Here is a 71,102-nt window from a genome sequence, read left to right as displayed (position 1 = left end):
CCTCTGGGACAACATTAAATGCAACAACATTTGCATTATAAAGGAGAAGAGAGAGAGAAAGGACCCAAGAAAATATTTGAAGAGATTTTAGTTGAAAACTTCCCTCACATGGGAAAGGAAATAACCACCCAAGTCCAGGAAGCACAGAGAGTCCCAGACAAGATAAACCCAAGGAAAAACACGTTGAGACACATAGTGGTCAAATTGACAAAAATTAAAGGCAAAGAAAAATTATTAAAACAACAAGGGAAAAACGAAAAGTAACATACAAGGGAACCCTCATGAGATTAACAGCTGATTTCTCAGCAGAAACTCTACAAGTCAGAAAGGAGTGGTGTGATATACTTAAAGTGATGAAAAGGAAGAACCTACAACCAAGATGACTCTACCCAGCAAGGGTTTCATTCAGGTTTGATGGAGAAATAAAAAAGCTTTACAGACAAGCAAAAGCTAAGAGAATTCAGCACCAGCAAACCAGCTCTACAACAAATGCTAAAGGAACTTCTCTAAGTGGGAAACACAAGAGAAGGAAAGGACCTACAAAAACAAACCCAAAACAGTTAAGAAAATGGAAATAGGAACATACATATCGATAATTACCTTAAATGTGCATGCATTAACTGCTCCAAACAAAAGACACAGGCTTGCTGAATGGATACCAAAACAAGACCCATATAAATGCTGTCTAAAAGTGACCCACTTCAGACCTAGGGACACATAAAGACTGAAAGTGAGGGGATAGGAAAAGGTATTCCACGCAAATGGAAATCAAAAGAAAGCTGGAGTATAAATACTCATATCAGATAAAATAGACTATAAAATAAAGAATGTTGCAAGAGACAAGGAAGGACACTGTATAATGATCAAGGGATCAATCCAAGAAGAAGGTATAACAATTATAAATATATATGCATCCAACATAGGAGCACCTCAATACATAAGGCAAATGCTAACAGCTCTAAAAGAGGAAATTGACAGTAACACAATAATAGTGGGGGACATTAAAACCTCACTTACACCAATGCACAGATCATCCAGACAGAAAATTAAAAGGAAACACAAGGTTTAAATGACACAATAGACCAGATAGATTTAATTGATATTTATAGGACATTCCACCCTAAAACAGCAGATTACAGTTTCTTCTCAAGTGCACACGGAACATTCTCCAGGATAGATCACATCCTGGGTCACAGATCAAGCCTTGGTAAATTTAAGAAAAATGGAATCCTATCAGGCATCTTTTCCAACCACAATGCTATGAGATTAGAAATGAATTACAAGGAAAAAAATGTGAAACACACAAACATGGAGGCTAAACAATACGTTACTAAATAACCAAGAGATCACTGAAGAAATCAAAGAGGAAATCAGAAAATACCTAGAGACAAATGACAATGAAAACACGATGAACTAAAACCTATGGGATGCAGTAAAAACAGTTCTAAGAGGGAAGTTTATAGCAATACAATCCTACCTCAAGAAATAAAAAGAGGAGCTTGCCTGGTGGCACAGTGCTTAAGAATCTGCCTGCCAATGCAGAGGACATGGGTTCAAGCCCCGGCCTGGGAAGATCCCACATGCCGTGGAGCAACTAAGCCCATGTGCCACAACTACTGAGCCTGGGCTCCAGAGCCCGTGTGCCACAACTACCGAAGCCTGTGTGCCTAGAGTCCATGCTCTGCAACAAGAGAAGCCACCACAATGAGAAGCCCATACACCGCAAGGAAGAGTAGCCCCCGCTTGCCGCAACTAGGGAAAAGCCCGTGCACAGCAACAAAGACCCAATGAGCCAAAAATAAATAAATTTATTTAAAAAAATAGAAACAAAAAAAATCTCAAATAAACAATCTAACCTTACACCTAAAGGAACTAGAGAAAGGAGAGCAAACAAAAGGCAAAGTTAGTAGAAGGAAAGAAATCATAAAGATCAGAGCAGAAATAAATGAAATAGAAACAAAGAAAACAATAGTAAAGATCAATAAAAATAAAAGCTGGTTCTTTGAGAAGATAAACAAAATTGATAAATCTTTTAGCTGTCAAGAAAAAGAAGGAGAGGATTCAAATCGATAAAATTAGAAATGAAAAAGGAGAAGTTATAACAGACACTGCAGAAATACAAAGCATCCTAAGAGACTACTACAAGTAACTCTATGTCAATAAAATGGACAACCTGGAAGAAATGGACAAATTCTTAGAAAGGCATAGCCTTCCAAGACTGAACCAGGAAGAAATAGAAAATATGAACAGACCAATCACAAGTAATGAAATTGAAACTGTGATTAAAAATCTTCCAACAAACATGTCCAGGACCAGATGGTTTCACAGGTGAATTCTATCAAACATTTAGAGAGGAGCTAACACCCATCCTTCTCAAAGTCTTCCAAAAAACTTCAGAGGAAGGAACACTCCCAAACTCATTCTATGAGGCCAGCATCACCCTGATACCAAAACAAGACAACGATACTGCAAAAAAAAGAAAATTACAGACCAATATCATTGATGAATATAGATGCAAAAATCCTCAACAAAATACTAGCAAACAGAATCCAACAACACAGTAAAAGGATCATACACCATGATCAAGTGGGATTTATTCCAGGAATTCAAGGATTCTTCAATATACACAAGTCAATCAATGTGATACACCATATTAACAAATTGAAGAAGAAAAACCATATGATCATCTCAATAGATGCAGAAAAAGCTTTTGACAAAATTCAACACCCATCTATGATAAAAACTCTCCAGAGAGTGAGCAAAGAGGGAACCTACCTCAACGTAATAAAGGCCATATACGACATACCCACAGCACACATCATTCTCAATGGTGAAATACTGAAAGCATTTCCTCTAAGATCAGGACCAAGACAAGGATGTCCACTCTTGCTACTGTTTTTTTTGTTTTTGTTTTTTTTTTGTGGTACGCGGGCCTCTCACTGTTGTGGCCTCTCCCATTGTGGAGCACAGGCTCAGCGGACGCACAGGCCCAGTGGCCATGGTTCACGGGCCCAGCCGCTCCGCGGCATGTGGGATCCTCCCGGACTGGGGCGGCAGGCGGACTCTCAATCACTGCGCCACCAGGGAAACCCTTGCCACTGTTATTCAACATAGTTTTGGAAGTCCTAGCCACAACAGAGAAGAAAAAGAAATAAAAGGAATAGAAATTGGAAAAGAAGAAGTAAAACTGTCACTGTTTGCAGGTGACATGATACTATACATAGAGAATCCTAAAGATGCCACCAGAAAACTACTAGAGCTAATCAATGAATTTGGTAAAGTTGCAGGATACAAAATTAATGCACAGAAACCTCTTGTATTCCTATACACTAACAACGAAAAATCAGAAAGAAATTAAGGGAACAATCCCATTCTCCATTACAAGAAACAGAATAAAATACCTAGGAATAAACCTACCTAAGGAGGTAAAAGACCTGTACTCAGAAAACTATAAGACACTGATGAAAAAAATCAAAGATGACACAAACTGTTGGAGAGATATACCATGTTTTTGGATTGAAAGAATCAATATTGTGAATATGACTATACTATCCAAAGCAATCTACAGGTTCAATGCAATCCCTTACAAATTATCAATGGAAATTTTCACAGAACTAGAACAAAAATTCTTAAAATTTGTATGGAGACACACAAAAGACCCTGAATAGCCAAAGCAATCCTGAGGGAAAAAAATGGAGCAGGAGGAATCAGACTCCCTGACTTCAGACTATACAATAAAGCTACAGTAATTAAGACAGTATGATACTTGCAGAAAAACAGAAATATAGATCAATGGAACAGGATAGAGAGCCCAGAGATAAACCCACGCACCTATGCTCAGCTATCCAGCTATAATTTGTTGTATATTCTTGCCAAAGGGGGCAAGGATATACAATGGAGTAAAGACAGTCTCTTCAATAAATGGTGCTGGGAAAATTGGACAGCTACATGTAAAAGAATGAAATTAGAACACTCCCTAACAGCATAAACAAAAATAAACTCAAAATGGATTAGAGACCTAAATGTAAGACCAGACACTATAAAACTCTTAGAGGAAAATATAGGAGGAACACTCTTTGACATAAATCACAGCAAGATCTATTTTGACCCACCTCCTAGAGTAATGGAAATATAAACAAATGGGACCTAATGAAACTTCAAAGCTTTTGCACAGCAAAGGAAACTATAAACAAGATGAAAAGACAACCCTCAGAATGGGAGAAAATATTTGCAAATGAATCAGTGGACAAAGGATTAACTTCCAAGGTATATAAACAGCTCATGCAGCTCAATATTAAAAAAAACCAAAAAACCACACAATCCAAAAATGGGCAGGAGACCTAAATAGACATTTCTCCAAAGAAGACATACAGATGGCCAAGAGGCACATGAAAAGATGCTCAACATCATTAATTATTAAAGAAATGCAAATCAAAACTACAATGAGGTATCACCTCACACCAGTCAGAATGGCCATCATCAAAAAAATGTACAAACAATAAATGCTGGAGGGGGTGTGGAGGAAACGGAACCCTCTTGCCCTGTTGGTGGGAATGTAAATTGATACAGCCACTATGGAGAACAGTATGGAGGTTCCTTAAAAAAACCTAAAAATAGAACTACCATATGACCCAGCAATCCCACTACTGGGCATATACCCTGAGAAAACCATAATTCAAAAAGGGACATGTACCACAATGTTCACTGCAGCACTATTTACAATAGCCAGGACAAGGAAGCAACCTAAGTGTCCATTGACAGATGAATGTATAAAGAAGATGTGGTACATATATACAATGGAATATTACTCAGCCATAAAAAGAAACGAAATTGAGTTATTTGTAGTGAGGTGGATGGACCTAGAGTCTGCCATACAGAGTGAAGTAAGTCAGAAAGAGAAAAACATTGATTCCTTAAAAAAAAAGAGAGAGAAAAACAAATACCGTATGGTAACACATATATATGGAATCAAAAAAAAAAAAAAAGAAAATGGCTCTGATGAACCTAGTTTCAGGACAGGAATAAAGACACAGACCTAGAGAATGGACTCGAGGTTACAGGGAGGGGGAAGGGTAAGCTGGGAAGAAGTGAGAGAGTGAGGGCTTCCCTGGTGGTTCAGTGGTTAAGAATCCACCTGCCAATGCAGGGGATACAGGTTCGAGCTCTGGTCCAGGAAGATCCCACATGCCACAGAGTAACTAAGTCCATGCACCACAACAACTGAGCCTGCACTCTAGAGCCCGCAAGCCACAACTACTGAGCCTATGTGCCACAACTACTGAAGCCCGTGTGCCTAGAGCCCATGCTCTGCAACAAGAGAAGCCACCACAATGAGAAGCCTGCACACTGCAATGAAGAGTAGCCCCCACTCTCCGCAACTAGGGAAAGCCCACATGCAGCATTGAAGACCCAACGCAGCCAAAAATGAATAAATAAATAAAATAATTTAAAAAAAGAAGTGAGAGAGTGGCATGGACATATATACACTACCAAATGTAAAATAGATAGCTAGTGGGAAGCAGCTGCATAGCACAGGGAGATCAGCTCGGTGCTTTGTGACCACCTAGAGGGGTGGGATAGGGAGGGTGAGAGGGAGATGCAAGAGGGAAGGGTTATGGAGATATATGTATATATATATATAGCTGATTCACTTTGTTATACAGCAGAAACTAACACAACATTGTAAAGCAATTATACTCCAATAAAGATGCTTAAAAAAATAGACACATGCACCCCAATGTTCATTGCAGCACTATTTACAGTAGCCAGGTCATGGAAGCAACCTAAATGCCCATCGACAGATGAATGATAAAGAAGATGTGGTACGTATATACAATGGAATATTAGCCATAAAAAGGAACGAAATTGGGTCATTTATAGAGACGTGGATGGACCTAGAGACTGTCATACAGAGTGAAGTAAGTCAGAAAGAGAAAAACAAATATTGTACATTAACGCATATATGTGGAATCTAGAAAAATGGTACAGATGAACCACTTTGCAGGGCAGAAATAGAGACACAGATGTAGAGAACAAACATATGGGCACCAAGGAGGGAAAGTGGGGTGGGGGTTTAGTGGTGGTGGGATGAATTAGGAGATTGGGATTGACATGTATTCACTAATATGTATAAAATAGATAAGTAATAAGAACCTGTTGTATAAAAAATAAATAAAATTCAAAAAAATAAAAATAAAAAGAACACTATGAAGTTTTTACAGTAAGGAAGTGTACTTCTATGTGTTACCTGGAAAGGTGCCTGCCCCAAGTGTATAAAGTAGTTGGATATGAACCCATTTATGTAAAAAAAAAACCCAAACCAGCCTATACACTAAGAATAGCTCCCAGTTTTTGAGGGCTGATGATCATCTGGGCCCATTATAACCACTTTTACATTGTCTTGTCTCATTTGATCATCACAGCAACCCTTTGGGGTAGGCACAGTTTTAGGCACCTTTCTAGAGAGGAGGAAACTTTCACAGAGAGGTTAGGAAACTTGCCTAAGATCACACAGCTGGAAAGTCGAGAGCCAGAAAATGAATCCAGAGTCTGACTTCCAAAAATATATTCACTAAATGGGTGTAGAGTGATTATTTCAGGGGGTGGAGAGGGGTGAGTTGAGGTTCAGGAGGCCCTGGGATATCAGGCGAAGGGTCCAGATGTCAATGCTTTTCTTAGGGCACTGTGAGATCTCAGGCAAGTCAGCTCTCTTCTTGGTGCTCACCTGGGAACCCAGAGTGGTGGGCCAGAGCTACTGAGAAGAATCAATTGGATAATGTCGCCAGAGTGCCCAGCTCGGGGCCTCAAGACATGGTAGCTCACAGCAAAGGTTATGAATGTTTGGGGAAGCAGACCTGACCTTGGCTGCCTGAAAGCCTTGTTCCATTTCCTGCATCCAAGGCCACACACGGTCTCCCCAGGGCCTGGGTACTTGGTTCAAGGCCACTGTCCGCATGGGGCCCCAGGGCTCCCAGCTGTTGCTGCTGCTCCCACTGTGCTGGAATGTGACTCCCTGGGTGGCCCAGCCAGGGGAATGCGCAGGGGTCATTCTTGACATAGCTGAGCTCTGGCCATAAGGTGCTAAGAGCAGGGCAGGCAATTTCAAAGGGCCTTTGCTGCATCTCTTGAAAGATGTGACTCTAAAACTTGTCCTGCCTCAGCGGAATACACAGCTTGAAATGGAAGTCAAGTTAGGAGCAGGTGGCTCAGGCCTTTGGTGCCTGCCAGGCAGAGCTGCTTCTGCACAAATGGGTGAGGGAGTGCTCGTGGGCAGCTCCCAGTCTGGACTGTGCATTTGGTTTCCTGCACCTCCCCTCTGAGCCGCAAATTCATGTCTAGTTTTGTGATTATTTGGTGATTCCCTCATGCCTCCCCCCCATTTCCCGCAAAGGCCTGGGACCTTGTCAGATGCTCTCTCTCTATGTACACAGTATGACTTGCAGTAGGTGCTGAGTAAATATTTCTCGAATAAATGGATTGCCCCCTTCTGCCAGTTTTGTCATGTTGGAAAGGCCCTGGGATTTATTTATTTATTTATTTATTTTTAACAGCTCTATTGAAGTCTAATTGATATACAAAGAAATGCACATATTTAATGTGGGCAATTTGATGAGTTTGGACATGTGCAAACACCCATGATACCATCACCACAATCAACATAATAGACATAGGCAACACCTTCCAAAGTTCCCTTGTGTCCTTTTGTTTTGGTTTGTTTGGAGCGCACAATACCATACTGTTAAAAACTGGCACTACGTTGTACAGCAGATCTTTAAAACTTATTCACCTAGCAGAACTGAACTTTATAAGAGATAGTTATTTTTAATTGATTAAATTACAATACAGAGTTTAATTTTTCCTTTCACTTTCCAAAAATGCATATACAACATAATACCTAAAAAAATGTCATCAATAGGTAAATTTTCGGGAGGTCTTTACATGTTTTGGCATCTGTCAAAGAATAAAGAAAGGTCTTTCTGATATAGTGACATTTGGACACAGACTGGGAGGAAATAATGAACGTTCCAGACAGAAGGAACACTAAGGGCAACAACCCTGATGTAGAAGCACGTGTGGCAATTTCAGGGAAGACCAAGGACACCAGTATGGTTGGTGCAAGTGCGCAAGCTGAAGGCCCTGGGATTTAATCGTGCTTCTAGGACTAGTTGGGTAACTTTGAACTTTGCTTTCAAGGCGATAAGGCTCCGGAGCCAGCCTGTCTGGGTTTGAACCCAGGCTCTGCTTCTTCTTACTAGCCACTTCAACTGAGGAAAGTTTCTGAACGTCTCTGTGCCTCGGTTTCCTCATCTGGGAAATGGGGCCCTCGCTGTGCCTACATCACAGATCAGTGTGAAGGATAAATGGCTCAGCATGTGGCAAGCACTTACAGTAAGGCAAGGCACAGAGTAAGGTCTAGATAAATATTAACTCATATTATTTTATTATTAAGTCAACTTTATTAAGGTGTAACTTACAAACAATAAAAGGCATTCATCTTAAGAATACGGTTTGATGAGTTTTGATGGATATATATACACCTGTGTAAGCACAACCTCAATCAAAGGACAATCCCACCTCCGCAAATGTTCCCTCTGCCCATTTGGTCAACCCCCTCTCCCCTGGCCCCCACGTGTCTGCTCTCTGTCTCCATAGCTCAGTTTTGATGGTTCTGGAACTTTATATAAATGGAGTCTTACAGTGTGTGCTCCAGCCTCTGGCTCCTTTTTCTCAATGTGTTTTCATCCATGCTGTTGTGTATATTCGTAGTTTGTTCCTTTTTATTGCTGTAACTCATGTTATTACCAGTGATTTTCTCAGTCTCAGTTTCCTCTTCTGTGAAATGAGGTTAATAATTTCCACCTCATAGAATGCGGTGAAGGAGAAAGAGGACCCTGAGTAGTGTGGCCACATCACCGATCCCCGCACAGAGGACCCTGCATCCTGTACTCAAACCATGCTCTCCCACCACCTCCCCCTGGTCCCCAGAGAGGGGCCCTTCCAACGTCACCAGGAGCCTGGAGCCCAGAGGGTCAAGGGCTTTGCGGGGTCGACTGGGGAGGGCCCTCTGAATAGATGCACAGCCGTGAGATGATGGCTGTGTTTATAAAGCAGACTGTTATTTTTTAATTCTTCTCCTTGTGTCCTTTCCCCTACTTCTCTCTTTCAAGGATAATTAAAATGCAAGCTGGCACTCCCTGCGAGGAGACAGCTGAAGATTTAATTGCCCCAAGAAAAATTTTCCAGTGAAAGGTCTTGCGGTAATGGCAGCTCCCGGCCTGGCTGCCCAAGAGGCTTTGCATCTCGCACATAATATTAGCGGTAATGCCTTCATCTGCATGTGCATGGGTTCCATTTACTGGCACGGAAGGAGTCAGGGCAGAACCGAGCCGACAGCCTCAGTAGGGCCATCGCCTTCTCACCATTAAACTCTCACCCGGCCTCACTCTGGAGACAGGTCTGTGGCCCAGATCCATGCGGCCGGCTGCCACACCAGCTGACCCTGCCCCGAGCCGGCCTGCGGGGGCAGGAGGCCCGGGCGCCTGGGAACAGCCCCTTCCACCACGAAAGTTTGGCCTGTTGTCCTTGAATTGGGGCCAGGAGGACATGTCTGCCGAGCGGCCAAGCCCCACCAGCTCTCCACGTCGGGCCATTTGCCAGCTGTGCTTGGGTTGTGCAATTTCAGGATAGAGAAAGATCTTGCAATCTCTCATTCTGTTTTGCAAGTGTGGTACCGGTTTCCCCAGAAGAGGCATCAAAGACTCAGACAAGGGTCACCGGCTCCTTGCCTGTTGGGGAGGGTGCATCAATTTTTAAAAAAGTGATCGCTCTGAACCCTGGATCATGATGAGAGGCAGAGTGACTTGTTGGGAAAGTCGGACGGACTGGGGTTGGAGTCCTAGTTCCAAACCTGCCAGCTGGGGCACTTTTAGTTCTCCTGAGATGCCGTGCAGTCTCCAATTTCGGGACCTCTGTGCGTGCTCTTCTTTCCCCACCTTTCTTCCCTCCCTCCATCCCTTCCTTCCATCCTTCTTTCCTTCCTATCCAGACATCCATCCTCCCATGCATCTATCCATCCATCCATTCATCTTCCCTCCAACCTCCCATCCTTCCATCCCTCCTCCCATCCATCCAACAAATATTTATTGGACACAGCCTGTGAGCTGAGCACAGGAGTTACATTAGTAAGCAAAGCTGACACCCCCTTGCCCTGAGGCAGCTCCCAGGGCAGTGGAGGAGAGGGGTGTTAAGTCACCACAAGGTCAATGTATACTTACAAACTGTGACCAGGGCTGCAACGGAGAAGTTCTGGACAGGTTGTTACCGTGGTGTTCAACAAAGGAACTCAGCCCATCTTTGATTTGGAGGACAAGCCGGAAGGACGTAGCAAGTGTTCCCGGCGGGGGGAACAGCATGTGCAAAGGCCCTGTGCTTCCTGCCAGGAAGTGTCGGGAGGCTGGAGTTGCCAGTGGAGGGAGTGATGGGGAGAGTAACACAGGGCCAGCCTCCACGGGGAAGGCAGAGCCTGCACCGGCGCCTCCACACCCTCTTTCTCTGGCTCATTCTTACTCATCCTTTAGGGCTCAGCTCAGGAATTACCCCTCCAGGTAGCCTCTCTGCCCTGTGCAGGTTGAGTGAGGCCTGTGTACTTTCTCCTAATAGGAAAAAGTGTCCAAAACTCAGAAATAAGGCAAAGAAGGTGGCACTTCCTTTCGTTGTCATACTGCAGCATTGTTTAAAAGGCCCACTAGGGGCTTCCCTAATGGCGCAGTGGTTGAGAATCTGCCTGCTAATGCAGGGGACACAGGTTCGAGCCCTGGTCTGGGAGGATCCCACATGCCACGGAGCAACTAGGCCTGTGAGCCACAACTACTGAGCTTGCGCGTCTGGAGACTGTGCTCCGCAACAAGAGAGGCTGCGATAGTGAGAGGCCCGTGCACAGCCATGAAGAGTGGCCCCCGCTTGCCACAACTAGAGAAAACCCTCGTACAGAAAAGAAGACCCAACACAGCAAAAATAAATTAATTAAAAGGCCCACTAAAGGATTAGTTAGTTTAGTGGGGTATATACCCGAGTTTGACTTTGCTATTCTGTACTTGTCATGTTTTATCATTTCCTGAAATGTCAAGTTGACACCCCCTTGTTCTAGTGGCGCTCATGCAGTGTTGGGATTATTACTAGGAGCTCTGGCTCCCTCACGCCTCGTGGGCTCACAAGGGTATGGTCATCTTTTGTCAACATTGTATCCTCAGAATTTTGCACAGGGCCAGGTTCACAGCCTGAGAAATAATTATTGGCTGAATGAGTGATCTTGACTGTATCTCTTCACTTCTCTGAGCCTCAATTTTCTTATCTGTGAAATGGACATCATAGCACCCATCTGCAAAGGAAGTAAAGTTTCAGTGATATACAGAATTCAGTTCCCTGCAGTCCTGTGGGCTTCAGTCCCCCTTCTCCCAGGGGCTGGATCCCAAAGGTAGGAAATGAAGATCTGGTGTGGGGAGCTCATGGTCTGGTTGGGGGTGGTACTTAGTCACTGGAGGAAGGGAAGGTGACTCTCTGTGGGGCCAGGGCAGCCAGAGGCAGCTCCATCTGGTATTTGTTGGGACAGGGAGACCAGCCTGGCTGGGGAAGAGCAGGAAGTAGCCTTAAATAGACCAGGTAGGGTGTAAGGAAGAGACCCTGGAAACCAGGCTGGGGTGTTGGATTCCCCAAAGTTGGTAAGAGGGAGCCATCCTAGGCTAATGAGGGAGGGAGGGACTTGATAAAATCATTTCAGCCAGGAGAGGAGAGCCACCATTGTTGAGCTCCTCTGAGAACCTGGCCTTGGGAGGTGTGTGTGTGTGTGTGTGTGTGTGTGTGAGAGATTGTGTGTATAAATGTGTGTGAATCTGTGTGTGTGGGGGCATGTGAGAGTGGGGGTGTGAATGTGTGTGTGGGTGTGAATGTGTGTGAAGGTATATGTGTGTGAGTGTGCGTGTGAGCATGTGTGAATATGTGTGTGTGTTGACTGCCATCTGCACCACACTGCTGCAAAGGGCTGATCTATTCTCTATCTGACCTTCACTAGAGCCCCCAGAGCTGAAGACTACTACTCCCCCATCTCACAGGAGACCAAATGGAGGCTCAGAGGGGAAGCCATTTGCCCAAGGTCACAGGGTGAGGACTGCAGCAGCTGTCTTGACACCCCTGGGTGGAGAGAGGAGGGGTTTGGGCGCAGGGTGAGGAGGGAAGGAGGGGGTAATTAAGGGAGTCTCAGTAGACAAAGTGATGACAGATAAATGGTTCCTGACTGTTTCACGTGCTGTTGAGGTCACCTGGATGTTATCTTTCAAAGGAATTCAGCAGTGCTCCCTAATCCCTCACCTGGGCCAGGCCCTGGGCTGAGCTCCAGGATAAAAGATAAGGCGTGGACTCCATCTTAAGAAAGTGTCAGGTTGGGGCAGGCATCAAAGTTGGGGGTGAGGTTGAATCCCCGGGGGGCCAGGGCACCAGTCTTCTTAAAACTCTGAGGTATAACTTGTATGCAGACATTGAGTATGTACTTGATGGATTTTTATATCTGCAAGTCCCCACATAACCACCACTCGGGTGGGGAAACAGCATCCCATCACCCCAGAGGGCCCCTCGGCCTTCTCCCCTTCACTACTTCCTCCAAGGATAGCCCCCCTCTGACCTCTGTCACCAAGCTGTTGCCTGTTTTTGAACATCTGGGGCCCGTGTCTCTTTGGAAAGCATTTTAAATTTTATAATCCTGTATTCAGAAAACAGACCCAGATCCCAGTCAAACACAGTGCCATGGTTAAGGGGGGGACAGAGGGGACCACAGTGGTGGCAGGCTGAACCCCGGGGAGGCCCAAGGGTACATTGGCTGGCTGGTGACCAGACAGGGGAGCAAGACCACCCTGACGCTTTGGAATGAGACCGCATGATGTTTCCTGGCTCCCAATAGAGTCCAGTGCACCCCAACCCTGTATGTGGCCACTGCTGTCTCTCCAGCAACCCCCAGTCCCCATGATGCCCGTCCAGTGCCCACCCATACCCACAGTGGCACCACTGTCCAGATGGACAGTGGCTCTTGAACAAAATTCGTAATCTCTCTGTGCTTCAGTTTCTCTGTTAAACCGGGGATAATCTTAGGACCTACCTTACAGGTGTGTTAAGAGGCTGGAGTGAACTGATATTAAATAAGTTAATATTTGTACAGAGTTTAGGAGACTTTCTGATATGCGTAAGGGCTTATGTTAAAACTAAATAAAATAAACTAATGTGGATCGAATCTTGGCTGGTGTGAATATGCTAGAAGACGCAGGCGCTTTTACAGTTGGGCATTAGAACCTTGAGAAGGGGCAGAGATTTTCGTGATTATAATGTAAAGTGGGCAGGGGCTGCAGAAGGCGAGAGCACGGGTCCTCAGGGATGGAGGTGGGGTGCGGGGGTCCTATCGCTCTCCTTTGCACAAGGAACACCCAGGAGGTGCCTGACAAATGTCGAATGCTTAACTTATTTCCCGGCAGGAGGGAGAGGGTCACTTGGGTCCCATGAACTTAGATTTTGCCTGCCAACCTCAGCCCTAGAGAAACGGGCTGTGGAGAAGCGAGGCCTGGGTGCCGCGTGAATTACATCCCCAGGTCTCCTCACCTGGATGTGCAGTCTGTACCCCCACTCCCGCCTTCCCAGAGAACGAAGGCATTTCCCCACCTGCTCAGCCTGAATTCATGCCTGGAGCACCTCATCCTGCAAGCAGTACATGTATTTCACAAGTTGGGGCCAAGGGAGGAGATCTGAGTTCTCTGTCACAGCCAAGGTCCTGGAGGGTGAGACAGGTGACCTCTCTGAGCCCGGCAGGAAGCTCCTTGCCTCCTGTGTGGTCACATGGACCAGGCCAAGGGCTCAGGGCTGATCCCGGGTGGGCTTGTGGATCCAAGTGCAAGTCCCAGCTTGACTAAAGATTCATTGTGTGAGATTGGCCAGGTCATGTGCACTTCTGAGCCTCAAATTTCTGTGTCTGTCTGCAAAATGGGCACAGCCACCACCACTACTGGATAGTTAGGAGAATTAAACATGATGGAGAGACTTCCCTGGTGGTCCAGCGGTAAAGAATCTGCTTTACAATGCAGGGGATATGAGTTCGATCCCTGGTCAGGGAGCTAGGATCCCACATGCCGCGGGGCAACTAAACCCGCGAGCCACAACTCTTGAGTGTGCACACCTCAACCAGAGAGCCCATGTACCACAAACTGCAGAGCCCATGCGCCCTGGAGCCTGTGCGCCACAACTAGAGGGAGAAAACCTGCACGCCACAACTAGAGAGAGGCCCGTATGCCGCAACGAAAGATCCTGCATGCCTCAACGAAGATCCCGCGTTCCACAACTAAAGACCCGACGCAGCCAAAAAAAAAAAAAGAAAAAGAAAAAAAAGAAAGAAAGAAGAGCCAGACTACTTGGGCTCTGCCATGGGGCATTAGGGAAATGACTTAGCTTCTCTGTGCCTCGGTTTACTCATTTGTAAAACAGGGATAATAAGAGTTCCTACCTCACATGGTGGTTGGGGGATTAAATGAGTTAATAACTGTAAAGCACTTGGCATATTACTCACCACAGCAGGCATTAGCTGTTATTACTGCTAATAATTTTGCATAGTCAGTGCCAATACGTAATGTGTTGATATTAACTCAGTGGCTAGAAGTTGGGCTCTGAAGCTGGCAGCTAGAGTTTGAGTCTCAGCAACATCACTCATTAGTTGTGTGACCCCATAAAAGTTACACCACCTCTCTGTGCCTTGTCTATAAAACAAGGTCAGTGCTATTATTTACCTGGAGTTGTAGTGTATAAAGGGGTTAATCAACGTAAAGCACTGACACACAGTAAGCACTAACTATGAATGTTATGTTGCCATCATTATATAACTGTCATTAATATTATTAATATTCTTATGGAGGGGACATAAAGAAACTAACATTTATTGAGCACCTACTATATACTAGCACGAGACATGAATCATCTGGCAGGGTTATTCCAGGACAAGCATTAGCTTCCACATTTGGTAGAGGAGGAAAGTGGGGCCCCGAGAGGGTGACCTGCTTGTCCAAGATCCCACAGGTGGTGAGGGGTGACCAGACCCCACTGTGCAATGTTTGGGGCAGGAAGACCCAACGCTTAGTGAAGGCCTGCCACGTGCCGAGCACCCTAGCCCCTTTAATCCCCACACTAACCCTGGAGGGGCTATTATTGCCACAACTGTGCCAATGATCAGCCTGAGTCTCAGAGAGGTGGGCGGTTTGTTCCCGCAGCTACAAAGTGGCAAAGCCGGAATTCAAACTTGGTTTTCTTTTGGAATTCTGCTCAAGCAGGTGTTTGGGTTGCCTTACCCTGACTCCCTCTGAGCCAGGGGAAACAAAGTCTTTGTGTCTATAAAACCCAAGAGAGGACCAAACGCTGAAGTCACTTCCAAGCCCTGGGGCCCACATGATCTTCTCCCAGGCTCGTGGGCACAGGGACAAACTCACGGAGACAAGGACACTCAACACCCAGAGGGGCCGTTGTTACCCAGAAATCTTTATTACAAAAATATTTTGCAAGCCAAAAAGTTTAAGTTGCAACTATATACAAAATAGGGCCTGTTTTCTTCCCCGCAGTTTGAAAATAAACTCCCGAAACCATGCTCCTTCCATACTGTTGTTTCGACTCCTTCCTTCTCCTGGGGTTCGGTTCACCAGGTATGGGAATCTCCAGGCTGCCGGGCTGAAGCTGAACTATGTGACTTTCTTGGCCTCATTCCTTACTCCCCTTCCAAAATTCAAAATAAAATAAAATTAAAGTGGCACCAAGAAAACATTTTTTTAAAATTCTGTGTGTTTGCGTGTGTGTGCTCACATGTGTGTGCTCTCTCTGGGCAGAAGAGAGGGAGACCAAGGTTTACAAGCCAACCTTTTGGAATCTGGAAATAGCTCGAGCCAGGTGGCTGGGCCACTGTGCTCCTAGATGCCACAGAGAAACTCTGGCTTGTGGGGCCAGAGCTGCCCACATGGCCTGTTGGCTCAGCCAGTTCCTGCATGCCATCGTGTAAAACAGATCACTGTCCCCCAGAGAGCTGGGTCTGCACTCGGCTCCCCGAGTTCCACCTGGAGGACCTGCTGATGGGCAGGATGGCTCAGCTTCTGCCTCTGACAGCCTGAGCCAGGAATCCCTTGGGCATCAAATGGCTGGACCCAGGGGGCAGTGAAGATTCACATCTCAGCTCTGAGAGCTGATCAGTTACAGGTGAAGACCGAATAAACAGGGCTTGCAACACCTGCTTGCCCTGGGCCCAGCCAGGCCCCCACACTGAATTGGAGGGGTGCGGGGTCCGAGGATAACAGGGTCACGGCCTCTGCCCAACCTCTTGAGACAGAGGGACAGAAGGTGGGTCACTCCTGGCTTCACAGCTGCCCAGTCCTCCTGGCTGTCTTTGATTTATTCCAGTTTGATCTCGACAGGGTTTGGGAGCAGAAATGGAAGATTCCACCTTCAGAGATGAGCTCAGAGAGCTGGAATGGGGAAAACAGCCAGGCTGTTCCTACCCTGCATGGCCCTAAAGTGCTTGTGAGCGGTGGAGGGGAGGGATGGCATATTTCCTCCCCCCTCTTTACAGGTGAGCAGACTGAGGCGTTGCGTCTTGGCCGGACAGAGAAGGAGGCAGCCTGGAGAAGCACGGGCAGGTTCAGACTTAGCAACCGGGGGCTTGGAAGGCAGAAGTACCAGCCTCGTGGAGAGAAGGCTAAGCGTCTCCATGGAGCAGCCAACCTGGAACCTTCTTCCCCACCCTCAAGCCTCTGGGACTGGGAGGAACTCAGTTTCCGCTGTAAGAGAATCCCTCCTGGACAACCGACCGTCCAACCTTAGACTGCACAAGACCCAACCACGCACTTCAACACATGACAAAGAGCCAGGATAACACTGCTGTTGTTTTAAGAAAAATACAGAACAAAACACCACAGATCAAATTTTCTAACACCTCAGTTTCAAGATTGCACATTTCACATTTCTCAATAATTTACAGGCGTCCACAGCGAGAGGTTGTGAGTTAGTGCTTGCTGAAGGAAGCGAGCTCAGGTATGGAAGGGAGAGGTGGGGCCACGTGGAGTATCACCGTCAGAGGTCCTCCAGGTCTCGAGGGCCGTGAGGAGGAGGGGCGTTTTGTCCCTCAGTCCTTGGTGGCGGAGGAGTTCCTCTCCTCCCCGGGGCTTGTGGCTGGTCAGTGCAGGGAGGGGAGGCCAGGACTGCTGGCAGCCACGGCACCAAGTCTCGGGATGCGCGTCCAGCTTCTTCTCCATGGATGGGCAGTTCGATCTAAAGGGAAAACTTTCCCCAAAGCCCCAGGTGGGTGGTGCTGGGAGGAGGAGGTGGGTTTTCTCCCTCCTTACTCTGGAAGATCGGGCTGCAGAGTGTCAAGGAGGCAGTCAGTGGTCTCCAAGACCATGACAAGACCCACAGTTGATGGACAGAGGCGTGAGAGTTCTTGCACCCCTGATGGCTCTGGCCAGGTCCCAGGTCGGTTCCCTGCCTAGTCTGGCAACACCAGCCTCCATGTGTGGCCACATAGAGGGGCCATGGCTGCCGTGGAAATGCTGGAGAGCCAGCTGGGTTGGGGAGACAAGAGCTACCCTCACTGTTGGGTCCTGTCCCACCCTGGCCCTCCAGGAACTGGGCTGGCTGTCCTCATCAAGGCTGCCCGCAATGGGACAGGAAGGCTCATGGGGACAGACCCTAGAGATGACCACGGACCTGTTCACTTCCTTTGGACCTGGACACTGGCATACTCCGAGTAGGATGGCTCAGGCTTGGGGGCTGGCTGCTTGGGGTTCCGGTTGAGGTGGACCATGTCCAGGTCGGCGTAGGTGAGGGTGTCCTCGGACACAGGTGGTGGGCGGGCCTGAATGCTGGCATACTCCGTGTGGTTGTTGGGTTCGTCGGCCTTGGGGGTGGACTTCTTCCCCTTGGGCAGGTTCAGGTCTGCATATGTGATGTCGTTGTTGTCCTGGATCTAAATGAGATGGAGAGGAGGTCATTCTGGAGCCCCCAGCCACTCACTCACCCTCAGTACCAAGTCTGGTTGCTTCTCTCTCTTCTTGGCCTCCACTGGCTCAGCCCTAGTTCATGCCCCCTCTTCTCCGGCCAAGGTCACCTGTCTCCAGCCTTGCCCTTCCAATCAGCCTCCTCCTCACACAGCCTGAAGGGTCTTCCTAACCATCAGTGTAGTCGCCTCACGTCCCTGCTTCAATGTCACCCCCTCCTGCAGGTCTCGTCTGCCTTTCCTGATGCTCTTCCCTCTGCCTACAGTGTCCAGCCCTCCTTCTTCTTGTAATGAAACCCAATCCACCCTGTCAGTTTCATCCTAAGACCCTCCTCTCAGCTGGGTCCAGAGCTCCATCTCTGTGCTTCCTCAGTCTGTGCTTCTGCATCACAGCACCCACCATCTAGGACTGTCTGTGCCTGTTTGGAGGTCTGAGAAGATGCTGACCCCCCAGTGGATGCGGACATTCACTTATTTACTCATTTATTCAACAAAAATTCACTAGGCATCTGTTATGATGCAGAAACCAAGGCTGGCACAGAAGAAGCCCCATGGATGTTAAATGAACGAATGAATGAGTGGTGGATGGATAAATGGATGGCAACAATTTCAGCCCCACTCCTGGTGAAGCTGGGGACTGGGGGACAGAAGACAGGCGTGTGTGAGAATGAGGCCAGCAGTGAACAGGAGGTAAATGTTCTGTAGGCAGAAGTCGGAGTGTGAATCCTGGTTCTGCTCTCTCTGGCTGAGGGACTGGGCAGTTCACTTAGCCTCTCTGGGCCTTGGTTTCCCTATCTGTAAAGTGGGTCTAATAATAGTATCTATTGCCAGGGTCACTGGGAAGACCCGATGAGATGGTCCAGGTAAAGCTCTTAGGAAGGAGCCTGGCTCATGCCAAGTGCACATATGTTCAGCACGTGTCAGCTGTCATCTGCCACCTGGCAAACCTTAACCTCTCCCACATGCTCATCTTACTACCCACAACCGCTGCCTTGAAATTACCCATCATGAATGACATACTTTGCTCCTTCTGTGCCTGGCACCTGCGCTGTAGAAGTGGAGGGGAGCTACCAACACCCATGATCCCACCTGATGCACAAAAATAACCTCAGTCCCCAACAGCTGACAGGCGCCCTGCTCTCACGTGGATCACCCGATTTAGGCCTTAACACGACCCTGCTTGGTAGGAGTTATTTACTCTATTTTACGGTGAAGAATCTGAGAGCCAGAGAAGTTAAATAATTGGGTCAAAGTCACACAGCTGGAAAAGAGCCAAGGTCTGCTGGCCTCTAAAGCTGTGGTCCGACGGCCCACAGCACTGGGAGTCCTAGTCACAGGGCTGCAAGCTCCACAAGAGCCTTGCTCACTGCCCAGGGCCTGGCACATAGTAGGTGCTCAGGAAGTCCCAACTGACTGTGAATTCTGTACAGGTTTCAGTGCTCTTTTCGCCATCCTTCTTTCCCTGCAAAGTTCCAGAAAGAACTTTGACTTTGAGAGCCCCAGAAAGTAAAATGACGGGGGAGAAGGCCTTCCTGTCCCATGACTGGAAATGGTCTTGGGTTTCTAATCACCACCTGAGCTCATGCCCAGGACCCGCTGGAGGCAGGAAGGGTGGGGTGGGGCTGTGCTGGGTCAGGAGAGTTTTGGCCTAGAAGCACCGTGCCTCTCACCAGCCCTGACTCTCTTCAACAGACTACAGAGACGACGATGACAACTGCCAGGGAAATGTCAAGGACAGCTGCCATGTTCTCATTCCAGGCTCAGGGTAGGGCCTGTCTCCTTACAAGGCTCAGAGGAGCCCTCTGCCTCCAAGGTCTGACAGCGTCAGCCGGTGCACACAGGGCCAGAGTTCTTGGAAACAGGCCAGCCATGGTGCCTTGAAATCCCCTCAGTGATGCTGGGGCGAGAGTGCCAGCTCAAGGGAGTGTGCCCTTGCATGAGGTCATTAATGACATGGGGTCTTCCCATCAGCGAAGGCAGCGCAGTGCTGCATGTTACCCCGCGTGAGAGGCACAGGGCTGCAAGGGTGCTCTTGGTGGAAGGACTGGCTGGGCACGTGCACGGAGGCTGGATGGCGTGATGAACACTAAGCCCGACTCCAGGGCACCATTTAGACAGAACACATGGTGGACGGTGCCCTTCCAAGCTGTGCAGTGTTTGGCACTGAGTCAGACTCTCGGTGGTATGATTTCCTTGCATCGACAGGAGTTGCAGATCCTGTTCTAAATTAAGACTCCTTCGCCAGGGTGGGCGGGTGCCAGGGGTGGAGGATCCTTGCTTTCCTGAGTCCCCCCTCCCTCTGTTCCAGCTGGGAGAGTCTGTCCCAGCCTGTTCCTGTTTCCCAGGAAGGGCATCTCACCAAGCACCGTACCTGGGTTGTTTCTCTAGTGTTCTTCTCGGGCTCATGCAACCTAAAAAGGAAAGAGACGCACAGATAAAAATACCCTCACTATCTCCAGTGCTCATGCAAATGGATAAGAATAACATTAGGTTCCACTTCCTATATGGGTGGAGGACACGGATGAGCGATCCCCAACAGAAACACAACTGCTTATCACATGTTTGGACCAAAGGGCTTTTCAGCAATGCACTACCTTTTTTTTTGTTTAACCTACTTTATCATCAAGGATCTTTACAAATTGTAATACTCGGTGCTGGGGAAGGTGCAGGGAAACTGGCAGGTTCACACACTGCTGGTGGGAGGGGCCGAATGACACAACGTTTTCTGGAAGCCGCTTGGCAAAGTCAAGAGCTTGGAAGTTGTCCTCATCTTTTGACTCATAATCGCACACTTGGCCGGGTTGGGGGGAGGGATTCAAAATATAGAAAAAGCTTTATGCACAGAGGCATTTACCGCAGAACGAGATGGGGGAGGAAGGTTTACACCTCACAGCTCCACCAACTGGGACTGGTTAAGGAAATTAGGATAGATTTGTAGATAAAGACTTAAAAGGTTTATGAGGAAGTTTTTTTTTTTAATTACAAATGATTACATTAAAATGATAAGTATAAAAGCAAAATTCTCTGTGGAATGATTTCAATTATGAAAAATGTGTGGATAACACTGGAAGGAAACATAGTAAAATGTTAACAGCAGGGATCTTCGGGTGGTATTTTTTCTTCTTTTTAGTTTCCCATGTTTTCCCAATGTTCTATATTATACACATCTAAGTCACCATTAAGAAAGGAAAAGAGAAGGACCAAGTGTTCTGGTTAATCAAAGAAGCTCTTCAAGCACTTGATTCTGTAATTGGAGGCTGTGGCTTGGCTCACTGCAGGGTCAAGGTGGTGAGCAAACCAGAGCCACTGGCTCTGAAGGCGTTGTGTAAATTCTCAAGCTGGCCAGTCTGGGGATGTTAGCCTGGATCATGTCAGAAATGAGCCATGGGGCTTGGCAGTGGGGTTATTAATGGATTTGGCATGAGCGCTTGGCTCAGAAAGCAGTTCTGGGGCAGGACGGGCCCCGCGTGGCCACAGCAACGGCCCTCCAGGAGCAGGGACATCGTCTGGAGAGGAGCATCACTCAACTCAGCTCCATCCATACCCCTCCTGCTTCCAACGGGTCTGGCTTCTCACTGCCTTTGGTTCAAGTCCAATGCCTCGCCCTGCTCGTAAGCCCTGTGCAGTCTGTCCCTGGCTGACCTCCCTAGGGGTCATTCACTCCCTCAGCCTCATTCACCCACTTATTCACTCACCCAATATTTCTCAAGGGCTACTTGATGTGGCCCACTTTACATGTCAACAACAGCCTTGAAGAACGCCCAACCACTTTTGCTCCTGGTTCACCTTTGTTCATCCTTCAAGACTCAACTACGTTGTCACTTCCTTGGGAAGGCTCCAACAGTGCTGGGCTGGCTGGGCTGCCCCTCTGTGACAATTTCAAACTCCCTGCATATTTTCCCGCCTGGTTTGCGTGTCTGGCTGTCTGCCATGCTTCTTCACCACATAGGTATGGGTGCTCAAAACTGACTTGGAATGAATGACAATCAGGCTGCCCCAGGGCCTTTGCACACTCATTCCTCCTTGCCTCTTCATCTGATTCACTCCTTCTCTTCCCTCGGAGCTGTTTCAAATAGTTCTTTCTCAGGGAAACCTTCACTGAATGCCAAAGTCCATTCTCAGAACACTGGGCTCCTCTATCAGAGCAGTTATTACAGAACAGAAGCAGTTACCCATTTTTCACGTCTGTCTCTCCTCCGGTCCCTTCTGTCTCAGTGAATGGCATTGCTGTCACTCATCCCTGTGCTCGGCTAAGGAAGTGGCAATCACCTCTGATTCTCCTCCCTCTTCCTTTAAAGCCTGTGTCTAATCCACTGCAAGGTTTGTCGACTCTGCCTCCAAAGTACATATCGAACCCCTCCACTCCGTCATCACCACCATCCAGGTTTTAAATTTCTGAGGAGCCTCTGGCATCTCTGCTCTATTCCTGCCCTGCCTGCACTCCACTCTCCCCATGTAAAATGCATCTGCGATGTCATATCATCTTTCTGCTTAAAAGCCTCAACTCCTTCCCACCACGCACTGAAATCCGTCTCCGAGTCCTGACTGCCTGGCCTGCGTGATGTGCCCCCACCAAATGCTCTAGTCCTCTGTCTCCGCCCTCGATCACTCAGCTCTGGCCCCCTTGCCTCCTCCATGGTCTGTGAACACGTCCAACTGCTCCTGCCTCGGGGTCTTGGCACTGGCCATTCCCTCTGCCTGGTCTACTCTTGCCCCTGATATTCCCATGGCTAGAGCCTTCTCGCCCTTCAGCTGTCTCCTAAATGTCCCCTCCTTAGATGGCCTTCCCTGACCGCCGACCGCACACCCACCCCCTTCCCCCCCAACCTCTGCTCTGCGCCTGACTTTGTGTTATTTAGTCAGTGCCTGCAGCACAGCGTGTATTAACCTCCTAGCTTGTTTGGTAACTTGCCTCCCTGTGGACCACGAGCTCCATGTGGGCAGGGACTAGGCCCATGTCATTTGCCACCGGAGCCCTGACACCTAGTAATGGGCCAGTGCACCGTTAGCATGCCATAGATGTTTGTTGAATGAATGAACATCTCTCCCCTGGGATCAAAAGTGCCACGAGACCAGGGCTAGGGTCTTTTTTGCTACTCTTTGCAATCCCCCAGCTTAAGGCCTGGCGCTCAATCCAGATGAATAAATGAAAAGAGTCAGGGAAGCCTTAAATATTCCAAGAATAAATTCAGTGAATGTCTGACAAGTGAACAAATGGCCGACCGAATGAACCCCAGTGCCCAATTAAGGGAGCAGAACCACATTTTTCCCTCATCTGAGCTGGGGAAGATTACAGCGTTCTCCTGTACGTTCCTAACCTAGGGAGTTAGAAATAGCCAGTCCCCCCACTGGCCCTGTAACGTGATGGGCCCTCTGAGCTCAAAGTGGTGGCATTGCCCCCTCCCCTGCTCCGCCCCCTCCCAGGGTGCTGGGTTGTTACCCATGCCAATGTCCTCTGGAAAGTGTCTGATCCCAGCCAGCCTAGCTGAAGCTGGCGGCTGCATGGGAAAGCGCCATTACCGCTCACTAGCTAACGTTTTGGCTTAGAGAGATGAAAGGGAGCAAGTGATCTCACGGCTCCCTCGGTAGGCTCATGCTGGAAAAATAAAAAACAGGCAGAAAACGGTTGGCTTCTCTGGGGAAGAAGAAACAGGCAGCAAGAGGCACTGGATCAGTGATGAAGAGCCTCAGCTTCAGCGTCAGAGAAATCTGGGTTGACTCGTGGGTCAGCACTTACTAACTGTGGGACCTTGGGAAGGTCACACGACTTCTCTGAGCCTCAGTTTCCTCAACCACAACATAGGGACAACAATAAGCTTCTAGAGCAGGGGTTCTCAAAGTCCAGCTCGGAAGCAGCAGCATCAGTGCCACCTGAGAACTTGTTAGGAATACAAATTCCGCATCAGAAACTCAGGGGGTGGGGCCAGGAATCTGCATTTTAACAAGCCCTCCAGGGAATTCTGCTACACACTCAAGTTTGAGAACCTCTGTTGAATTAAACTGGGACAAGAGTAAATCATAGGATTTTTGCAATAATTAAATCACCAATGGGCTAATATAGGTAAAATCATAGATCTGTGCCTGGAACACAGTAAATGCTCAATAAATGTTAGCCGCTGATGCTGCTGTCAATATTATTATTATTATTATTTATTTTTTTTTTTGCGGCACGCGGGCCTCTCACTGCTGTGGCCTCTCCCGTTGCGGAGCACAGGCTCCAGACGCGCAGGCTCAGCGGCCATGGCTCATGGGCCCAGCCGCTCCGCGGCATGTGGGATCTTCCCGGACCGGAGCACGAACCCACGTCCCCTGCATCGGCAGGCGGACTCTCAACCACTGCGCCACCAGGGAAGCCCTGTTGTCATTATTATTATTGACACACCCCTTTTCTTCCAGAAATGTACTGTCTAATTGAGGAGATGACATGTAAAAAATAGTGACAACAATAAAAACAAAACAAAAAAGAGAGACACTTCCATATCTGGGGCTGTGAAGCCACCGACAGGGAGAGTTTCAGGGATTCAGGAAGTTAGAGATCGGGGATTGCTGTGGTGGTTTGGGATGGCATTTGTTCATTCATTTATTCAACAAACCTTTACCGAGCACCCATTCCATTCCGGGCATGGTGCCAAGTTCAGCAGCAATTAGCAGTGAACGTGAGGGAAGTCACCCCTGCCTTCAAGAGGGGTGGGTTATACTATGGGGACAAGTGCAGAGACAACTTGGACACACTGGGGTGTCCATCCAGGGGCATCAGGAGAGCTCCCAGGAGGGGCCTCTGTCCCTGGAGGAGGTAACACCCTTGCTGAGCCCAGAAGGAAGAGCAAGAGGTAACCAGGTAAAAGGAAGGGCGCCTACACTAGCTTCCATGTGGCACAACTCCCGGGGCGCTGTTCAGAGCCTGCCGTGACTGCCGCCCCCTGAAGCTGTGCAGACCCTGGGTGGCTCAGGAGCAGGGGTGCGGGGCACATCTCAGGGAGAGAGGCCCAGCGCACAGGGCGAGGAGAGCGAGGATGCAGTGTGAGGGAGGAGGTGAAGGGGGGCAGCATCGGCTGAGCCACGGAATGTGAGCTCCAGGAGTGGCTGGAAGTAGAACTGTCCAGTGCAGCAGGGCTGGACCACGAGGGGCTTGAGGGCCTCAGGAGGGCATCTGGACTACCTCGAGGGCCACAGGGAGCCACTGAGGGGTTTTAGGCAAAGGATGGAAGCTGAGCCTTGCCCTTGAGAAAGAGTGTACTTGGGTGGGAAGTGTGACAGGTGAAGGCCCGGCAACAGGAAGCACGTTTCCCTGGGGGCAGCGAGAAGCCTGGTTTTGCTTGCCCACACACATGCATGAGCATGCAAACAAGTGGTGGCTCTGCTTGTTCAGGGATGGGGAAGCTGGGAGGCTGGCCAGGGCTCAGAGCAGGAAGCCACCTGTGGAGGTCAGAGCAGGCTCTCTCCCAAGGGCACCACAGACTCCCGCTGTGGGGCAGGAGGGACACATAGTGCTTCCCAGGGCCCGTCAGACAGGTCAGATGCTCTTGCTGTGTGCAACTGCAGTGCCTAGTATTTCCCCACTGCATCTGTGGTCCCCAACACAGGACACAGCACCCCTATGCCCCCAACCTTGGTATTGTCCTTGACCCTACAATCCATCAGCAAGTTCTCTTGGCTCTACCTGTGAAATATATCCAGAATCTGACCATGTCTCAGCCCATCCCGTCACCCTGGTCTAGGCCACCACCAGCTGCTTGGACTGCAGCAGCCTCTTCTCTGGCCTCCCTGCCTGCATCCTCACCTCCTTTAGCTTGGTCCACACAGAGTGGTCAGGGTGATACTTTTAAAACAAAGTCAGGGGGCTTCCCTGGTGGCGCAGTGGTTGAGAGTCTGCCTGCTGATGCAGGGGATGCGGGTTCGTGCCCCGGTCCGGGAAGATCCCACATGCCGCGGAGCGGCTTGGCCCGTGAGCCATGGCCACTGAGCCTGCGCATCCGGAGCCTGTGCTCCAAAATGGGAGAGGCCACAACAGTGAGAGGCCCGTGTACATCCAAAAAAAAAAAAAAAAAAAAAAAGTTAAAAAAAACAAAGTCAGATCATCTCCCTCCTAAGCCTCCTCATCCAACTGGGAGTAAAACCCTGAGTCCTAACAGCTACAGGCCCTAGACCCCTGGCTTCCCCTCCAGATCCTCAGTTCTGCTTTGCAATTCTGAAATCCACAAAGCTCTAAAAATATCAAAAGATTTGCAAAACGCATTTGGTGGCAAAACCTGTCACGAACCAACATGAAGCTATTTATAGTTTGTATTTAGCGTCCTTGGTGTGGACGTTCATGTTTCCATGCGGGTACATTCACGTGGTAGATGATGGGGCGCTGCCTCTACTCTGCTGGGGTGAATGTCGGGGGCCTTCCCCAAAGCTGCAAAGTCTGGATTAGTCACCCATCTGCTGCATGGGCCACAGCTAAGGTACGTGGGCCTGCACCTCCTGACCTCATCCCTTCCTGGCCCTTCACTCCTTCTGCTCCAATGGCTGGCCTTCCCTATCCTCCCGGCACTGCCCACCCCGGGCCTTTGCCTCGCCTGCTCTCTCGCCCAGCAAGTGTCCCCTCACAGGTCCCCAGCTCCAGGTCCCTGCTCATATGTCCTCTTCGGAGGAGGCCCTGCCCCTGCCCTCCCTGCCCCCCAGTCTCCATCCCCTTGCTGTGTTTGATTCGTCACCACCTGACAGGGCATTATACTGTTTTGCCTCCAGGCTTACTGCCTGCTTCTCTTACTGGCATCTGAGCCTCACAAAGGCCCAGACTGACTCTTGTTCACTGCTGTATCCTGAGCGCTCAGAACAGAGCTGGTGCACAATAGAGACTCAGCAAAAATCACCGATAATGTGAATCAACAAACTAATGTACCATCTGTGATGTAATGTCATCGACTTAGCTTCTGACCAGGTCACGGGCTTCAGGAGGGCACAGATGCTTCTATCCTACTCATGCCGGCACTGCCAGGGCCATCTGTGCCAAAGCACTCAATGAATATTTAGTGAACGAAGGAAAGAGCAAAGTATACAATTTGGATTCGGGGGCAGAATGTGCAGGAGTTTTCTGCCACAGTCCAAATGGGATTTGATAAGGGTCTCACTGTCTGTGGACAGCAAGCAAGAAATCAGTGCCTCTGTGTGCAGAAATCCCCTCAAATCCCCTCATTTGAGATAGTAATTAAAGATGGACCTGGTGAGAAGAGCTTACAAAGGAAAGAAATAGAACGGTTGACTGGCGCAGGAGTGCGGGTCAGTGGGTGTGCATTATGCTTTGCAGTTTTGGAGGCAAACAACAAAATAAATACAAAAGCACCCTAACCCAGTGATGCACTTACCTTGTAGAAGAAGTGGAGCCCTTGGCTGAAAGAGAGAAGAAACAAAAGCCAGTTAGGGAGGAATTATTGAAATCACCTCTAAACCACAGGAAACCCCACGTCCACCCCACTGGGGTGTGCGGCCCATTATCTTCAATGGAGGAAGACCAGTGAGCTGGGCCTTCCTGCTTTCCCATCTCTGGGAATTGCCAAAGGTCAGATCCCAAAGCAGCTGGCCTGGGAGGGGTCAACTGCCCTACCTCTGTCTGAGCCTCACTTCCATCCATCACACTCCTTACCAGAGACCCTACAGCAAGCCTGGGTCCCCATCAGGGCCCTTCACTGCTGGAGAACAGGTTTTGGCAAGGTCTGCTAGGTAGGGGAGTAAATGGGAATCCCACTTCTGCCACCGACTCACTTGCTGTGTGACCCTCTGTGGGTCATTTTCCCTCTCTGAGCTTGGATTTCAGTGCTTTAACTCACAGGGTTGGGCTGGACATTCATTTTCATCTCACCACTTTCCAAAAAAGGATCTTGGGAGGAAAGAAAGGGTCCATCTGGCTCAGAGATTTTAAGCCTGTGATATGGGGCATCCCACAGAGAAGTCACTGGGGCTCAGCCACCATTTGACTCTCATTTTGCTGTAAAACTGTAATTAAAAAGCAACACGCACAGGCAAATGTGCTCTGTACCACATTTTAACAGGCTGGAGGCTGCCACCATGCAAGAATTCTCACTGCCAGATTAACGCTTGGTGCCGGGCAGGTACTGGATTTTTAGGTGAGTGACACCAGTTAGATGCTGCAGCTCAGCATCTAACATTTGAATGGAGGCTGATGGGTTGCCAAATGCTGGGTCATGAGTCATCTCAGGGAGTCCAGTGATGGGACCCATCATCTCCATTTTATACCAAGGACACTGGATGACTCCCTAAGGTCACACAACTGGTAAGTGATAGAGTTGAAATTAGAATATTTCACTGTGAGTATGAGGTAGAGGATGGCAGATACCTCCAGGGACCAATGAGGGAGAAGGGGTGTCTCATTAGGATGGAGGTGAAGTGCAGAGTGGTCTCAAACGTAGTCCCTGGAGACCCACTGTCCAGGTGTGAATCCTGGCCTCAGCACCCACCAGTTGTGAGACCCTGAGCAAGTTTCATAACTTTCCCATGCCTCAGTTTCCTCATCTGTAAAGTGGGGTTAGGTCTGTGAACAGTTCCTGGAACATCAGATGTGACTGAGGGCCAGCTGTCACTGTCTCTAGAGCCTATGTGTAACAGCTGGGCTCTGCACACAAGCAGACACACCACTCAGGGCTGGGTGGCCTTCACCAGCATCTGCAGTTCTCCAACCCCCCTCACCCTCTGGAACACTGGGTCACTGATGCCCAGGCCCATGGTAATGAGCTCACATGTGCCGGAGCCTGATGTGGTGGCCAGGGATGAGGCTCCAAAGGGGACTGGGACACTAGTGGACACCGTGAACGCTCCATCCAAGGGCAGGCTTGTCACTCTTGGTGGGCAACAGACCCTGCTTCCCCACCTGAGGAGGAGTCCTTCCTGTGCAGGGGCTCCAGGAATGTTAGGGAAACCACCCTGTAGATCACCTGGCAGAAGCTCTTCTGGATTCCAGAGATGGGGGCCCTGAGGCCAGCCCTCCTGGACGGGAGCTGGAGGCTCAGGCAGTGTCTCAGAGCTGAGTCCCTCCAGCCAGCCCAGCGGGGAGGGAAACTTGGGGACCAGAGGAAAGGGGGTGCAGGAGGGGTGCGTGGCTGATGCGCAACATGCCTGTTGAGCTCTGCCTGGAGGTCTGGGCGCAGAAGCACAGCTCGGGACCACACTTTGCATTTTATAATCTGCGGCATGTGGTGGGTCACAACCAGCATTTTAAAAAGAATATAGTACAAAATATGACAAAAAGGAAAATATCAGAGTTCCAATTTTATAGATGGGGTGTGTGTGCATTGGGTTGAGACATGAAATGTATTTCTATCACTTGTAGCCAAAAAAGTTTCAGAAACACTGGCTTAAAATAGTTTCCTTCAAGAGTGGGAAAGAGAACATGTATCTTTTTAGGTCTGAGAATGTGTCAGAGCTGCTGTTTCACATGAGCTTATTTGTTTCATAACTAGCCTCTAAGGCAGGCACTGCCACACCCATTTTACAGGTGAGGAAATGGAGGCTCGTGGAGGCCAAATTGTTTAGAGCGTAAAACAAGGGTCTGGAACCCTAGTTTGTCTGACTCCAAAGTCAGAGGTCTGGCCACAGCAACAACTACACACACACACACACACACACACACGTGCTTGCCCACACACATGCATGAGCATGCAAACAAGGGGATGATGTCCTGGATTTGAACTTATACCCTCCTGCTGCAGTCAAAGGCCACACATCTTGGCACAGTGAAGGGAGCTTTCCAGGGAGGTGGCTCATGTTTCCAGGCTCATGTACAATACTGACGACAGGAGTTAATACTGAGCACTTGCTGTGTGCTGGGCATCTTACTAACATTGTACCCACAGTCAGCCATTTAATCCTCCCAACGGCCTCAGAAGTAAGTTGTGGTATTATCCCCACTCCCTTCTAGCCTCCTGCCAGCGTGCTGGGCATGTAACCTGGACAGGTAAGGGGAAAGCAGAAGTCTGCCCGGGGCTCCTGGGAAACACTGTTTCCTCCCTGAGGCCCTCTTGCCACCCTGGCATCTCCCTGCTTCCCACCTTGGTAGTGGTCCCATGAGGATGTGAGGCCTGGAGCAGTGATGGCTGTGAAGGTGCTGACCCACCCAGATTCCAGCCTGGTGAAGGGCCCACACAGCCATGGCACTGTTACCTCTGGACTTCTTGTTACCGGGAGTAACTGGACATCTTTATGGCTTAAACTGTGTGAGGCCTCCCGCTCTGGGAAGGACAGCCCAGGGGCAAACTCATGAGGAGGAACTGAGGGATGCACCCACCTTTCTTCTGTCTGATTCGAAGGAGGTAGAGGGCGGCGATCAGCAGGGCCACCAGCAGGGCACACACTACGCCCACCACGATGAAGATACTGTTCCAGTTGTCAGCCTTGTCTAGGACCACACAAAATAGAGGCTTCTTGTAGGAAAATTTAAAACAAAAAAAAGGAAAACCCACTGCCCCTATTCACTATGAGGCAGGCTTCATTAACTGCAAACATCTGGCTCAGACATTTCAGGCCACATGGGCACGTCCATGGGTCTGCACACACCTCTCCTCATGGGTTACCCACCGGCAGTGCAAAAACCGTGCCGAGGTAACAGGGGGGAAACGCTGCTGTCAGCCTCGGAGAGGCCCAGCTGCAGGGCATGGGCAGGAATCTCCCTCCCGGGGAACAGACATATGTTCCTCCTCATCTAAGTGAGCCGTGGAGCCGCCACACAGGTGCGCAGGTCTGTCCGGAGCTCCTAATCGTAGCTGGGGCATCACACAGCGCAGGGGGCAAGGGTGGTGAGGAGTGCTGGATGCGCATCTGGACATGCAGAGCCCCGAGGCTGTGCCCTGGTCCGTGCCCAGGACCTGGGCCTAGGAGCGCTGAGCCCAGGACATGGGACACGGAGACAGGGCAGGGGTGGTGCCGGGCACAGGCAGGGGATCCCACATGAGGGCAGAGTAGGAGGCCAGGAGCGGGTCTCAGACACGTGGGTTCAAATCATTGCCCTTTGTGGTGTGACCTTGAGCAGGTCATTTAAGTCCCCCCCCCCACACACACTGGCTTATGTTATTGAGGCCAATAGTAATCTCTACCTCATTGGATAGCTCTGAGGATTACATCACTAACTAAACCAGCTCACACATCAACCAGCTAACTCACTCTTTCATCCTTTCTAAACGTATTTCTTGAGTGTCTACTGCATACCCAGCCCTGAAGCTACAATGCTGCGACAGCTATGGTCCTAGCAGCTGAGGCTCAAAGCTGGGGGGTCACCAGGGTCACCTCCCTCAACATTGCCAGAAGTAGGCGGAGCAGCCCAGAGACGGGCACTGACTTGTCCAAGCTCCCCAGCAAGACTGTGACAGGCGGAGTGGATCCACACAACCTGTCTCCAGAGGCAGGGCTCATCCTGTGAAAACCAGCCATTGGTGGCACCAAAGGGCACCGTGACAGGCCCCAAGGCTTCTTTAGAGCCGTTCCCTTGAAGGATGTACGAAGGAAGGAAATGGACTCTATTCTAATCCATTCAAAGGGTCGCTACATACAAGCGTACAGGTGATGGAACATTCCACAGTGGTCCCAAAACACCAACTAGGTGCTGCCGTTTTGAAGAAAGAAGGGAGACACATCGACAACAGGTTGGATGGGGGCTGACGCCTTTCACTCTCCCAGAAGGGTGGCAGCGTCACCATCACCTTAAATGGGCCTAGGAATGTTCCCTGGGAATCGTCCCACAGAAATAGCTGCGCATGTAACAGAATATGTACAAGGACATTTAGTGTAGCATTGATTTTACTTGAGATAAGCCACAGACACCCTGAAGCCCCCATCCCTACTCCCAGTGGGGCACCCTTGCGATGGCAGCCAGGGAGACAAGGCCCAGGTAAGAAAGAGCAAGCCGGAGGGAGGTGGGCGGACATGGAATGGTGAACACAATTACTGTTAGTGAAAGAAAGCAAGAGGCAGGACGCTATGGACAGGACGATCTCTCTCCTTCCCTACTTTCTTTCTTTCATGGATATTTATGTCAAAAGATCTATAAAGAATATACCAAACTCTAACAAGTGGTCACTCTTGGGGGTGTGGGGTTTGGGGGTGGGAACTCACTCTAAAGTTCTATTTTATATCTATTCACTTCTAGAGTGTTCTATAATAAGCATGAATTACTACCTTTAATGTTAAATAAAAAAGGTAAAGAACTGGGTCAGTTGGAGTGGAGGCCTCACCAAGAGGTTCATCTGCATCCTGGTTCTTCTGGGGAGCAGAGGTCTCCAGGGTGTGGCTTTTGGTGACCGCCGGCTGTCCGTCATGCTCCACCTGGCAGGTGAGCAGCACAGCCTCCCTGTGGGCAGATGAGTTCACCAGGAGCCAGCTCGTCCGGTTAAAGGTCCCGTCCTTGTTCTCTAGGAGGGTCGAGGCCATGTCTATTCGGGACACATTTCCGTTCTCCAACCAGGTCAGCTGTAGGCGCTGGGGGTAGAACTTGTTCACCTGGCAGGTGACATTCACCTGGTTCCCCACCATGGGGTGCTGGGTAATCGTCAAGGTAGGCGGAACTGAAACAGCACAGGCAGAAGCTCTGACCTTCTAGAACCAACAGGTCACAGGAGAGGGGCTGGATAACAGCTTCCAGCACAGCAAGGGAGTCACCAGAGGACAGGGCCAGGCATGCAGCAGGTGCTCAAACACCGAGGGTCTCTTTGCATATAAATGAAATCATAAGCACACTGCAGGGCACACAGTAGGTGCTCAAGGACTGGGCTCCTATTAGGTTAATAATGTGTGCCATCTACAAGCACAGCCCCTGGCATGCAGTGGAATATGATAACTGCAGCAAAATATATAAAATCACCAAGCACATAGGGGCCTGTAGTTGGAGAAACAATTGATAAAGTAAAGGAAACTACTTAGCACAGTGCTTGGCACATGAGGGGTGTCCACCTGGCAGCTGCCGTTAAAACAGTAGTTAGTGACCAGCTCATCTAGGAGCCTGGTGATGGGGCAGGACTGTCAGGAAGTAGATTCCAGGCAATTTGAGGCCTGGAGCAAAAGGCAGGGAGGAGGAACAGGCTGGGGCCTTAAGGGCAGGTGCGGGCTTAGGCTGGTGTGAGGGGCTTCTACCTCGGATGCTCTCAGACAAGTTGGCTGTCCCACGAAGAGGAGGGTCTCCCTGCAGGGTGATGTGGGTCACCTCGCAGATGACCTGGGAGCGAACATCCCCCGGGGCCAGCACCACCTTGGCTGTGCTGGAGATGCTGTAGGAAACGTTGTTTCCCTCTGGTTCCACGTTGGTCTGGGAGGCTGAGAGCTCATTGCCATTTTTGAACCATTTCAGGGAGATGTTTCTGGGGGAGAACCCGTGGGATTTGCAGGTGAAGCTCACTGTCTGCTCAGGTGTGACCCTCACTGCGGGGCCTGATACCACAGGAGGAGAGGGTTTGGCTACAAAAGGAACATTTATAAATGATGAACATGACTGTAATTATCATCACTAATGATAAAAATGTGACACAAGGGCCTCCCTGGTGGCGCAGTGGTTGAGAGTCTGCCTGCCGATGCAGGGGATGCGGGTTCGTGCCCCGGTCTGGGAGGATCCCATATGCCACGGAGCGGCTGGGCCCGTGAGCCGTGGCCGCTGGGCCTGCGCGTCCGGAGCCTGTGCTCCGCAACGGGAGAGGCCACAACAGTGAGAGGCCCGCATACCACAAAAAGAAAAAAAAAAAAAAAAAAAAAAAAAAAAAAAAAAAAAAAAAAAAAATGTGACACAGTTAAGAACCACCACACATATTATTTTTTAAATTCTTCACATAGTTCTGGGAGGGCAGTGTCATCATCCTCATCTGACAGAGGAGACACACAGGTTCCCAGAGGTGACTCTGAGTCAGGGGCAGGGCTGACATGGAATTCCAGGCCTGAGTTCAAAGTCCACCTTCTTACATCTGCCAGGTGATTTCCCACCAGTTTGGGCAAAGGAACAAAAGTACTGATTGGTCTTACTCTCCTATTAACTGTTCCTAGCTGGGCTCCCCCTGGAAAACTTAGGTAAGTTCTGAGAAGTGTTTACAGAAGTAAATGCAGGGGAAGCGGGGTCATAGCGGGACCACATGGAAGCTGAACCAGGCTGGCCGTCCAACGAGAGGTGTGGCCACGGCACCTCCCAGCTCCTCATCTGTGAAAGGGGACAGCAGGCATTACCCTTCCCGGGCTGCAGTGAGGGTTAAATCAGGCAGTGGGAGCATTTTTGCTATGAGTAAAACACAAGATGATTCACAAAATTAAACAAACACAGATCCGTCTTTAACCCAGACTGTATTTATACCCAGAGCTGTGCCTTCAGGTGTCTATGAATTTACTGCATAGTTTTCATTCTTTCCACGAATATTCCAGTAGGACTAATGTATCAATCCCTGAATTTCAAAGGAAGGGGGCAAATGGATGTTTTTCTGAATCTGGGTTCCTCTCCTGGGTCCGTTTTAGGTTGAAACAAAGATCACTGAGTGCTAAGAAACCAAAGGTGGTTAATTTCTTAATTGTTATTCATTCAGAAGAGACATAGACACAGGCCTATGAAGCAGCAGAAGCACCTCTTGTGTCCTGAAAATGTACACAAATCAGCAAATCAAAAGTGAGGGCAGTTTCTCCCTGTAGAAGGGTCCTCTAGGGTGTCTCCAAATTGTTCGTTATTACGTAACACCTCTTGTAAAAGTTGGCAGGCAGCAGCTATTATAAATATTTGCATTTGTAAATATTTCACTTGCTCCCTAAAACTCATCAAACATTTTGAGGACATAGTAAGGAGGTGTTACTTGAATAAATCAAGTCAAAAAAACACCAGCATCCTGGACCTAAGTAAAGGGAGCAGATACTGTGATCAGTTAGCACTTATAGTTTTTGGGAGCCTGATGCTGGGCTGATTCCTCCAGGAACCTCAGCTCTCTCATTCCCCACATCAGCCCTGAGAGGGAGGCTCGAGAGTGGTCCCATTTATGGGATGAGGCCTCAGGGAGGATGCAGCTGGCCAAGGGCACCCAGCGAGGAAAGGCCAGAGCTCATCTCACTGCACACAGCATTGACTGATTTTAGGGTCTCTGATCTTTATTCTCAAGCCTCAGCATCTGATTCTAGACAAAGTGGATCAAGCACCACCTGGTAAGATGAGTGAGGATGTATGTAAAACACAGAGCCTGGTGTATAGTTGCTTAATCAATAATACAATAACATCTTAATCATAAGATCTGGTCATTCCTAGGTCTGAAACTATGTACTTATTCTCTAAGTAAGAAGGCAAAACAAAAGTATTATGGAAAAAAACAAGAAAAGTCTCAAATCTTGTTCCCTGCAGTTGCCATGAAAATTCCACATGAATAAAGGAGTAGGAAACCACCAAATTATGATTCTCTCCCTCTTTTTAAAAATAATCCCCTCAGGGAAAAATTTGGGGGAACTGGCTTTCAAAACACACAAGGGATCATAGGCATTTTCCTGCAGGTCAGCCCTTTACAGAAGCTAGAAGCATTTTGAAAGGAGGGAACACAGCCTTGGTCAGTGTCACTGTGGTGTACTGAGGCAGGAGGGCTCTGGGCAGAGCAGGGAGTGTCTGCAGGGATTCTAGCACCTGTTTACACACACACACGTGTTTAAAACATGGGAAAGTTTCCCCAGAGATGAAGCTCGGGTCTAAACAGGGTGGTCTGCGTGGGCAGGAAGCCCCTCTCAGCCCAGATGAGCTCACCGGGGAGGTGTCTCTGCCTCTCCACTCAGGCTGACTTCTTTGGGCCTCCTAAAAGCTGTCACTGTCCTGGACTATTCTGAAGCACCCACACCCGGAAGAACAGTTCTTACAACTCAGGCACCACGGGGGACCCACCTTTGTCAGGGAAAAACCACAGCCTTCCCTCTGTGACCTCAGAGAACATGTAGATCAGGGCTCCTCTGTCCTGGCTGGGCACCAGCATCCTCTGCAGGAGTTAAAACACTCACCTGCCCAGGCCCACATCTGGCCAATTAAATCAGAATTTCTAGGGTGGGGATAGGGTCTGGGGAGCTCGTCACTGTCTCCCATGTGATTCCAATGAGGAGCTGAGGTTGAAAGGCACCCAGCCCTACCCCAACTCCAGTTGTACTTAGTCCTGGAGGGAAAGTGACCCATCTGAGGTCCTCTGGCTCTGGCACATCAGAGCTCACGTTGGTGGAACACGTTCCAGGTGCCAGGCTCTGCTCTAAGCTCTTGACATGTATCCTTCATTCAGTCCCTGCAGCAGCTCTGTAAGGGCAGTGCTGTCACTGATGGACGAGGACACTGAGCCCCAGTGTGGAGAGGGACTCGTCAGAGGTCCCAGAGCCAGGACGGGGCAGAGCTGGGATGGAGGCCCAGGCAGGGGGGCTCGGCCCAGGCTCTCAACCGCTGTGCACTGAGCTCAGTGACACCCAGCCCACTCCATCCAGGGCTTCCTAGATCTTCTTCAGTCATCACAGACTCCTGAAAGGCAGCGTGATTACCACCATTGCACAGATGGGGAAACTGAGGACTAGAGGGAACTGAGATATGCCCAAGATCACACAGCCTGGGAGGCCAGCACCACCACTCCCTGAGGGGCTTTCCTGTCATCAGGTCATTGTACCCTCAGGACATCCTGCAAAGGCTGTGTGATTATCCTCTTTCTACACGTGAGGAAATGGGGCCCAGTACAGGGAACTGGGTCACAGCCTTGAAAAAACACCTCGACTGGGGGGCCCCTACTCTGTGCTGGTGATTTAGACAGAGCACCTCAAATCCTTCCAACTCTCCTGAAAGGAGACCATGATGATCACCATTTTACAGATGAGAAAACTGAGGCTGAGAGAAATGAAGGGACTGTCTCCTCATCCCCCCACCGTGTCCCAGAAGTATTTCCTGTCGCATCCAAGCTTTCATGGCCATCAGCAGAGCAAGCGCCCCACCTTCACAAGCCCCCCTACTGACCACCACCCTCCCCTTTTCCCTGTGAGATTGTTGACTTCAAGCAACTACAGGGAGGAGTGGCCTCTGAGGGCCCAGGCCTGGGGACCCCGTAGCAACAAGGGAAGACATGCGCTCCTGACACCTGAGTCTAGGATATGAACTCTTGCTCGCACGGGGCCCCCAGCACCCTCTAGGGAACACCTCCCGCTCCCCATCCTCAGTCTGCAGAGCCAGGAATGGGCGTACATGGTGCTGCTGGGATTGCACTGGCCCCTCTTTGCTCTGTCCATTCTACCCTTCCCAGAGCTGCTCCCCCATGAGGCCTAGTGAAGGAGCAAGATCGCAACAACAGAGAGAAAAACTCCTGATGCTTTTAAGTGTGTCTTTTAGGAACACATTCAGGACATCGTGAGACATTGTAGTATCTGTCTGATCTGGTTGTAAAGGTAGTCCTGCCTCTCACACAGGACTTTTTCTCATAGTTATTACTGAAGAACAGAACAATAGGAGAGGGTTGAAGCTTTCTCTACACTTTGACAAGCACAGTGGGGGTGCAGAGAGCAGGGTGTGTGTCAGGATGCTGGGGGTTCAGTCTTGGCTCCCCTACCTGCTCACCTTTCTGACCCTCAGTGTCCTTATCTGTAGAAGGGAAAACAGACAGTCCTTCCTTCTGAGCACTGGCTACAGGGAGAAAAGGCCATGAGGAAGATTCAGCGTCTGTCAGGCTGCTGTTCCCTGGTCCCCTCCCCTCGCTCCTTTCTCATCCAGGGAATCATCTACGCAGGCGGCCTGGGGAGGAGGACGAGCAGCCTCCTGGGAGGCAGCTGATCTGAGTGGTGGTGGAGCCCCTTACTAGCTGTGATTGGCTGAGCAAGGGAACCACCATCTGGGAAGTTTAGTAATAGCTGCAAAGTCAGGATAAAGGCACCTTCCCTATGTCCAGGGGTAACGGGGAGATTCGATTGCTAACACATCTAGGAGGGAAAGTTGGCAATATCCACACGAGTTAAAATACACATAGTCCACGATCCAGCAATGCCACTTCCAGCGGGCATCGCCCACTTGAGTAGAGTGATGCAGGACAAGACTATCCACTGCAGTGCTGTTCTAATATCCTAAGTTTGGGAACAACTTGGTATTTGTCAACAAAAGACTGACAGATGCTGTCTCCATATGCTGAGTGCTTTGCAGCTGTTGAAACACTGGGCAGCTCCAGGTGCTGATATGGAATGAGGGATTTGTGGCTAAAAATAGGGAGAGGTTCCCAGTCACCTTGGGCCTCAGGGCCTGAATGTGAGGGGCAGTCTGAACCTTGGGGAAACCTATGAAAAGGCTCCCTGCTCAACAGTTAATTCAAGGAGCTTTTATCTTGTCCCCTCTATGTGCCAGGCTCTTCCATGAAACCAGTTCCAATGGTGGTGCCGGAAGGAGTCTGGCCTGGAATCAGACTGGGTTCTGGAAGGATTCCCTCACTGACCATGTGACTGCGGTCTAGGTCCCTGTCACGTCTTGGCCTCAGGCTCCCCATGTGTACGTTGGGGGTTGCACTGGATGGTGTCTAAAGGTCCTCCCTGTGTCACAGTCCAGGATTCAGGAGCTAGGAAGAGGATCCAGGGTCCTTGCCAGAAAACTCTAAATGAGCACCTTTGCTACCTCAGTGGGGCAGCCCCTAAGTCACACACATGGGGAACCTCTTTCCTGGGGAGGGACATTCTGAGATGACCCAGCTCTGCTGGGAGCCTTCAGTGACTGTGTGAGTCGGTCCCTGAGTCACAGGAGGGCTTTCCCAACAGACCCCCAGGAAACACCCAACCTCTGGGCATCTCCTCTAGCCCGGGCCGTCAGAGTAAACACTGAACCTATGCCTCTAGGAATTTCTTCTCAGTGTGATGTTTCTGAAGAGGAAATAAAGAAACCCTGCCCTGGATAGACTTCTCTTTGGAAGGGGAGAGAACATAAGTTCCATGGGAGAAGAGCCTTGTCTGCTTTGTTCACTGCTGCTTCCACAACATCTGGAGCAGGGCCTGGCACACAGTAGGTGCTCAATAGGTGCTGAATAAAGAGAAGACTCAGCCACATTGAGGGGAGCACTCTCGGAGGCAGGAGGTGATACCTGGGCTGTGACGGGGCAGGTCGCTCAGACTTTCAGTTCCCTCATCCCTGGAAACAAAGGGCTAGATGGGATGGAAAAGGCAAGGGCTGTGGAGCCAGGCAGACTGGGGTTCCAGACTTTTCCCAGTTTTACCAGTTATGGGGCCTTTGGCAAGTAGCATGACCTCTGCAGGCCTCAGTTTCCCTAATCTGTAGAAGGGAGTGAAATCAGATCATGATATAAGCACCCACTGCTGCACTTGATTCTTTTTTTTTTTTCTTTTTTCTCAAAGGGTGGAGGGCATTCTTGTTGACTTGTTGTCACAGACCAGGGGGACAAAGGAGACCCAGGCCATACTCACCACTCACAGTGAGATGAGTGCCTGGTCCAGATATAACCTCGATGTCAGGGCTTCCTCTCTGGAACTTCACACAGTAGTACATACCGGTGTCTGCTGGGGTGATGTTACTGATGCGGATGGAAAAGTCCATGTTGTTTCTCTTTGTAGTATCTGCAACAGTTGTTACTCGAGGGAAGGAGCCTCCTTTGAAACTGTAGATTAACTCTCGGCCTGGGTCTGTGCCCCTGAACCACTTGACAGGCCCCACGGGGAGCAGGGAGGTCACGTCGCAGTGCAGAGTGGCCGTCTCTCCTGCTGCAACTGAAACTGACCTCTCAGGCTGAATCACCTGCACCTCGTTCTCACCTGCCACTCCTGGAGGGAAACACAATTCAGTTACTTATTCATCCTTATGTGATCCTGTAGGTTTTCTCAAGTGTTTATCAACAACAGTTTTCACTGACTTAGTGCACCATGAGCCACACCTGAACTCAGCCCCTTGCACATGTATCACATGCAACCTGCCCAATGAGCCTGTAACGTGAGACCCTAATACAAGAGAGGAAAGTGAGGCACAGAGAGGTTAAATGATGTGGCAGAGAGTAGGTTTGAGTACTTGAGCCCGCTCTGGAAGTCATGTCTGAACTGGGCTCTCAATTCAAATCTGAATTTACCAGGAATAAAGAAAGGGGCACAGTGTTCCTGAGAGAGGGAGCAGCCTGGGCAAAGGCTCAGAGGTAGGTGGCAGCATGGTGTGCGGGGGGGCGCTCTATAAGGACTTTAGATTCTGTTTTGGGTCTGGCTCAGGAAGCAGGCCCTGGAAAAGTACTCAGCAGTTGGGGCTTGTCCGGGCCATGGACTTGTGAAGTACAAGGACTTGGGTGTGAGTCCCGGCTCAAGGCTTATTGCTGTGTGACCTTGGCTATCACTCAGGTGACCGTGAAGATCCCATAGGGAGGCCTGTGAGTATGCTCGATAACTGCACACTTGATATTGCTTGATACCTTTAGTTTGGGCAGGTCCCCTTACTGCCCTCTGAGCCTCAGTCTCCTCATCTGTCAGTTACTATGGCCCCGTCTCCATGGATCTCTAGTAAGAACAAACAACATGCCTAGGCCAGGACAGTGTCAAAAAGAAGGGTCTGGTCTTTGGAGCCATCTGAACTGGTTTGAGACCTGGCTCACTTTTTATTCACCCATGACCTGAGTTTATGCATTGCTTTAGTATCAGTTTCCTCATCTACAAGATGGGTAGACCACCCCCAGGCCTCTGCGTGTTCTGAAAAGAAAATGAGATCACACGCAGAAGTCACTTAGCACCAAGCTGGGCACAGGGGAAGCTACTGTCATCACACAATGAATAAATGAGGAGGGTCAGCTGCTCAAACTTCACTCCCACCAGATCTCGCTGATGCTCCTTCAGGCCAGGCCCGGGCTGGATGCTGGGACACACAGGGGCTGGACCCAGGTCGGGCCTCCAGGGCTCCCAGGCTGGACAGCTGGAAGGGGTCCTAGAGGCTGGCGGTGGGGAGGGACCTGAGCCCCAAATTGGAGAGGACTGGGGCACATGAACAGGGACTCCCAGTAGAGGAGGTTGGGAGGGCGGGGGACACAGGAGGAAGATGGACAGGCCTGGTGAAGATGCTGTGAGAGGTGCTGTAGATGCTCGGAGTGAGGTGCAGCCAGGGCCTTGATTCTGAACAAGGTGTGGGGTGGGCAGAAAGGACAGATCATGAAGACCTTGGAGAAACACACACATACACACACACACACAGACAGAGAGAGAACCACCGAGATAGGCAGAGGGAGGGGCAGACAGAGAGATGGAGTGAGAGACTGAGAAGGAGGCGGGGGAAAGAGAGAATAAGACCGAGACACGGAGTGGCAGCAACCAGGCAGAGGTGCAGATGGGCCAACTGGTCTCTGCCTGGTTGCTCCACTGACCCTTGATGTGACCCTGTCCTGTCCTGACCGAGGCCACCTTGCCTTGTACATTGGACAGGGTTGCAGTTGATGCCCCGAGCAGCCCCTCACCTCTGGCTGAGCTGGAGAGAGACCTTGTGAATTTACCCAGCCACAGACTCCTTCACTGCAGGTAAGCCCAGGGCCTCGGGACAGGCCTCTCATCCCCTTCCTGTGGTCCCAGCCCTGACTCCCATGCCAGGGATTGCCCGTTTCTCATGGCCAGTGAGTGGAAATGCGGAGTGGCAGCCTCGGGACGGCCTGACCCTCATGGTGCAGGGAAGAAACCACTGTCTGCAGAGGACAGGGGCTTGGGGTAGAACTGTTGACCAGGTGTGTGAGAGGCACATGGAAGAGGCCCACAGGGGCAGGCAGGGAGCCCGAGAGATCCCAGGCAGCATCAGCAGCTGCCAAGAGCATCCAGCCAGGACCATTCCCGAAGGGTCTGCATTCTACATTGGAGACTGGACTAGATATGCCACTGGCAGGAAGCATGGGCGCTGGGGCCAGCAGGCTCGGGTGAGAGCACGGTCCACCCTCAGCCAGTCCAGCACCCGCCCTCCCTGGGCCTCCACTCCGTCACCCACAAAGTGGGGTACTGGCACCCACCCCCCCAAGATAGTCATGAGGACACAGTTGTACATAAGTGCCTGCAGCACAGGTGCTGGTTAAACTTTAGTTTCTGTTCCCATTATTATCACAGATACATTATTATATACTTGATTTTCTCTAGATTGTCATGTTCCCCCCAAGCAGGATGCAGGATCCATGAGGAAGCGTTTCCAGCCCCCTACCTAGAACACGGCCTGGCACACACCGGGCCCTTGATAAATACACGTTGAATGAACACATTAATGAAGGAAGGAGGGATTTCACTTGCTCCTGGGCAAATCCTCTCCCTGAGGCTCTTTCTTCATCTGTTAAAGGGGCTGTCACAGGCAGGTCTGGGAGATGGCGAGCCTGGAGCCCGGGACTTTGCCTGGCCCATAGACACAAAATCAATGGTGGTTATTATTATCTTTATCAATACCACCGCACAGGGCTGTGAGTCAGCAGCTGGCGAGGGAGGCAGGAGCAGAAGAGGAGGTGCGGAGCCAGGCCTGCGGCTGGGGCAGGGCTATTCTTGTGCTGCAGCCGGAGGCCTGCAGTCACAGCCAGGAGGCCACAATAAAATCTGGAGTTGTGTGGGGCTGCCCCCCCACCCCGCCTTTTTTAGCTCCTCTCAAGCTCTCTCCACCAACTGCAGCCAGATTTAGGAGGCTTAATTAATTAGCTAGTGTTTATAAAGCGTTTGAAGAATTTTAAAAGTGCGACAGAAGTGCCAAATATTATTTTAATCTGCTTGTGTGTGTGTGTTTCCAGCAGAGTCTTTCCCTCGCTTGCTTGCTTTTCTTTTTCTCGGCAGGTTCTGTTCTGGGAATCGGCCTTGTTAAAAATCACTCCCGCGGTTCTAGGCCTGGGGTCATCACGCTGGCATCACTGACAAACCCACTTCCCGCTCTCTCCTGCCCTCCTGGCAGAGAAAGCGATGGTTTAGCAGCCTGAACTGTCTCTGGGAGAGGAGGGCAGCTGGGCATCGTCACATGATGCTGGTGGGAGTGGAGAGTGGCATATCCGTTCAGGAAAGCAGTGTGGCAGGAGGTACCACAGGTGTGAAACCTGTTCTCCAGCCTTTGCTGGGTTGTTCCCTGAGGACATGACCCCGAATATGGAGTGGGGTTCCCATGTAACGATCTTGAAAAAGTTGGGAAAAAACCCAAGTGGCCAATGACAGGGGATGGTTAAGTGAACAGTGGCCTGTCCACTAGATGGAATTACAGGCAGCCATAAAAAACCATCACTGTGAATCTGTAGCAGTCTGGAAATTTTTGCATGGCATAATTTTAAATGATACTGTGGTTAGCAAATAAAATCTGTTTATTGCAAAGCATTTAGAGAAAACAAAAAAGTATAAAAAGAAAATAATAATCTCATAGAATACCATCAAAGATAACTGTGATCAACATTTTGATGTTGTTAAAATATGAGTGAATAAATATGTAAAATCATACTCAGGTTACTAAGGATATGTGCAAACATTTTGCTTCATTCATTCAGGTGTTGTTATAAAAATTAAAAATTGGAAATATTCTAATTTCCAAGAAAAGGAGGCTGCTGATCCCGATGATGAATTCACATGATAACCAAGCCTACATGTAAGGATTACAGTTATGGACACAGAAATAGATTACAAGATCAGAGTCAGTTCCTGAGTGATGTTTTCAGTGTGATCCCAAACTTCTAGTTTTGAAAAAAATGTATATCTGATATTAAAGATTAGTAGTAATTAACTGTGAGTAGTAGACTTCCAAGGGATTTTGCTTTTATGTCTTCTGTTTGTGTTACTTGTGCAATAAAAAAGCAGGAAAACTGCTTTCAGTATGATCATGACATTGTAAACTAAAACTACGTATAAATAAACAGCTGCAAGGTACTATACAAAGCTATAAAACACAACTCTCTTTGGATCGTGAATCTCTTTGGATCATGAATCTAATGGGTTTTCCCTTTTTTTCCTTCTATTTTGGGTATTTTCAGATTTTCTAAACTGGATGCCTATTAAAGAATATTTACAGTATCCCATTTTGTAATAAGAAAATACAGTGCTTGGCGCAGAACAGATGCTCAATAAACATCTGCAGACTGACTGATCGAATTGTCTAGAGAAAAGGCCTAGAATGATAAACATCACGAAGCTGAGGTAAGTTACGGCTGGGAAATGGGACCAGCACGGACCAGGGTGGACACGGGGATAGGCATATTTTCTATTTTATAGCAAATAATATATTGAAGTCTCTCTCTCTCTTTTGTAGTGAACATTTGTTGCTTTTGGAAGAATATTAAGTAATGAAATAAAACACGTGAGTAAGTTATCTAATGGAAGACGTCAGCACAGTGGGTGGAACTGCCCCGTGTACTTGTTGTAAGAGGAACTCTGTCCACAGGATGCAGGGAGCTCACAGCATGGGTGGACAGTGATGAAATACCAGAACCTGTTATGAGCCAGGCCCTCAGCTCAGGGCTGCAGAAGGGCTGTGTCCTGGCCTCATGGGGCTTGCACACGAGCAGACAAGATAGACTTTAAAGAAATAACTCCAATGTTACATTTGGACTGAGCCCCAACCCTTTATTTTTTTTATTTTTTATTTTTTTTTTCTTTTTGCGGTATGCGGGCCTCTCACTGTTGTGGCCTCTCCCGTTGCGGAGCACAGGCTCCGGACGCGCAGGCCCAGCGGCCATGGCTCACGGGCCCAGCCGCTCCGCGGCATATGGGACCCTCCCAGACCGGGGCACGAACCCGTATCCCCTGCATCGGCAGGCGGACTCTCAACCACTGCGCCACCAGGGAGGCCCCCCCAACCCTTTAGACAAGGGATTCCTGCTGGCATCTCTGACCCCACCTCCTGCCCCTCCCCATGACCAGCTTCCCCCACCGCGCCCACTTTGTCCTCCACGAATAGGCCAAGGAGGGTGCGAGAGATGAAATAAGATGGGGACTGAAAACTGACCATTGGACTTGGAAAAATATTTGATTTTTTTTTTACAACAATCATGGGGAGTTTTTGAGATTAAGAAAAGATGAAAACAATTTCATCAGAAGTAAAAAAATAAGCATGGATGCTTTTCTAATGGAAAAAACAAATCAACTTAGAACTGAAACTTGCCGGGAGGGAAACAGGGCCACTGTGATCTCTGGGTGTGATTCCTCCTGCTTCATCAGGATGCAGAGGCAAAGCTGAAATGCACATTTCCCAAGAGCCAGCCTTTCCCTGATGGGCACTCACTGCCACTTGCATGGGAGCCTGCCTGCGCCTGGACGCAGTGGGTCACCAGAGCAGGGGTCTTCGGGACAGGTTGGAGATCGCCCCTCAGATTTCCACAAACTCAAGGAGCCCGGGGCTTGGGAGGCTATGGCCGGAGGTCTGGCAGTGCCCAGGGCTCAGCATCCCAAGATGGCATCCACCGCAGCCCCCACAGCTGGGGCAGCTCAGCATCCCCCTTTCCTGACCTCGATCGTTTTCGGCCATCCTCAGGGGGCTGCTGGTTTATCCCCCCAACACAGCAGCACCTCATCAGGTGCTGCCTTTGGTATCTTCTGGGTTATAATTTTGATGTCTGTGTACGAGAGTGTATAGTGCAGGAGTGTGGATAGGAGTATGCACACAGGAGTGAAAGAGGGCAGATGCAGGAGTGGGTACACAAGTGCACAAGTGCACCAAGGACAAGTGTTCACACACATGTACATGGGTGGGCATGTGTACAAGATGCTCGTGTGTGCAGGAACGTGCTCTGGTGCAGCTCAGAAGTGTGTCAGAAGAGGACCAGGGGCAGGAGGGGGGCGTGAACTGTGCCCAGGAGAGTATCTGAATGTGGGTGTGAACCTGTTGGTGGCATGAGAGGGTCTGTCTGCACCTGAGGTGTGAACAGATAGATATCTGGGAGGGGTGTGAGCATGTGGGTGCATAGAATGTGTGTGTGGGCAGGGGAGGATAGGAGTGGGATGTGCGCACAGTGTGTGTGTCTGTGTGCGCGCGCAGGGAGGGCACGTGTGCGATGGAGATGGTGTATACATGAGTGTGAATGTGAGGGTGTGTGTGCTTTAAGTGCTGGGGAGCAGGGGCCCAGCCTCTGTGGAGACCACTGTCTATGTACACCGTGTGTCCACATACCCGAGTGTGTGAGTGTACCCAGTGGTGAACATGCCTGGCACATACAGGTTGGTGAGAGAGAAAGGAGGGCAGGGAAGATGCTTCCCTCAAATCTGGCTCCTGGTGGGCAAAGTGCTCCATGGCCCCTGGCACAGGGTCCTGCCCTAGACCAGAGACTCAAACCTTTACTGAGCACCTACTGACTGGGTGCTAGCCGTAGGGCACAGTGGTAAAGAAGTCAGCCTGGAAATGCCCTGCTGAAGCTCATGACCCTGGGTGGGGCAGACGGTCCCCAGGATGCATTCAGGAGGGGGCTGCATGGGTGATGGCTGTGTAGACTCTGCAGTTCCCAGTTGGGGAGCCTGGGGCTCTGATTCAGGAGTACCAGGCACTGATCTTCCTCTGGAGTCAGAATGATTCGTTCATGCCCTTTCAAACCTCACTCCATTGCTAGGCCCTGTCCTAGATGCCACAGGACACAGAGCCAAGTAAGATGGATTCCCCACCATTGTGGGGCAGAGTCCCGGACACAGGCAATGATCATGTGCAGGGTGATCAGTGAGCAAGAAGGGGCTTGGGGATAGGGTATTGGAAGAAGGGTGAGATCTGAGAAGACTTCCTGGAGGTGGTGGTCCCTGAGCTGCATCTTGACAGCTGACAGAGGCTGGGGAGAAGGGAAGGCATTCAAGAAGGTGGAACTTTTCTTCCTCTGCACAAAGGTGCAGAGGAGAGAAAAGGGCTTGGCACAATTCAGGGACCAGGGCAGAGTCCTTGGGACATGCTCAATGGCTGTGAGCAAGCTGGGGAAGGGCTAGGGACTGGGCTAACCTAGCACCTGAAAGGATGGCTTCAGTTACCATCTGAACAGCAGGTCATCACTGGGAGCAGTCTACTGGTACCCATTGGGTGGAGATGCCACAGGTTCTGCGGTGGAAACTAGCACCTGCCTTGGAACCAGCACAAATGAGGATACACGTGGCCTTGTGAATAAGGTGCGGGAGGGCCCAGTGGGCCCAGGGTGCTTTCTCCTTCACCCCCACTCCAGGCAACTCAGAGAACTGGGTACTGTCCATACCCCTGCAGGGAAAGGGCAGACCCTGGTAGCCCCTTCCATGCAGTAGGTAAACTCCTAAGGTGCCAGGACAGTCCATAGCTTGGGCTCTGGGGCCGGAAGACCTGTATATCTCAGCCCTAGTGGAGTGACTTGGCAGAGTCACTTTTCTTTAAGCCTCCACTTTCTCACCTGTAAACAAGGGGGTACCATCGTCTCTCTCCCCAAGGTCAAATGTTCAGTGGTTGGAAGAGCTGGCCTGAGATCTGTACGTTTCCTCGACTCCCATCTTTCTCCTGACCCACAGCCAGCTATTAGCAGAGCCTGCTGGCTCACCTTCCAAGATCTGGCCAGACTCTGACCTCTCCCTACCACCTCTATTGCACCACCGTCCCTTACCTAGATCCTTATCTCAGCTTCTAAACCGGCCTTCCTGCTCCACCTCACCTCTGTGTAACATGTATCCTCCCTGCAGCCAGAGGAGCCTCTAAAACCTAAGGTAACATCATTCCTTTGTGCAAAACCCTCCTGCACCCTTCACTGTACTCAGAGTGAGACCCAGGATCCTTGCGGTGGCCCCCAGGGCCCTGCAGTCTTGCTCTCAACCATGCCAGATTCTCTACTCACCTCAGGGCCTTTGCACTTGCCATCCTCTCTGCCTGGCACTCTCATCCCCTAGATATCTGCATGTTGGGTACCTCACCTTCTTCTGGCCTAAGAGGCCTTCCTTGGCATGGTATATAAAACACTACCCCTCTCGATGTCTCCTGCTCTATTTTTCTACAACACATATCACCCTGTATCTACAATACATATCACCTGACATATTACAAGCATTTGTCAATTTCATTAGCATCTATCTCCCTACCCTAGATTTACTTATAAGCCCTTTGAGAGGGACTTAGTTTTGCTCCCCGCAGTTTCCTTCAGGTTTATACCAGTGCCTGGCATTTGTTGAATGCATGTTCTGGTTTGGATTCTAACTCTGCCACTCAGGAGACCCCAGGAAGTGCCTTAATCCCTTTGGACTTCTGGTTTCTCATCTGTAGAATGAGAATGATGATGATGATGATAATAATAATAACACTAGGGCTCTTCTAGGATGAAACAGGCTAATGTGTGTAAAGAGCTCAGTGCTGCTCCTGGCACAGAGGAAGCACTTGGTGCAGGGCAGTGTTACCATGCAGTGGATATTTAAGGATGAAGAGGATGACGGAGGATCACAGCCTTAAGCCTGAAAAGCTAAGGATTCTGTCTGAGGCAGAACTAGCTCTGCCCCAATGTCTGCACAAGACCACATGGAGCTGGACCTGTGGGCAGGCTGTATGCACTGTTGGCGGGAGGCCGGGGGGGCAGGGAGGGTCAGAGCCCTGGTGAGCATTTGCTAGGTCTAGACTGGACCTGGAGGCAATGAAGAAATGCTCGCAGAGCAGCCCTGTTTGCAAAGCAGCAGGGAAAGAACTATGGATACGTGTGTGCTGTAAGCACCCTTCCTATTCGCCAGGCCTGGTGGGGACCAGGTGAGGCTGGGAGAGCATGCAGGGGCACTAACACCCACCATCCACTTCCTTGACAACCTAAGGACCCCCTTCCCACCTCCCCATTTTGCAGAGGGAGAAACTGAGGCCCGGAAGTGAGGCTTGGAGAGGCTGAGAACCCAGGCGGTGTCCTTCCAACCTCTAGGCCCAGCTGTTACTCTAGGACAGGCCCTGGTGCTTCTCAGCCACGGTCTCATGGGTACAACGTGTGGATGAGGTCACATAATGGGGAGCCCTCATTTATTTAACTGTCATGACGGCCTAGTGAAGCAAGTGCTGTTGTCACCAGCCCCGTCCTACAGGTAAGGAAGCTGAGACCCTGAGAGGCAGGGGAGGGGCAGAGGCAGGACTCAAACACTGAGGTCAGTCACATGCGATCTCTTCCCCCTGTGACTGGGTCCCTTCTGGCTCAGGATTCTGGATTCTCAGGCTGCCAAGGACGTACACACATTTTCCCAGCTGAGATAAAGGCCCCCTTAAAAGGAACACGCATTTATTAAATGACATTTGCCAAGGTTTCAGCACACTCTGCTGCCCACAGCAGATAGTCTCTGGACAAGATTTTTCCCCAAGCTGACACCATCCGCTGATGCCTTTTATAGTGTTTTTTGCAGTTCACAAAAGCACTTTCCACAGCTCTTAATTCCCTTAACCCTCAACAGTCCCTGTGCGGGAGGAAAGAGTGGTAGCATTTCCATTTTACAGATGAGGAAACTGAGGCTCAGAGCAGGGCAAGACACCTGCTCCAGAGCACACAGCCAAGAAGTGGCACATGCTGGATTCACTCAGGAATGTGCCCCAAAGTGGGTACCTCCCCACTGCCTCCCCTGCTAGAGAGGGGGTCTGGGGTACCAACAAGATGAAGGGTGAGAGAGGCATCCTGGCTGGAGCATCTGAGCTGGAAGGGACCAGCAGGAGGGCAGCCAAGCTGAGCCTCCACTTCACAGAAGGGGAAACTGAGGCCCAGAGGGGCAGTGTAGTGAGTTCCAAGTCCTGGCTGGTAAGTGATGGAGCAGGACCTCCACCTGCTCTGTAGAGCTCCAACCATAAAATGGTGATCACACAAAGATAACAGTAATAGTAATGATGGTTAATGAGCATTGAGCACGGGTATTATCAGGAGCATGACAGGCTTCACCAGCCTCCGCAGGGACCCAGCAACACAGGCTGTCATCACCCCCACTTCACAGAGGGCAAGACTGAGGCTCAGAGAGGTACAGCCACTTGGCCAAGGTCACAGGGCTGCGGAGCAGTCTGACTCCACCCACAACTTCACCCACTGTACCACATAGCCTTGTGCAATGAAGGACCCGCTGGGGGAGGCTGGCGCCAAGTCAGGCCCTTCAAACCAAATCAAGGCCTAAAAGGCGTAGCACGAACTGTGTCATGTTTCATGGTTTGCCTGCTCGTTCACCAGGGTGTCTACACTGGGGCAAGCTGTTCTGTATAGCCAGAATTTAAGTACCAATTCCAGGGTTTCTGGGCCCCTACCTCCATCCCAGCTGGCACTGATATTTTGTGCTTCCTGATATTTTAGGGATCCCTATTTCAGCACGATAGGCAGGGATTTGCAGTGTGGTCATGGCCCCCATTACAGAGGTAGGACTGTGTAGTGGTTAGAGCACAGGTTTGCTTTCCAACCAGGGTTACTGCCTGTGTGACCTCACGGCTCTGAGCTCCCTTTTTAAAATGAGCGTCTTTCTTCATTCAACCAATATGTATTAATCTGTCTACTGTTACCAGGCCCTGTGTAAGGTCTCAGGAGGCCCAGCAGTGAATAAGACAGACATAGTTCCTACTCTCATGTAGCTTATATTCTAGTGGGAGAGACAGGGCTGAAATAATGAAACAAATATAGAAATGGCTAGGAGTGCAAACGAATCTGGTGCCACGACAGAGAATAACAAGCAGAACCACTTTTAGAATGGGGCAGTTGTAAAAGGCATCTCCAAGGAGGTGAGACTGCAGCTGAAACCTGAAGAAAGCAAAGACCAAGGAAGGTGCTCCAATAGGCCAGAACAGCAAGTGCAAAAGCCCTGGGGTAGGAAAGCAGCTGGTGCATATGAAGGCCAGAAAGAAGACTGCTGTGGCTGAAGCCCATGGAGGAAGGCAAGTGTGATACTAGCTGGGGCTGGAGAGATGGATGTGGTACAGAAAATGCCACGTCTCATGGATCATTGTAAGGAGTTTGATATTATTCTAAGGGCAGTGGGAACCACTGAAAAGTTTGGAGAAGGACAAAGAGGATTTGATTCACTCCAGCTGCTCTGGGTAAAGAGACTGGAGGGGGTAAGAGTGAAAACAGGAAAGCAGTGATGAGGATGCTACAGAGTTTAGGGGTCTGAGCGCAAATCCTACCTCTGCACATATAAGCCGTGTGACCTTAGGCAAGTCACTTCACCTCTCTGAATCTCTCTTTCTTCATCTGTCCAATAGGTATAATAATAGTTCCCATCTTACAGAACTGTGTGGTGAGAATTCAATGAGATGATGTACAGAGTAATGATCATATCACATGACCTCACATGTTCAATGTCAAGTGCTCAGTGAACCAGATCCTACTTGGTCTGGCCCTGACCTCTCCTAACTCCCCTACTGCCTATCTCCCTTAAGTCCAGACTCACTGGCTATTCCTGGAACACAGCTAACCCATCCCAGCCTCAGGGCCTTTGCACTTGCTTCTCCTTCTGTGTGGCCTGCTCTTCCCCTGATAGTCTCATGGTTGCTCCCTCAGTTTTATGCAGGCCTCTGCTCCTCAGAGAGGCCCTCCCTCTCTCCCCACTCAACCTTCTATTCCCTCGACCTGCTTTAGTTCTCTTCACGGCACTTGTCTCCACCTGACATAATGTTTACTTGGGTCTGTTTTTCCTTCCTCACTAGAGTGTCAGTGCCATAAGAGCAGGTATTTTTGTCTGTTTGCAGTTGTATCCCTAGCACCTAGAGCCACCCCTGGCACACAGATGCTCAAAAATATTTGTTGAATGAATATTTGTAATTAAAATGACCATAATAAGGACAGAAAAGTGGTTGAGTAAACCAAGCCTTGGATCCAGCTTTATTTAACTCTCACTGGTTATGTGGCCTTGGGAGGAGCCCAACTCAGCTTTGGGGAATCTCAGTTTCCTTATCCATAAAATGGGGATGAAGGATTCTATGTTTTTTGGCTCATTGTAAGGATTAGACGATGGCACACATCTAAGCATTGATGGATGAAATGATGCCTGATGTCTACCATTTGCTTTACAATCCTCCCTCCTCCCCCCACCCCCAGAAAAATGAGGGGCAGGTGAAACATGAATGGCAGAAGAGTGTTGAAGCTGGGGTTCCTCACACCATTCCTCATCTCGCAAATGTTTGAAATTTTCCAAAATAAAAAGATAAGGAAGAGGCAGCACAGATTCACAACTCAGCTAGTCCCTAGCACACTGTGCACTACTTTCTTCCAGCATGGGCCGCCACTTCTGGAGGACAATGCGGGCTCTGAAGAATGAGGGCACTAGAGCCCACCGTGGCATCGTCACCCACCAATGCGGGGCTCCGGCTCCGGGCCCCTAGCCTGCAGGCTCATCCCTCACTCCTGGCTTCCAATCTCCCCCTGATCTGGGCACCTGATCTCCCTCAGCTCCTGGCTTACTCTGCAGCCATCTCACACTCTGCGTCCCCAGTCGGACGTGCCAGGAAATCTTACAGACACAAAGAACCAATTCTGTATAATGGCCAGCTTCCATCTCAGCTGTTTTGCATCTCTCTGGACCGAGGGCCTGGCAGGACACCTGGCAGGGAAAATCCACCTTGTGGAGGGCTCCATCAAAAGATCTGCCCCAGGAACGCCCAAGTTAACAGAAAAGCAGTTTCAGTTGTGAAAACAGATGATTCCTTCTTCAGTATGGGACAGAAACACATCTTGGGAACACCCGCCGCCTCTGCCTCCCAGAAGGATACACTGATTGACAGAAATATGCGAGGAGCGCCAAGAGGGCAGGACGCCAGTACCCCAGGGCCTCAGTGTTTCTACCTGTCAGGGCGAAGTGACGCCTAGTGAGTGTACATCATGGGTGCTATGGCCATCCTGACTCTGCCACTTACTGTGTGGCCTTGAGCAAGTTGCTGTCTCTCTGAGCCTAGTTTCCTCACTGGTCAGATGGATTTGATTACAACCATGCACATCACCCAGGGTAACTGTGAGTACCACTGGGATCATACATGCCCAGTGCTGAGCCCAGTAAGTGGCCAGAAACAATGTTTCCCATTATTATTACTTTGGTATTTTCCAGGGAATTTGGGATCCTGTCAGATTTCTGGCTTTAACGATGGAAACTTCCAGCACAGCTCAGTTTGAAAGAGCCTTGGCCTGGATGACAGGGGGCTTGGCATGCCACCCAAGGCCTTGCCAGGGATCTGCTGTGTGAGCCTGGCCCGTCCCTTCCTCCCTCAGGGCTGCAGTTTTCTCAGCTGCACAAAGAGGTGCTGACTGATGGCTCTCTCAGGCCCCCTCCTGCTTTTCTGGTCTAGGAATCGACAATTCCAGCCCTGTGGATCCGGACAGAGACACCTAGAGGCAGGCTGTGCCCATGGCGGGCGCTCAGTCCCAGTAACTATTCCATCACACCAGCTGGTCGGTCTCTGCGCAACTTGTCCTCCCCAACCGCACAAAAGCCACGGGGAAAAATGCCAATCTCGTGTTCACTCTCAACAGCTTTTGTTGTTCTGTGAGCACCTACTGTGTGCAAGGAGCTGTGCTGGGTGCTTTTACCAACATCAGTCCCACTCCCATAGATGAGAATACCCAACAGAATGAAACAATGACGATTACAACACTGGTTGAACGTAACGTGCAATAAACTGGTACTGGGCGCTTACTACATGCCAGGCATGGCTTCAAGCGTTACACATGGGTTGGCTGACTTAGTCCCTGAAATACAGTTGTTGATGTCTTCTCCATTTTACAGGTGAGGAAACCGAAACACAGAGCTCAATAAATTGTCCAAGTAGGGTACGCTGTGTCTGTACGTGGAGAGGCTACAATGCAGAACCACTATGTGAACCAGAGTTAAACATGCACTCATATGTGATAAAGCAAGGGGAAAGTGATAAGTAGCCTTAGATAAATCCTGGGGTGAACGTTCAGAGGAGGAAGAGATCCCACGGAACATGAGGCAGCACAAATGGAAGGCTGAGTAGGATTCGGACATATGAAGATAGGGACGTACAGGGAAGGGCATCTCTGGGGGCAGGAACAGCGTAAGTGAAGGCACAGAGATGAGAAAGTTCAGCTGAGGGTGTGGATTTGTACAAAGGCATTTACCAAACTGGGTTAGGCAGCGTGTTAATGGGCATTAAACAAACCCAATGCTTCTTGTTCATATGTCTGGGGAACCCTGGAGTAAACAAGGTTCTGGCTGGGCCTTCTACAACTGCAGGCCTTCTCGGGGTCTCTCAGGTGCCAGTGCACTTGAGCTGCCAGGAAAGCTTTGGCTGCAGGGAGGAAGCCTGGTCGTTTAGCAGCATCTCAACAGGTCAGCTCTTTGGAGAACATGTAGCTGAGAAATAGGGCCTGTCAGGGAGGGAGCCCAGGCCTTGTTGTAGGTTTTTTTTTTTTTAAAAAAAGAAAACTTGGACCCACTCAACAGTTTTGAGCAGGGGAGTGACATGATTAGAATTGTGTTGACAGACCAGAAATCTGAGCACATTAAAAAGAGGCGGAGCGGGGGGCACCTTCCATCAGTCCAGGACTACAAATAAGAAAATAATCTGTCGCACGGAGCCATTGGAAGCAGCAAGCGAGCATGTGTGGGATCTGTACAACAGTTTTAGACTGCCTTCCTCTCACACACCCCCTCTCCATCTGTCGCAAAGGGCACCAGGAAGATGCAGGGAGGAAGATTCCAGCTCTGGGGCCTCCAGAGCTCGGCAGTCCAGATCAGGGGCTCTGACGGGAGCCACACTGCTCCCAGAGCTGTCGTTTATGAGGACCAAGGGGCTGCCAGTGCTTGCATCCTCTGGGCACTTTCAGAGAAATGACCATGGCTCAGTTAAAAACTTCTGCCCCAGAAGGAACCCTTCCACAAACCTCTGTCTGAGCTGGGCGGGGGCCCCTCTGGTTCTCTTCAGCTTGGACTAAGTAACCCTGATTAAGTCATTGAATTTCTTCCCTCAAAGGCTGCCTAGCCATGAGGCCAGGATTCAAAATCCAGGCTCCCTAACACTTACTCCTTGGACAGGTTACTTCCCTAGTTCTGGACTTTATTTTCCTCATCTGCAAAATGGGGGTAACAGCCAACTCATGCTTTGCTTCGCTGACTGATGGGATTACGCAGACGAGGCGCTCAGCACACAGCCTGGAATACAGCTAACATTCAAGGAACATTGGTTCTCCTCCCTTCTCTCAACACACGGTTCCCATCAGGACTTCATACGTGCTGGATGACAAGTAAAGGAATGAATCACACCACGAGTCTCCACGGGGTTGGTAAAGGAATAATTAATGGCAAGAAAGTACCCAGAGAACACCAAGGCCTTAAAGGACCTTCCACAGACTGAGCTCTTTGGGGCCGAAGTACTCGCCCCCCTTTCTCTCCTCGTGAAAGAGGAAGTGAGATGAACTTCACCACTTAGGAAAGTACAGAGGAGTCACCAGCTTGCTACCCTTTTCCGACAGGTGAGAGGTTCAGCAGAGGGCCAGCTGTCCCCCAAAGCCTGACCCCCATTTTGGCCTGGCCTTCTCCAAGTCAGAGCGAGGAGTGAATGGGAGTTTATCTGAAGTCTGTTCAGCAGGGGTCCCAGAGGTCCCCAGACCTACGTGGGGCCAAGTGAGGAGTCTGCAGGCTCAGCGTCAGGCACCGCTGCTGTGCTGCAGAATCCGGCTGCCCGGCTGTCCCCACCCCGGCCCCTTGCCCTTCTGCCAGCCTCACAATCTCCCTCGGTGAAGTTGTTTGAGGAAACAGGCCTCACGTTGGCTCCAAGAACACAGGTTGGTGACTTCATCAGCCTCTTTTCAGAATTTCCCTTTGGCAACATTTGTGCTGAAAGCAATCTTTAGAAACTTTTTTCCCTGCCTCCCCCAACCAAGATAATTCACATGACCAGCCCCTTCCAAACAGTGATCATGTGAAGCCATAGCAATCATGTGACACTTCCCAGGCTGACAGTTCTGCCAGAGACACTAGTAGTCATTCAATCCAAAGCTGCCTTCCTAAGCCTGACATTTGAGTTTCTCAAACAAACCCGTTTTCTTAGAAAATTGGACAACTGCCTCCTTCTACCTTCCTGCCCTTCTGTCCTGCCTCTCTTCTGCTTTGTCATAAAGTCCATGCCTGGAGCCCTGAGAGAAGGGTCTGAAGACCCATCCTTCAGCCAAACCAGGTGAATTCCATGCCACGGGCGAGGGTGACCAGGACCCCGTAGAACCGAGTGAAGGATGCTGGGATGCTTGAGCTCTGGCGGTGACACCCCTTCCCCACCACCCTCAACCAAGAAGTTTCTTCTTACCTCCTAAGATTTACTTATTTCAAAGTTAATCTTTGCCCCTCTGCTGCTCCCACTTTTTCAGGCTATTGATGCTGAATGGATTGGAACAGAAGTTTTATGGCCTAAACTTTACCGTTTTATAGTTTGTTTTTATAGGCAAAAGGGGGAGAATTTCCTCCCGAGAAGGGTGTTGGTGTTCCCAGGTAGCCCTGGGAAAGGCAGCTGCCCACTCATTAGTCAGCGTCACCCCTTATTTGCCAGGGATGGAACCACGGGGCCCTGGTTAGAGAAGGGTCTGGAATAGACATTTAGAAATCAACTTGGGCCCAGTTCCCTGCTTCAGGAAAATTAAGCACTTGAGAGAGACCCTCGTGCACTTCCAGGCCAGGAAGGACGGCAGGGCAGGGCCTCGGACTTTTGCTGGGTGTAAATGGCCGGCTCAGGCAGGAAGGAGTAGATCGGAGATGCCACCGGCTCACCAGAGAGCCATGAAATCTATCAGGGCTTCCTCTTGTCCAGCGAGGACCCAGCTGTAATTGAAAGACTGGGGGACGGGAGGTGGGGGGATGCCTGCGTGGGTTCGGGGGCTCAGGGTAAACTGTGGGGCAGAGAGAAGCTGCTGTCCACCCCCACTACTCCCTCCACCCACTGTTTGCTAGTTCTCTGTTTCTCACTGCTATCAGATGGTTACCAGTCTCTAGGCAAATGCAGGAGGGGGGAGGTGCATACTGAGCTCATCTTTACCTCCTTCCTCAGGGGAGGGGAGGTGCAGAGACCCCTGTGCTGACGACACAGCTTCAAGGAGCCAAAAACAAGATCCCCATTCTCCCTCCAACAACTCCTTTAACGCAGTTTCTCCACCCCCCACCCCCCTCCCAGGATACTCAGGGCGCTGCAAAACCCCTTTAAGAAGCAGGGCTCCTGAATGGTGACCTCACCCCTTGGCGAACACACGGTAGACTTCTGAGCCCGCCTGCTGGATACAGCCAGGTGTTTGATGTAGGCCCACGAAAAGACATGCTCAGAGCCACAGGTAACAGCCCCACAGAGCACCTGAGCTGCAGGGAGTTGGCTGGAAGCCTGGGGAAGGGAGGAGGAAGGAGGAGGGGCCGGAGAGCAGCAGGGAGCACGACCATCCAGCGAGAGGCTTTGGCAACCACGGGGACAATCCGCCGTGTTTCCACATCAGGATCTGTGGATTGCAGCAGCTCACCCCAGGGTTACCCTGGCCTCCTTTCCTCTCTCTCCCGCATACTAACACTGTTTTACTCTGCGCACAAGAGGGATAGCTCACTCTTCCCTAATTGCAACAGCCTGATTCTGTTCCATCCCGTCAGTACTGGAAGGACCTCTGTCCCTTCTCTTAGACCCTGAAGTCAAACATGTGGAAAACATAAGAGCTTCTAGGGAAGCCAGGGGCGCCTTGCTCTCAAAGCCTCTGACAGCCTGCCTCCGCCATCAGATTGGGCAGGGGCTGGTGAACCAACTCATCTGGGTCTGTCCTGGTGCCCAGCACAGTGCCGCACAGTCAGAGTCGAGAGAGACTGTGTTCCATCCTTGGCTGTGTGACCTTGGGCAAGTCGTTGTCCCTCTCTGGGCCTCAGTTTCCGCATCTGTAACCCTGGTTACGGGCACCTCTCCCCCATTACTGCTCGACATTAGCCGAGTGGCGGTCTGAGAGGCCTGAACCCGCAATCTGGGGACGGCAGCGGTGGGGGGTGGGGGTGCTTACCTGACCAGGCGCTGGACGCAGCGAGCAGCAGGCAGAGCAGCGGCCTGAGGCGGCCGGGGGCCGGGCGGGCGGGCTCCATGGGCCGCGGCTGCGGAGCGAGGAGGGAGAGCGGCCGTGAGTGCGCGCTCGGGCGGGCGCGGACTGGAGCGGGGAAATGACTAAGGCTCCCCCTTCTCCTCTCTCCTCTCCTCGCGGCCGGGCTCCCCCCACCCCCCGCCCGCCACCCGCCACCCGCCACCTCCCCGGTACGGGCGCCTGGAGCGGCTTAGGAGCCGCCGTCAGCGCCGCGATTTTCGGAGAACCCCCCGCCCCCCGGAGAGATCGAGAGACGGAGAGGGGGAGAGACCCCAAGCACGCGAGAAACGAAGCCAGGGACGGCCCGAAAGAAGCGGCAGGAGAGGGAAACAGACCCAAGGGAGCCAGGCAGAGAGCCAGAGACACAGAGAGGCGAGAGAGGGGGAGAGGGAGAGCGAGCGAGCGAGCGAGCTCGGAGTGAGCAAGGCGGCGCGCAGATCGAGACAGCGCGGGAGAGGGAGGACCGACGCGAGGGCAGGGCGAGGGGCAGCGGGCCCGGCCGCCCCCGCCGCTGCCCACCTGCCCCGCCCGGGCTCTTCGCGGCGCCGTGGCTCGCCTCCCCTGGCCCACAGTCCCGGCCACGGCCCCCGCCCTCCTTCCCCTCCCCCTCCTCCCGCCGGCCGCGCGGGAAGCTGCGGGGCTCCAGCCCGGCCGGCACCTCAGCCGAACGCCCCCGGCTGCGCGCCCCGGGAGGGAGGGCGGCGCGCGCGGCCCCGGCACCCCCGCACCCCGGCCCGGGCCCAGGCTGCGGCCCCCGCCGGGGGCGCCCCGCTCGGCTCGGGACTGGACGAGCCCGGGCTCCGACAATAAGCCAGTTCAGAAGCCCGCGCGGCGGCCCCGGGCCCCGAACCGCCTCCCCCGCTCCCCCTCCCTCGGCCAGTCGGGCTCGGACCTGCGCCGCCGGGCCGGCGAGGGCTGCGAGACGGTGGAAGAGCCGCCGGGGCTGCCCAGAGCCCGGGCCCCTCGCTCCACTTTGCGCAAACTTGTTTTTCTAAGGTCAGCGCCGCGAGCCGGTTACATCGTCCTCTTAAGGTGGACTGGGGAAGTTGCGGCCGGCCTCCCCTCGCCTCCGGACTCCGGCCGCGGGAGGCTGGAGGCGGCGAAGGAGCGGGGGAGTGAAGGAAGGGGGAGCCTGCCTTTCGCCCCTCCCCAGTGGCCCTGCTCCCGTGCCCCAAAGCCGAAGGCCCCTCTCGGGGTGGGTGAGGGCCAGAGGGGCCCCGATTCTTTCAGAGCTGGGCCGAGGTGAAGGAAAAGCAGGAAGTAAGTGAAGGTAGGGGGAAGGGGGGGAGGAAGGAGAGAGTGATGGTACAAAAATAGCGTGTGTGTAGGAAGGACTTCAGTACCGCCTGGAAAAGCTCGCGGGGAGGAGAGGGAGTAGAAGAGGGGCTGTGGCCAGGAAACCCGAAGGGAAGGGTCCGGGCCTCCCTGGGCAGGTGGGCTCTTTTAGCGAGGTTCCTCTCTGTCAAGGACGGCTGATTCAGGGGTGCGGAAGGCCCAGGCAGGGGTGCGGGGCCAGGGGGAACTTGAAGGCCTGGGCTTCAGGAAGATGGCCGGTGGTGAGGAAGATGAGGGGATGGGAGGAGAGCAGGGGCCAGAGGTCTGGAGGCAGGACAGAGTCTGCTGGTGAGAAAAAAAAGCAACCATTCTCCCTTTCTCAATCTCTCTCTCTGTTTCTCCCCTTCTTTGATGGAAAACTGTGTACCCAATAGCAGCCAGGCCAGAGATAGCAGGTGGGAATCCTCTGGTCACCCGGCCAAAGAAGGCTCCAGACTGTGGGAGGGAAGGGAGACCAAGACCCTCTGCTAATTGTAAATAACAATAGCCATTTGGCTTCAAAAAGCCATTAGGACGATATGAAGCAAGGTGGGAGAAGGGCCAGTTCTAAAAACTGAGTGGGGATTGAAGCTCAGAGAGGGAAGGGACTTGCCCAAGGCCACACAGCAAGGCCTGGGTAGAAACCAGATTTGAATTTCTGATTCCCAGGCTAAAGATCTTTGTACAGTGACAGCCCCCACTTCTCCCCCACCTCCCCGGACCCTACCCGAGCCTCCCTGTCGAGTTCCTAGTCCTGGTATGATGCTAAGACAAGGAGGCAGGCAGAGTGCTGCCTAGGTTCAAATCCTGCCAGCCACCTCTTGTGAGCTGTGTAGACTTGAGAAAATACCTTGTCATTTTTGTGGCTCAGTTTCCTCATCTGAAATGAGGCCAACAGGAGTATCAACCTAAAAAGACTGGTGTGAGGTTTAGATGTATTAATATTTATACAACACTTTAAAAAGTGCCTGGCATGTACCCAGTGCCACATAGCATTTGATAAATAAGTCAAGCATTTGACAGCAGTCCTTGGGAACCCACAGGGATCTGGGCAGTATTTGAAGTGCAAGGGGATTTTCTTTTCTTTGGGTGGGGGAGTACAGCAGTGACCCACGCCATGTCCCTGTCCACAAGGAATTTACATTCTAGTGGGGAGACAGATAGGTAGACAAGCAGAAATAATTAATGAACAACAGAAGGTCGAGCTTACACAGTGAGAAGGGTGCACTCATTTAGATAAGGGTAAGGCCTCCGGAGAAGCTGGGAGCTGAATCACAAAGAGGGGCAGCAAGGTGAGGATTTGGGGATTTGTTCCAGGAAGAGGGACCAGCACATATAAAGGCCCAGGGGCCAGCTTGGCTGGAGGGGAACGAGTGAAGGATGGGGGAGAGTGGTCCAGCTGGGTGGCCTTGCAGGCCTTGGTAAAGCGCCTGCATTTATTCTGCAGGAAAGAAATCGTTGGTGGGTGTTAAGCATGGTCTGACTTATGTGTTTAAAAGGCCACTCTGGCTATAAGTGGAGAGTGGGCTGGAGCGCAGGGAGTGTGGGATCAGGACACCAGTGAGGAGTTTTTCTGGGATCCTCCTAGTATCTGAGGTGAGGGTAGGGAGTCTCTAACTGTTCAAGGCCACATGTGACTGAGACCACGAAGGTGACCAGTGGGGTTTCTGGGAAAATCCATCCCCCGAATCCATCTGGGTGGAAGTGGGGGCCGGGGCCGCTACTGAAGGTCAGAGATGAGGCAGCCTCTGGCCTGGGCTTCCAGAAGGCTCTGCTGTTCAATGTACACACACACACACACACACACAAACCTGCCTGGGATTAGGAAACTGTGGATTAAGGGAGGATAATAGTGGAACCAGCTGCTATTTATATGTAGCACCTTAGGCCAGGGCGCCCAGCAGGACTTCGCAACACCCTCACCTCCGCCCCAGGTGGGGGCCCTGGCCTTGTCCTCCTGACCCAGCATCCACATAAAAGTCAGCCGTGGCTGACTGTCAGGGCTGGGAGGTCATTGAGACCAATGGGCAGCTGGATATACTGAGGTGGGGGGACAATTTGCCTGAGGTCACACAGATTATGGCAGATAATTGAGGTGAATCAGCCCCCTTCATAGCAGGCATCTTGGGCTGCCCCAGATTAAAATAAAACTGCCTTCGCGCCTATCTCATTCATTCACACGCTCATCCATGTTTATTGAGCGTCTGCTGTGTGCCAGGCACTGGGCTGGGCACTGGGGATGCAGCAGTTGGGAAAAACAGACAAAAACCCCACCCCAAGGAACTGACATCCTGGTGGGGCAAGCAAGTCAGTCTGTAAAATAGCTAGTCTGTGGGATGGGGATAGGCTGCAGGGTAAATAAAGCAGGGAAGGGGCCCAGGGCTAATGAGAGAGGAGGGCATCAGGAGAGGCCTCAGAAGAGGTGATATTTAGGCAAAGACCTGAAAAATGTGAGCTGGAGCCAGAGGTGACTCCATCCAGGCGTTGGTCCTCAACCCTCTCACTCCCTGGGGTAATGTGTCAGCACATCCCCGGGCTGGACCTTCTCTCCACATCCAGAACCAAAGCACTCCTCACCCCTCCCCGCTACCACCTGGGTCTGAGCCTCCATCATCTCCCACCTGGGCTCCTTCTTCCCACCCTTGTCTGTTCTCCACTCAGCAGCCAGAGGTCAGCCCACATCCCCCCACCCTGTTGTCCAGCATCGGTGGAAAGAAGATTTGAATGAGTGTGTGGAGGGGAGGGTCAGGGCCTTGACGTCAAGACAGCCTATTTGACTCATTAGACTTGGGGAAAAATTTTTTTATGAGCCTCAGTCTCTTCATCTGTGAAATAGGAATAACAAGGTCTACCCCTCCTCAAGGGGTCGGTGGTGGCACAAATGTGAAAGCAACTGTGGTGGGAGCATATCTGGAGTTTGCCTCCGCAGGTGGGGTGTTGGTGCCCCATGTGTACCAGGCCCTTTGATGTCTTCGAAGCCTTAGCAACCCCACTATGTCTCCAGAGGTGAGGAAACAAGCCCAGGGACAGAAAGCAACTGGACCAGGGTCACTGCCAGGGCACGCAGGAACCTGCAGGGACCCAGTGCTGCCGGGCACCAGCCCTGTGGGCTCTGCTCCTCGCTTCCCATTACCCTGGGCTTGGCGTCAGCACGCAGGCCCGCCAGCCACCTTTGTGTGGAGCCTCTCATGAGGCCGGAGCTGCCAACGACCTATTTTTCTGGGCAAGAGGAGCCATTTGGAGTTAGAGGCCTCAGCTGTGGAGCCAGAGCAATAAAAATAAAACCAGCAAGGACTCCTGGGCAGCCTGGATCGGAGAACCAACCGCCCCAGAGAGGAGCTGCTGAGGGGCTGGAGAGAAGCCGGTGGGGGCCGGAGGAGGGACCGTCCTCACTGTACCTGGCTCTGTTCTCTGACCCATAGGTGGGTCATCTCCAGAGGTCACAGAAACTGCAGTTCAGAAGGATGGAGTGACTTGCTCGGGACATGGGACACACAGCTAGTGAGTGACCAAGCCGGTTAGGATTCGAACTCAGTTCTCCAAATAATACCGACAGTTCCCATTTGTTCAGCATCTACTTACTGTGCTTTACAGGCATATTTTTGCGACATTTTCAAACCACACCTGGGTACTCATAATTCCTCTAAGCTGCCTTAGAGGGGTCTCTGCTCACAGGTCACCTTGCCAGACCACCCTTTAAAAAGTCATCTCCCCCCACCCCAATGTGCTGTACCTCCTTCCCTACTTTCTTTTGTCTTCATTGCATGCATCACGACTTGCCAGCGTTGTGCATCTGCATTGCATGTTGTCCATCTCCTAGCTGCAGGTCAGCCTAGCCCTGGGGCCCAGTGCCCAGCTGTGGGAGCACATCCTATGGCTCAAACCCCAGCACTGCCTCAGACCAGCCGTGGGGCAAGTTACTGTGCCCATCTGTGCCTCACTTACCCAGATTCAGGGATTGATGGAACCAGACCTGAAAGGTCTCTTATAAGGGAAATGAGTTAATCTGGGAAAAGATGTTGGCTGTTATCATTGTTTCCTCCCAGCACTGCGGCCCCAGGGCCTTAATAGTGAACAGTAGGTTATCAGTAAATATCTATTCAATTACAAAAGTGACCTGCCCAAGATCACATGGTAAGACATCAGCAGAGCCTGGATTTGAAGGAGAGTTTCTCTGAGCCTGTGCTTCAACGCACCCTACTTTATAATCACCTTTCCACAGCCCCCACCTTCCGGCCACAGCTGAACAGGAATCAGAGCTGAGCAGGTATCATCCTCACCTGGAAGGACTGTTAAAACATAGATCCCAGGGCCGCACCCCCAGAGTTTCTGATTCAGTAGGTCTCAGGTAAGATCTGAGAATCTGCATTTCTAACAAGGTTCCAGGTGCTGCTGCTGCTGCTGGTCCAGTGGTTCTCAAAGAACCGCTGAATGGACGGGTGGGACTGTTTCGTGAGCCCAGTTTCAGCTTTTCTGTTTTCTGTCCTCCCAGCCTAGGGGAAAGCAGAGGGGGCAACAGTACTGGTTCAGAGACTGCAGCTACTGGCCCGAAGCTGCAGGACTCTGACAGATCACAGAGCCAGGGCCTGGGGGAGCCGTGCTGTAATTAGTGCTTTCCAGGGGAAGTCAGCGACTAAACGACTTGGCAGGCAGGCAGGCAGGAAGCTCGCCTGAGCTCGTCAGGGGTGGGACTGCACTGCCCGACCCTAAACACTGTTCTCAAGCTCTGGGGATCTGGCTCTGCCTGGAGCTGAGCCCAGCTGTGCAGAGCCTAGCCTCCCCCTACACCTCTGGGTGGGGATCCCCTGCAGGGTGGAGAGGCAAGGGTGGCATCAGGACAGAGTTGATTGGCTCAGCGTGTACTGGGGGACCTGTGTTCAAGTGCTGACTCTGCCCGATGATAATACTAATCACAGCTAAAATGTAGGACTGTTAACTAAGCCCCAGGCCGGAAGGATTTCAGTGGATTCTCTCACGCTCCTCTCACTCCAACTTCCTTATGTGGACACAGTTCTTATCCCCATTTCACAGATGAGAAAACCGAGGCACAGAGAGGTTAAGGGACTTGTGCAAGAGCACACAGCTTGTGAGTTGCAGAGTTGGACTTTGAATCCAGGAGTTCTCATTCCCCAGCCCCTGCTCCAAACCTCTGCACATTCTGACTTCTGTAGTACTTTGCTGTGAGCCTGGAGGCCCCACAGCACACTCCCTGGGTCTCCATCACCATGGAGGGGCTTGCTGATTTCCAGGCCTCTCCGTGGTGCTGAGCACCAGGCCTGCTGACGTGTTGCAGGCATGAAAGTATCTGGTGAATGAAATAATGAATCAGCAGATGAGTCTGACTCTTTCCAGCTGTGATGGGACAATACAGTTTGGTGGCTGGGAGGCGTGTTTTCAACTCCAGGTTCTGTCCCTCACTAGCTGTGTGATCTTGGGTGGATCTCAGCCTCCATTTCCTCGTCTGGAAACAGGTTGAGGGCAGGATTAATGGATATAAAGTGAGGGAGGGAGGGAGAGTGCAAACAGCAGTGAGAAGCCGGTTTGGCACCTGCCTCTGTCCCGTCTTCTTCCATTCCTGCAGTTGCTCGGGCGAAATAGGGCGAAATACCTTCGTGTCTTCCTTGCACCCTCCCTTCCTCGCCCCCGCCCCACTCACAGTCCTGCCTGCCAATCTCTTGGCTCAACCATCAAAAGAGACCCAGAATCTGATCACTTCTTACCACCCATATTATCTTCTGGTCCCACCTGCTTCCTTCCATCTCCTCACTGGTTTCCTGTCTCTCACTGGACTCCTCATCTGGTCCTTCCTTCAGTCAAAACCTCCAACAGCCTTGCCTCTCATCTCTTGGCATAAGCCCCAAAGTTCTCAGTGTGACCCACAAGGCCCCTTGTGATCTCACCCACTCCTCCGTCTCTGACCTCGCCTACCCCCTCTCCCCCAGCTCGCTCCACTCCAGCCATACTCATCTCCGTATTCCAGGAGTACACCCAGCAGGTGCCTGCCTTAGGGCCTTTGCACTTACTTCTCCCTGTGCCTAGAACCCACTCTCCCCAGCTAACCACCCGGCTTGCCCCGTCTCTTTCTTTGTGTCTCTGCTCAGATGTCCCCTCCTGGGAGAAGCCTGTCCTAACCACACTTTCTAAAAGTGTCCTATCATTTCTTACCCCCCAACCCACTTTATTTTTCTTGGTGACATGTAACTACGACCTACTCTTTGGTCTCTGGAGCTTTCCCCTACCCCATTCGAGCTCCATGCGGGTCTCTGTGTTTGCTGTCCAGCACATAGAGCCTTGTCTGTGCAGAGCGGGGCCTCCGCACCAGCTGCTGACAGAGTGAAAGGAGCCCGGCAGGGAGCAGCTCGGTCCACAGGCGCTGGCGGCTCCCCTGAGGGGCGCAGGTTCCTCTGCCCCCTGCCCCCGCTTGGCCTGGGTTTCCTCAAGAAACAGATGTCCTCCGTGAACTTGGCTTTCCTTCCTAGGCGGAGAGGCCAGGACTCCAGTTGGCCTCATTCCTGTTCCCAAGAGGAAGTATCTGTCCCTGGGCAGGAAATGGCCTGGCTCTCAGGGGAAGCTGAAACAACACACACCATGCACCCTGCTCCCAGCTTCTGATGAGTTGGCACTGTGGCCTCAGGGCAGTGGGTGTCCATGCTGCTACCACGCTGCCACTGCCCCTGGAGGGAGGAGGGCGGTGGGATGGAGGTCCCCCCAGAACTCATTTCCAGAGCTCCTTGGCCTCTTACCCCATGGGAGCCTCACAGCCATGCTCTGCAAAGACTGGGCTTGCATGTCAGCCTTGCCCGGCTGGAGTTTGTTCCACTTACGTCTACCCACTTGTACAGATGAGCAAACAGAGGCTTCAGGAGAGGCAGAGACTGCTGGGTGACATATTGGGCCAGTGGAAGCAAGGTGATGAACCCAGATCTTCTGATACCAAATCCTTTACTCCTCATCTTTATCCACAATCCATCCTCTTCCCTGACCAGAAAGAAAGTAGTAATGGTCCCCATGGAATGGATAAGAAGACTGAGGGGAAGAGAGGGAAACAGGGTGGCCCAAAGTCTCCCCACCTAGATGCTGACAGGCCAAATTGGAAGGTATTAGTCTGTGTTTGTCCTACTGTTTCTTCTCCCCAGTTTCAAGCAAATACTGGGACTTAGTAAACAGCTATCGTAAGGATTTGGCAGAAGGGTGCCCAGAGTAAGAGCTTCTTGGTTTTTGTAAAGTCTGAAACTGAAGAAATTGCCAGAGAGAAGTGGGAGAGGCTGGAGGGAGGCAGATGTATTGCATGTGGCTGCTGGTGGGTCCCAGACTGGAGAGGGTGCTGCCCTGCCCCCGACGGGATGGGGGGTGGGACAAGGCCTCAGGGCAGGCCTCCTGGTGGCCCTGGGAGGCCAGACCTGGGTTCCAAGGCCTCGGGCCTCGCCACACAGGCTCTGTAGTCCCACAGCGCTGCTGAGCTAGCGGACCCCCTGGAGTGGGACAACTCTCATGGCCTGCATTCAGTCAACAGATATTTGTTGAGCAGCTACCTTGGGCCAGGGGCTGTGCTGGGTGCTGGAGGCATTTACATTCTAGTGGGAGAGATGGGAAAATGAACGCATGAGTCATGAAATACCCTGCATGCCATGTGGGCAGCGGTAGCTGCTGAGAAAAAGGAAGCAGGGTGAGGGACACAGACTGATGGTGGTGAGGGGTGCTGCTATTCTGTGAAGGGCGCCAGTGAAGGTCTTGCTCAGGGAATGGAGTTTCCTAAAGGACGTGAGAGGGAGAGTCACAAAATGAAAGGAACAGCCAGTGCAAAGACCCTGGGGTGGCACGGTCAAGGACATGGGCAGCTGTGTGGGCTGGGGTGGGGAGGTGAGCTTGGAGAGGAAGTAGGGTTCACAGCCTCACAGGCAAGGCAAGGCCCTCAGCTTTCACTTGGAGTTACAGGAAAAGCAGTGTAGACAGATTCCTGGAAACCACCTCAGATTTCCTGGTACTCTCTAAGACTCTGGAACTGAGCAAACTCTGGAGAGGAGGGAGTCCCCAGAGTGACCAAGGGTGAACTTGCTTCCCCTCATCCCAATGGATAGGATCACAGACCAGAGGAGTTTACCGTCAACCAGGGCTTCCCAGACTTTAACCCAGTTAAATGTAGATTCTGACTCAGTAGGTCCGGGTGGAGCCTGAAACTCTGCATTTCTAACAAGCTCCCATGTGAAGCTGTAGTTGCTTGTCCACAGACCACACTTTGAGCAGCAGGTGCCCAACTGTGCCCGTGGCCTGAGAATCCTACCTGCTGTTCAGTTTCAAGCCTAAATCCTTGGGGTGTCCTTTGAGCGTGAGGGCCTGAAGCTTGTTAACTGTTGCTCACAAGAACCAATGGGGGCTTCCCTGGTGGCGCAGTGGTTGAGAGTCCGCCTGCCGATGCAGGGGACATGGGTTCGTGCCCCGGTTCAGGAAGATCCCACACGCCGCGGAACGGCTGGGCCCGTGAGCCATGGCCGCTGAGCCTGCACATCTGGAGCCTGTGCTCCGCAGTGGGAGAGGCCACAACAGTGAGAGGCCCGCATACCGCAAAAAAAAAAAAAAAAAACCAATGGCTCTTTCCTGCCCCAGGCAAGCCCCACCCCTTCCCTGGGAGCTTGGGGGGAGCAATGGACACTCCAGAGCCAGCCTGCTGGGGTCCACACTCCAGCCCTGCTGGCTACGGGTGGTGTGACTTCAGGGAAGAGATTTTCCTCTCTGTGCTCAGTTTCTCACCTATAAAAAGGAAAAAATAGCCTTTTTTTTTTTTTTTTTTTTTTTACAGGGCTATTTTGAAGACTTAAAGAAATAATATATATCACAAGTGTGGCACACAGGAGGTGCTCTATAAATGTTAAACATCACTCCCTCTAATTCTGCCTGTCCTTTAAGATGTGTAAAAAGATGTATTTTGATTTTATTAGTTCAAGTTTTTCTATTTTCGTGTCTGTCTATGAAGTATATATTAGTCTAAAAGTATATAGTACATTTATAAAATACACAAATAAATGGACATTGGGGTGCATATTTAAAGTATTTTTACTGATAGGGAATATGATTAAAACATTTTTGAAGATGACAGATTTAAAGCCCGGTGGAACTGATAGAAATAGAGAGTATTAGAGCTGGAAGGAATTTCAAAGTCCTTCAGTTCCCCCATCACTCCCTCTCTCATCTGACATGCAAACCTCTCTGTTACACTAGATTGCCACTAGCAGTGGGGAGCTCACTACCTTTATGGACAATCCAATTTGTACAGCTCTGGGAACAGTTTCCTGAACTCAGTGCCTACCTGTATTTCAGCTCCTCTGAGCTCCCACAACCTAACTGAACTGCTCCCTCCCACTTCACGTGTCTTAGTTCTGCAATCTCCCAAGGGCCCAAAGCTAGGCTGTGTGCATAGTAGGCCTTCAATAATGTCCCATGAATGAGTGGGAGTGGCAGAGAGATGAGAGGGGGATGGGAAGGGTGACATTCCTGTCATTCCTCATTTGGAGGCTACACTAACATCTCAGTGCTGTGTCCTCCTGGGAGTGTGTCCATCTATATATTGTGCATCTATTTGTTTGCGTTTGTTTGCGTGTGTTTGTCTGTACATATGTGTATGTGTGTGTTTTACTGTTGTGGCGCGTCTCCATGGATGTGTGTGTGTGTTGCACTACAAATATCCATGTGTGCTGTACATGTCTTTCTCTGAGTCTTTGCATGTCTGTGTGTTCGGGGGGGTGTCACTGTAGGGTTGTGTGTCTGCCTCTGATTTGTTTGCATTGTGTGTATTACACATGTGTGAGTGTGTGCTGTCTGTAGATGTCCACGTGTGGTATGCATGTCTCTCCCTGTGTCTATGTGTGCCTGTGTGCCTGGGGCCTTTCTTTGTGTGTTTCGCTCTGTGTGTGTGTGTCTGCATGAGTGTGTCTCCCCTCCCCTGCTCCACCATTTCAGGGAGCCTGGTAACTCCCTGAAGCCTGGTCGACTTAAGGCCGTCTGACTGGCAGGCAGCAAGGGTTCCACACCCCTCCTATCCTGCTCGGCTGGGCTGCGCTAATCACTGGGTTACATGCAGATGGCAAATGTGTGGCTGCCAGGCTTGGAGGAGGGACTATGTGTGTGTGGGGGGTATGCAGATGAGCAGACACCGAGGAGGAGTGAGAAGGCAATTTAAAGGCAGAAAGGGGAAAACAAGCTTCCTTGGCTTTAGAGTTAGGGTTGGGGTTCTCTCCAGACGCATGGTTTTTATTAAGAGGACACGATGGCTGACGTTTTCCTTCCCCTAATCAACCTAGCGTCTTAGAATCACAGGATCCTAGAATCCTAGAATTTTCCATCTATAGGATTCTAGAATCTCAGCCTTATGCAACTCTAGACTCTTAGAAGCATATTCAAGAACTCTAATCCCTTGGGATCTTAGCATCTTCAAATGTTGTTCTTCTCTCCATCCCCCTTCTCTTGCTTTTCTTTGTATAGAATCATGGCCAGGGAATGACTCTGAAGGTTCATCCAGTTCACCCTGACACCGCCCCCCCACCCCCACCCCCAACATTGGGCAGGGCAGTGGAGAGAGAGGCCCAGTCAGCTGGGACGTTTTTGGGGATGTTGGACTGGAATCTTCCCTTGGCAAGGACTTGTCTCCTGAATGGTCTGGGCTCATATTACCCCTCCACCTTCTGCAGGAACTGAGACAGAGGCGCCTTTGTTCCCAGGGAATGTTTTCAGCCTTTCAGGAACTTGTGTAACAGGCTGCAGGTGTGAGGAAAGCCTAGGGGCGGGGCTTCTCTGATGGCCTCAGCGGTGGAGGCTCAGTAACCCAGTCTGGGGTGCAGTGGACACCAACCAGGCAGCCACCCTCCCCAGGATGTCCACTGAGGTGTCTCCTTCCCCTCATCGCTTCTCAAGATAACAGCTTAAAAGGTCAGATTATGTCCCATCCCAGGGATCCTGGGAGCCATGGATGGTCCCTGAGGGAGCTCACTCCACTCACTTTGAACTCCAGGACTCTGTCAAACTCTTTGGCGTGGCAGCTTTTCAGGCCCCAACTACTAGCCATCCCATCTCTCCCTCCCACGTGTGACCAGCCACACAGAACTCCCTACTCACCTTGAATCTATTTGACATCTTCATGCCTCAAATCTTTGCATGGGCTTGTTCCCCTCTGCCTCTTCTTCAGGGTACAAACTCATTCATCCATGGAGCTCAAGCTCCCACTCAATTGTAAGTGCCATGAAGGAAAAAGTTTGACTTATGTAATACTTTATTTCCCAGAAACTACAACATTTGGCACACAGTAGGTTTTCAACAAATGTTTGTTGAATGACTAACTGATTGAAAGTATCCTTCACAATTTCTCCTCTGAAACCTCTATTCTCCAACCCCTTACAGGTATTTCCCTGGGACCCAGAACTTACCACTTTAGGCTATGGGTCTTTGCTTATATTGTCTGTCTTCTTTACTAGACGAGGAACCCCTTGAAGCTGAGATCATGTCTGGTCAATGTTTACCTGCAGCATCCAATTCAGAGCCTGGCACCCAGCAGGTGCCCAGTAAACACAGGGCAGTTGCCAGCAGCCCGGCTTGGTGACGTGCAATCCCCTTTTGGTCCCAACTGCAAGTGCTGGTCCAAGCTGTTGGAACATCTGCTTCAAAGTCTCATTTGCAATTATACGTTCCTAGGCTCTCGCCACTTAATGTTTAATAACTAGACAGCTAGCCTTCTCTGGCAGCCACATAAGCCCCTGATTGCCTCTTATCTGAACTTGGCCCTGAGTGAGGCCGGGACCGCTCTGGGGTTAAGTGTAAAGCCCATATCCTGAGTCTGGGGCCAACATAAGGCGGGAGCCTCAGAGATA

The 71,102-nt window shown here is 50.9% G+C and overlaps 1 protein-coding gene across 3 annotated transcripts; it reads right to left on the bottom strand.

Moving 5' to 3' along the window:
• Window positions 1–15,535: 15,535 nt before the first annotated feature.
• SIRPA (signal regulatory protein alpha) lies at window positions 15,536–59,167 on the bottom strand. Of its 3 annotated transcripts, none has more exons than XM_081257203.1 (9): window positions 58,826–59,167; window positions 57,859–57,946; window positions 39,443–39,796; window positions 33,170–33,490; window positions 32,275–32,604; window positions 30,336–30,446; window positions 27,403–27,427; window positions 20,424–20,463; window positions 15,536–18,022 (listed from the first exon to the last, which is right to left on the bottom strand). In XM_081257203.1, the coding sequence occupies exons 2-9, from the start codon at window positions 57,935–57,937 to the stop codon at window positions 17,768–17,770; spliced, it is 1,515 nt and encodes a 504-aa protein (XP_081113329.1). In that variant the 5' UTR covers window positions 57,938–57,946; window positions 58,826–59,167; the 3' UTR covers window positions 15,536–17,767. The 3 variants fall into 3 exon arrangements, with proteins under 3 accessions (XP_081113329.1, XP_081113330.1, XP_081113331.1); XM_081257204.1 differs by lacking the exon at window positions 58,826–59,167 and adding an exon at window positions 58,453–58,471; XM_081257205.1 differs by lacking the exons at window positions 32,275–32,604; window positions 33,170–33,490.
• Between the last annotated feature and the right edge of the window lie 11,935 nt (window positions 59,168–71,102).

This window comes from Mesoplodon bidens (genome assembly GCF_964165515.1).
Source record: "Mesoplodon bidens genome assembly, chromosome: 15".
Lineage (NCBI taxonomy): Eukaryota > Metazoa > Chordata > Mammalia > Artiodactyla > Ziphiidae > Mesoplodon > Mesoplodon bidens.
This window is presented reverse-complemented; position numbering and strand designations above follow the sequence as displayed.

Coding starts and splice junctions, on each gene's coding strand:
- SIRPA (XM_081257203.1), bottom strand. CDS start 57,937: ATGGAGCCCGCCCGCCCGGCCCCCGGCCGCCTCAGGCCGCTGCTCTGC. Junction 33,491..39,442: donor CACTCATCTCACTGTGAGTG/GTGAGTATGGCC, acceptor TTCCTTTTGTAG/CCAAACCCTCTCCTCCTGTG. Junction 18,023..20,423: donor ACACTAGAGAAACAACCCAG/GTACGGTGCTTG, acceptor CATCTCATTTAG/ATCCAGGACAACAACGACAT.